General features: G+C 44.2%; 3 protein-coding genes across 3 annotated transcripts; all 3 read right to left on the reverse strand.

Moving 5' to 3' along the window:
• Positions 1-2,375: 2,375 nt before the first annotated feature.
• sst1.1 (somatostatin 1, tandem duplicate 1) lies at positions 2,376-5,913 on the reverse strand. The gene is made up of 2 exons (XM_031751867.2): positions 5,752-5,913; positions 2,376-2,766 (listed from the first exon to the last, which is right to left on the reverse strand). The coding sequence occupies exons 1-2, from the start codon at positions 5,890-5,892 to the stop codon at positions 2,548-2,550; spliced, it is 360 nt and encodes a 119-aa protein (XP_031607727.1). The 5' UTR covers positions 5,893-5,913; the 3' UTR covers positions 2,376-2,547.
• Positions 5,914-17,277: 11,364 nt separating this feature from the next.
• sst1.2 (somatostatin 1, tandem duplicate 2) lies at positions 17,278-18,998 on the reverse strand. Its single transcript, XM_031751884.2, has 4 exons — positions 18,948-18,998; positions 18,685-18,863; positions 17,520-17,725; positions 17,278-17,425 (listed from the first exon to the last, which is right to left on the reverse strand). Exons 2-3 carry the CDS (start codon positions 18,859-18,861, stop codon positions 17,531-17,533), a joined length of 372 nt encoding a protein of 123 aa, XP_031607744.1. The 5' UTR covers positions 18,862-18,863; positions 18,948-18,998; the 3' UTR covers positions 17,278-17,425; positions 17,520-17,530.
• Positions 18,999-29,049: 10,051 nt separating this feature from the next.
• col4a3 (collagen, type IV, alpha 3) lies at positions 29,050-59,296 on the reverse strand. Its single transcript, XM_039597994.1, has 33 exons — positions 59,148-59,296; positions 56,529-56,713; positions 56,258-56,350; positions 55,725-55,820; positions 55,446-55,516; positions 55,066-55,254; positions 53,042-53,210; positions 52,871-52,963; positions 51,331-51,435; positions 51,019-51,113; positions 47,835-47,985; positions 47,467-47,580; positions 47,216-47,383; positions 45,177-45,266; positions 44,953-45,087; positions 44,612-44,710; positions 44,071-44,160; positions 43,802-43,941; positions 41,431-41,557; positions 41,176-41,256; positions 40,975-41,076; positions 40,124-40,171; positions 39,849-40,034; positions 39,453-39,583; positions 38,237-38,309; positions 36,057-36,128; positions 35,258-35,383; positions 34,923-35,021; positions 33,571-33,783; positions 33,158-33,335; positions 32,927-33,044; positions 32,611-32,783; positions 29,050-29,439 (listed from the first exon to the last, which is right to left on the reverse strand). The coding sequence occupies exons 1-33, from the start codon at positions 59,294-59,296 to the stop codon at positions 29,358-29,360; spliced, it is 4,041 nt and encodes a 1,346-aa protein (XP_039453928.1). The 3' UTR covers positions 29,050-29,357.
• Between the last annotated feature and the right edge of the window lie 2,260 nt (positions 59,297-61,556).

Below are 61,556 nucleotides of genomic sequence, written 5' to 3' on the forward strand. Positions count from 1 at the left end.
GTAATGGACGCCCTCTCCATTTGCTGGTGCGTGTGTCTCAGCTGCCAATCATCAGCTCTCATTAAGCTCCTGAAAGCTTTTCTTAACAAAGAACTAATGAGTGAAAGGAGCTGCTAATCTGACTGCAGCAGCTGCTGCGCACACACACACACACACACACACACACCTCACGGAGGAGGCGAGGCAGCAGTTTAACATCAGGCTGATCAGAATCACGTCTCCTGACTTCCACCTGTGGCTCAGTTTAAATTCCTCTCTTCCTCCTTTTCACATTTTTCTCTTCATTCTTCGTTCCTTCTCACTTTCAGGCGTCCTAAAGAACGTTTTTAGCTCTCTTAGATGTTTGAGTCCAATCTGGTCTCGCAGTTCTTGAGTGTAGCTGGTGGTTTGTGCCTCGACATAAACGCTCGGTGTTTTCCATTATCTGGGCGTCTGTTGATCGCAGACTTTAACATTGACACGTCTGCTGCCCCACAGTGTTCTTGACTTGTTATGAATCTCTGCTCCACTTGATGTAAGCTAACTGTGACCATGAAACCACGGCCACTGTGCAGCAAGCTAACCTGTTTATCCTGCACTAACCTGCAGAGGGTTTTCATGCAGCCTTTAAATATCACAGTTAGTCTGCATCAGTTTGATTCACAACATGAAAACAGAATGTGACATGTACAGATTTAACAGCATGGGGACTTCCATGTGACTTGAGCATCCTTCCTTTAACTCTAAGCTCTCTTCTTCCTCTCCTGTCCTTCTTTCTTATCTTTCTCCATCTCTGAGTGAACTCAGCTCTCTGTCTTTTCTCTCCCTGTGAAATCAGCAGCTGGACCTTTAGCTGCAACACACTGTGAGACAAACTGCACACACACAGTTTGTGTGTTTGCTGATGATTGTTGAGCTGATAGAAACACCTAAAAACGTTACTGCCTTTGTGCTCGCTCCTCGTCTGTAGGGTTAGCTCCACGCTGACGCAAACGCAACGTACAGACACCTGCAGTCGTTCAGGTGTTGGGCCAAGACAAAGCAAACTCTCTGTGACGTCTTTGCTGCGACGTCTCCTTGTGATTCACACACGAACAGCACTGCCTCACACTGCCTCAAACACATCAGGCCTAAAGTAACGAGCCTGCTTTTAAAATGTGGGGAGTAAAAGTAAGAAGTAGTCAGAAATATAAATACTGATTTCAGTGATTCGTTCATGGACACAGTGATGAATCCTGTGTCTTTGAATAGTGTGAGAGCGTCTGGCTGAAGTTGTGAGCAGAAGTTTTAGTCGAGTCTTGTTTTTCAGCGAGTTTAATTTCCATCCTCGCTGCCTCCAGCATCATTTAGAGCAGGCAGTAATTACACAGCGTCTCTGCTGTCAAACGTGTGGAAATAACTCAGCAACAGTGTGAAAGCTGCTCATATTAGATAGCCTGTACTCAGGTGTGACACGCGGTGATTGTAAAGATAACTGGAATGGAAAATTAAAACGCTACCTGCTGCTGCTCACTGAAGAAGCTGCTGTGATTAAAATGGAGGTGAGAGTTTTGGGGACAGGTTCACAGAACATCGGGCTTTATTGGCTCTGTGTTTGGAGGCTCGTGTTCTGATTATGTTTGCATTCATTTCTCTGTTACTGACTGTGGACACGCTTTTCCACACCAGTCTGTCTGTCGGGCCTCATTTAGATTTCCTGCGCTCAGCCACGCCAAGCCCACACTTTCAGGCGTGCTCGAGGAAATGTCGCCAGGGCTGCTGGAAGGCTGACAGATGTGATAATCAGTCTTTGCCAAAGATGTGAAGAAGAACAGAAGCTTCGTGCAGCTGATATAAACCCGAGGTTCTGTTATTTGGTCATTCTGTGGTTAAATGTTTCACACCCTGAAATTAAAAACGTGCAAAAAATGAAGTTAAAACTGGACAAAAAGAGACAAAAGTTGCTTTTCTACTCATTGTGTTTGACCTTGAAATGTGCTTTTTAAGGAACCTTGAGTGAAGTGATTGATTTCTGTGGTGAAGAAAACCTAAAGCCCCTCCTCTCCTCCGTGTCAGTGCACACGTGTCCACATACTTATGGCCCGAACATCTGCACAGGTGATTTTCATTGATTTCTCTGCTGTGACGTTCAGTCCGGCCTCTGAGGATCAATAAAATGGAAACTTAGGATCTGATTCGTTATCTCAGTTTGATTAAATATTCCTTCTTGTGGTTGCTATGGAGCCCCTTCCTCTCTTTATTAACCATCATTAAAGTTATTTTATTGTTCAGCCCTTCCTCCCCGGCATTAATCAGCTTCAATAAAAGCTGCAGTTCTTCATCATGATGAAGGTGTTTACCCCCCCCCCCCCACCCCAACCCCCGAGCAGCAGACGGGGTCGAGTGTTTGTCTCAAACAGATTTTATTCAAACCAACAATTAAAAATAGTTTCATCAAGTTTACATTCAGAAAGAATCAGCTCAGAAAAATCAAAACACTTCATCCAAACTAATCACGTCAGTCTCGTGTTTCTGTACAGCAGGAGGAGCAGGAGGAGCGGGAGGAGCGGGAGGCGGAGGAGGAGGCTCTCAGCAGGATGTGAAGGTCTTCCAGAAGAAGTTCTTGCAGCCGGCTTTCCTCTCTCGGGGGGCGAGCAGCGGGCCGCTGCCGGCGGCGCGCTCCAGGTCGACGCGGATGTCTTCGGGTTCACCGTCAGCCAGAGGGAAGTTCTCCTCTTCCAGAGCCTCGTTCTCCTCCTGCAGGAGGTCAGAGAGGAGCAGCTCCGCCAGCGAGGACCGCGACATGTCCTGAAAACACGTCAAGATAAAAAAAACACGGACACGAATAACTCAGTGTGGGAACGTGAAGAGCTCATTCTCAACAAAGCTCAGCGTCGGCTGGTTAAAGTGAAACGAGTTTCCTGTTTTTACTCTGTGATGGAGGGAGGAGGGGAGCTTTGCATGATCTTTATCTCCCACCTGTCTAACGCCTCACCTTTGAAAAAAACTATTAGCTGCTCGTTTTAGGTGGTGGGCGGGGCTTCATTGCCAGCGATGACCATATAGGGACATCCCCTGTCTGTGACATCACCCAGATTCAGTAGTAAAAAAATAGATAAAGTGAAGATTTTACATTTCTCACAAAAATAACATTTAGTTTGTGATTTAATGAAGCAGGAAGTTATTTGTGTTTGATGTATAATTACAAACTGACTGAAAGTGGCAACACTGTGAAAAAAGCAAAACTAATTTATAAAATACAATTTAGTTTAAACCTAAATAAATTTAGCTTTTGATGTTCAGAAGAGTTTTTTCTTCATTAGTTTATGTTGGTTGTTTGTTTTAGTACCTAATAAACAAATCTTTAAAATCTAATTCATATATTACTGTAAATTCTATCCTGAGGAGAATTAAATGAAATAATAATGAAATTTTAAAAATTGTTTTGTTTTATTATAAGTGAAATTTTTACTACAATAATTAGTTTTGAAAAATGATCAATGTAGTTTTCAATGCTAATAACAAAACATTTTCATTATTCATTCATTTGTGAATTTACTGTTTGACAAACAAACAAACAATTTTTATTTATTTTTTTTAAGCTGTGAAATCACAGTTATTGACATTTCTGAACAGAAACATTTGTTTTCGTGTTTGAATGTTTGGCTTTATTAATTTCTGACGTCTCAGAGAGTCGAGCGTGTGGCTGGAACACGAGCTACAACAACACGAGTTCAGGTTGTTATTTGGTGGATAAATATTAAAGTTTTAGTTTAAACAGGTTTTTGACATTTTTCTTAAAGATTTTACGGGTTTGTGTTTTGAAAACATCTAATGTAACTAAATACTAAAAGTTTCAACCAAATCACAGTAATCTGTAAATTTGTTCCGAAGGACCATTCCTCTAAACGTGTCGCCGTGACCTGCAGGACATCAGGAGGTTAAAGCCAATCAGAGAAAGATGCTGACACACTTAAACCTCTAGGGGGCGGAAAACCACAAACCAAGTTTGGAGCGTGCAGCCCTGCTCTGAAAACTCTCAAGCTTTATTGTGAAAGGGTGAGCTGTGACTCCTTCACTTCCTGCCGAGCAGTTTGTGGGGTGCTGAAGAAAACTGCATACATCAAAAAAGAAAAAGAGATTTTGTCTAATAGTTTCTGAGCATTTGTGAGTCATGAGTCTGCAGACGTCAGACACCATCGTCATTTCCTGTCTGCGTGCCGTCTTCATGGTCGACGTCCTCCATTTTACTCAAAAAGCGTGCCGCGCCCCTTCTCTGAACACCAACCGTCTGTGCAGACACTGATCTCTACCTGCTGTGTGTCATCACATTTTAGTTTTGTCCTCTCCTCTCTGCCCATCTCTCTTTCTCCTCATTACCTTCCCCCGTTGTCCGCCCCTCCCCGACGCTGGCTCTGCTGGTTTCTTCCTGTTAAAGGGGAGTTTTTCCTTCCCATTGTCGCCGCGGGTCGTCTGATTCTTGCTGTAGAGGCTTTAGCCTACAGTGTGAAGCACCTGGAGGCGACTGTTGTTGTGAACTTGTGCTGTACGAATAACACTGAGATGAAATGAACGCTCTATGTAAAGTGAGTGTAAAGTGTTCACGTGTTTATGGGTGAAAGCTGAAAGTCTGAGCAGGTCATTCATAGAGGAGCTGCAGAAGAAGCAGCTGATGTGGAGCCAAAGTGAAAACATCAGTCAGGATGTGGATGTCAGAGCTGAGCACAGCAGCAGCAGAGTGTCAGAGTCCTGCAAACCTTCACTGATGGAAGAAGAAGCTGTTTGAGCTTCTTCAGAACGTTCACCTCGTCTCTGACTGAAGTCACGACGCGAGCGGCTGCTGAAAGCATCTGAGACATTAAACAGCACTAACATTGTCTTCATTGGTCGCTCGGGCTGTACAGACTCAACCATAAAGAATCCACGAAGGAGCGATGAGGAGATGAATCATCGGCTGATTTACAGCTGCCAAACAAACCTTCCTCGCCCTCTCGTCATCGTCAGGAGAGCTTCACGCAGGTCACGATGAAGAAATAAAAGGAACCCTTCACAGACCGAGAAGGTGTGATTTCAGCTCGTTTGTCAAGTATTAGACTGGTTCAGGACGTGTGTAGTTAAAGTGAATCTGGACTCAGCCAAAGGAGCTGAAGCGCTCTGTGATGGAGGGAAACGTTTTCTCTGGAGGATTTAAAGCCTCGGAGAACTTCAAGTTAAAAAAAACCTTTACACTCAGTTTGTCAGCTCAGTGTTTTTAATAAAGACTGAAGCTTTTATTTGCATCCTTTTGCTTTCCTGTCTGATTTTATTCAGTGATGATGATGATGATGATGTTTTCAGCTTCTGATTTCTTTTATAGGAGTGAACGGCTCCACAGACGGAGCTGAAATCAGAGCTGAAGCCCTCAAACGTTCACGAACACAGAACAAACGACTGTGATTTTTACACCAGCTGCAGGTTTTTGTGTTTTTCATTAAGGAGCTGTTTCCTGGATATTTGGTGTCAGCGTCACAGACGTGGATTTATTGGTCACATTTTATGGCTGTTCATTCATAAAGACAATATTCAGCCTCGTCTTCACTCTGTGATGTTTCCTACACGTTTGCAGTCCAAACTGTTTCTAACTCATTACATTTAATACATTAAAACTTTTTTGCTGCAGTTTTTAATTTTTCTACAAAACTTTCACAGAAAATCATTTCCAAACTTTTTTAGACTCCGATTAAAGTTCAAATAGATTTTTTGAAATCAAATTAAATGTGTGCGTGTGCGCGCGTGCGTGTGTGCGTGTCGGACCTGTTTGGAGCCCAGCAGCGGGGTCCGGTGCAGCAACAGGCGGAGTTTGGAGTCTCTCTGCGCGGCGGAGGTGCAGCTGATGGAGGCGGTGAGGGAGACGAGGAGCAGGAGGAGGCAGCGGAGGCGCGAGGAGGAGTTCATCTTCGTCACGTGTCTGTCTGTCTGCGGCTCGGAGGATCTTCTGCTTCTGTCCCGTCACAGCGGCTCTTTTAAAGCCCCACTGACGTCATTGCCCAGGGCGGTCGGGTGGGTTTGGTGATGGGTGGGGAGGGGGGGGTGACTGATGATGATGATGATGTTTAGTGAAATGAGCCGATTTCAAATTCTTCCCCTCCCTCCCACTCACTTTGTTTCTCAGCCGGAGGCTCGCGGACAGGAGCGTGTCCAGAATGTTGTCATAGGGGACCAAACGGGGGCCAGAATTTCCAGTTTGATCGTGCTGTTGTCAAATATGGTCGCCTGAAACATACGTCAACGAAGAGACGGAACCACGAGCCTCGTTCTTAAAGTCACTGATGTTGTGTGATTCACAGGAAGTGTCTGCAAAATCTGGGGTGCCACCAAAGGAGGGGGGCAGCAGAGAGGAGCTCAGAGAGTAAACAGGAGATGAAACTTTGTGGAGAGAGCCTCCTCTGTCTGCAGCGCTGATGTTTTCTCCTCCTGTGTCGGCGCTCATGTTTGCTCCACAGTGGCGACGCCTGTCGTTCAGGAGGATCCTGCAGCGAGAGCGCGTGAGCTTCAACGGATGATGTGTGATGATGTCATCATGAACAGATCATTTCAGTTTTCTGAGGTATTTCTGTGAACACTGACATAAATGGCTGAATGTGTTGTTCACATTAAAAACAAAGAGCCACACTTGGTTTCGGGGGTGTCGGGGGGCTGATGGTGTTTGTTGGTTGGTCAGAGGCGTGTGGGTGACATCATCACAGTCTCAATGATGTGATGATGAAACAGCCTGCAGCCCTGCATGCCCACTCAGCAAACGCACACCCCTCTGCCCAAGACCCGAAATATAAATATTCACATATTAAACTGTAGCGTCCTCTCATCTACCTGGCATCGCCATGGCAACAAGGTAACAGACCCCAGAAACCTCTTCAGTACACACCCGTAATCCATGTGCACCCCACTCCACGGTCAACTTAATTTCAGTACTCAGATCACAGTAAAAGTACACAAAACACAACAGACGCAACAGACTGGCGACCTGTCCAGGGTGTACCCCGCCTCTCAACCTAAGACAGCTGGGATAGGCTCCACCTCCCCACGACCCTGAAAAGGATAAGCGTAAACGAATAGATGGATGGACAGACTGTAAACAGGTTTATTAACATGGGAGTCTGTGCGACTGACTCACTGCTGCCTCTGCTGGACGTTGAAGGAACTGCAGCCTTCATTTGTCCGGCTGCTTGGTAGAGACTAAAGCTGAAGACATTTTCTGCACATTTTTACTTCAGTTTAAGTAGTTTTGTAAGCTAGTTTTCATTTTTACTTCAGTCTAGCTTTACTCATTGTTTCACCGAGCACTCGTGTGTTAGTGTACCTGGTGAGATGGCGAGCAGGATGATGCTCTGGCTGATGCTTATTTGATTTGATTATTTTTAGGGTCCAGGTGAGCGTGAGGTAACTGTTCCTGCCACGTCTCTTTCTTCTCGTTCTTCCATCTCTGACTCAATTTGCTGATAAATGTCGTGTGCTCAGTGAAGCATCAGCTCTGGTTTGAAATAACTATTCCGCCCTCCTCACACCGAGCGCATCATCGTGCTGCTGCCTGCAGGTCTGTCAATGAAAAACCATTTACCTGTTGACACTCACAGCTGAGTGGTAATCGGAGTCTTTGTGCGCACCGCTGAAATCTGTGTGGTACAGTTTGTACCTGTAAGTCAGCTGACATGTGATGAGCTCGTGTGTCGTGTGTTGAGGCTGTTTTACTTTAGTTTCGGTGTGAGAACTGATCCGACGTTGACGTGATGCAGTGCAGACGTACAGGCAGAGGAAATATGTTCATTTCATGGGCTCAGCTTTGCATTTGGGTTTAATTGCAGAGCTCGAGCGGCTCTTTGGCCCGTCGTGACTGCGAGCTCACGTTTGACTCTGTCGAGGTCCTAATGTGCTCAGATCTGTGGGAGTCTCAGTAATGAAGCTTCAGTCGCAGCAGTGAGGCTCTTTCCACCAACAGCGTCCTGCTGTTAAACTGCAGACGCTAATCACACCTCCGCCCTGCGAGCACGAGCGTCGCTTTGCTGTTTGCTGCTCCCCTCACAGCCTCATTTTTCTGTTTTAATACTGCAGCAGAAAAACCTGAAACATGACCGTGCACACACGGCCACCGCTGGTGATGAAGGGGTCAGACTGGTGCTCTGTGACTGGCTCAGGGACACTTCCTTTGATACGACCTGGTGGCAGGTCAGACCTCAGGGCATCATCGCTGAGGAAGAGCAGTTACCTCTTTAATGACCTCTGAGCTCACTGGCACCTCTAACTATTTTATTTTATTTTACTATTTTATTTTTTCACAGATTACAGTTTAATAAACTCAAGTTACATATGACCAGGGCCGGGACTGGGGTCAGAGTCAGGGTCAGAGCCGGGACCGGGGTCAGAGTCAGGGTCAGGGCCGGGACCAGGGTCAGGGTCAGGGTCAGGGTTGTGGTTTTTAGGTCAATTCAGTTTGTTCAGCACAAAATCACAACAGCAGCTGTTTCAAGGCACTTTATGCTGTAAGGTAAAGACTCTACGATAATACAGAGAAACCACAATAACCAGATGACCCCTGTGAGGCAGGACAGTGGGAAGGAAAAACTCTCCTTTAACAGGAAGAAACCTCTGGCAGAACCAGGCTCAGGGAGGGGCGGGGCCAGGTTGGGGTGAATGAAGGAAGATGAAACACAGATCAGTGTCAAAGTGCTGATGCACAGAAACATGAACACAGCGAATCAGGTGCTTCTTCATAACGAGTGGGTGTTTGGACTGACGGGCCGAGGTCGGAGCTCCACGGCGTCACTGTTGGAGATCAGCTGATCGGCTGGAAATCTGTCGACCTGGACGCTGACCTGCCTGAACCGAAGCCGTACTCTGAAACACTCACGCCGGGGACATTTGCTCTTCTTTAAACTTCGTTGAGTGTGTTTGCAGCGGCGCTCACATGACTGCAGTCAGCCCGTCTCCTCACACGTGTGATGCTGGAGCTCGGCAGTGACATTTGCTGGAAAAGAGCCGTTCTACACCCACGCAGGTATTACTATTGTTCACCTTTAATAATTTCATTAATCACTAATTGTCAGAGCATTTCTGATTAATTTAATGTTGTTTTAAGTAAAAGCAAATGTGCTTTTCTTTCAAAAACAAGGACGTTTCTCAGTGACCCCAAACTTTGGAGTGGGACTAAAAATGATGCTAACATTTCAGAAATGACAAAAACACATTCAGTGTGTTTGTTATTGTTCATCAAACGCTCAACATTTGAGGCTCCATCTGTCTGATGAGAGCTGAGCTCTGATCCAAGCACGAGAGGAAACCGATCACACCCACAATGAGCGCTACTTCCTGTGAGCGTAACCTCCACATCCTGGCTCAAACGTAAATAACAACACAACGAAACGACTGCAATTCTCATAAACACACATTTCATTCACAACAGAACATAAACAACATGTCAGATTTTTAATAAACAAAATATGAGTTCATTTTGAATTCAATGTTAATAAAAGTCTCAATAAAGTCGAGGCGGGTCAACAAGAATCTGGAAAAGTAAGAGATGCTAAACAGAAACATCTGGCAGCAGGTCAGTCACATGATCGGGTATAAAACGAGTGTCTTAAAGAGGCGGGGTTTCTCAGGTGTAAAGACGGGCAGACATCCACCATCTGTGAAATACTGTGGAACAGTTTCACTGTGAACATCCACAGCACATGTCACCATCAGCATACTCGGAGAACCTGGAGGAGTCTGTGTGCGCAGGGACGAGGCCGATAACTGCAACCGTCAGCAGCGCTGCATTAAAACATCAGTGCACGCACTCAGGAACTCTTCGAGAAACCAGCGTGCAGGTTACTGCTAAATCATACAGAGAAGCTCCTTTAAAAACTGATCTGAGGTCAGATCCATCCAAACTCGGGCTAAAGAGCAGGAGCAAAGTCCGCCCTGAACCGGCCGCCTGCAGTCCAGACCTCTGACCAGCTGACAACATCTGGAGCATCATGAAAGCAACACGAGGACGAAGCAGAGCCAGGACTGCTGAGCAGCTGGAATCCTCCATCAGACCATCACAGACTGATGTTACAGAGCAAACATGGACCTGTCCTACTTTTACAGACGTGTCGCTGCCATCATGTTTACAAGGAGCTCATATTTTTATCACAGTTGTTCATTTTCACAGTTTCCACATTTTATATGTTTTTATGTTCTGTTATGAATAAAATCTGAATTTATGATAAAATCACTGCATTTATTTCAGACAGCGTCCTGACTCATACGAGGTGATGAGGATCTCATATGGATTCAGGTCTTCAGGGCAGGAAGTTCAAGACAACAACAAAGAACGATTTCGGCTTTATGACAGAGATGCACAAACAGATGAAAATTTTCAGATTTTCTGACCTCCAGAGGTCGTCTGTCATCGATACGTCCAGCACGCCTCACAGGAGCGCGTGCCGACAGCTTCAGCCGTCAGAATGCTAACGGCGACCGACAGGACACTTTCCACACCTGTCCAACACGGTCACGGAGAAAAGCCTCTGTGAGTATTCGGATCACAGCAGCTTCCTGTCGTGACAGCTGATTGGTTCGGCCTGTTGGTGCGAGTTAGAGGACGACAGGCTGACGGAGAGACAGAGCGAGGCGGCGAGCTGCACAGACGCACAGCTGTGGATTAATGGCCTGCTGCGATTCGTCCGCTTCCCTCTGCACAGTCTCAATTTGGAGCATCGTGTCTCTGATTTTATTTTCATGTCTGCTCAGGCGAAATTATTCAGACACAATAAAAACAACAAATCAGATATTGTCATGTGTGCGACAGCACAATGAACCGACCTCATACACATTTAAACAGCCTGCACTGAGCATCAGAACATCCCAGCTGGGAAACATTGGATAAATAAATTCAGGTCTTCACTTCCTGCACGCTGTGTGAACCCGTGCCCTGTGGACCAGCAACTTACAGACTAGCAGAGGCTGATTCATCTCTGCTCTCACATAAATATGATGCAAATGATTTCCCCCGACCGGTGTGCAGTATTAAGTCCAGCTGATACATTCAGCGTGTTCGCAGAGCTCAGCCTGTGAAGAGAAGCTCAGCCGCAGAAGCGCGGCATGCGTGGCTGTAGGTCGGTAATCTGCAGGTGCTACAGCGAGCTGTGCAGACTCACGCCTGCATGTTGTTGGTGTGTCAGGTCCTTAGAACATTAAAATAACATTAAAGGCTGAAGAATGTTTCTCGGTAAGGCTGAGTGTGGAAACTCTTCACTGCAGCCACACTTGATATTTTGACTTTTCAACCAGTCAGCATTCAGCGTGCATGCATCCAGCTATGAATTTGCAGTTTTTTATTGGACTGCACATAAGTCTGTTTCTGGAGCCTCTGCTTATAATCATCCATAAATCATGCTTTAGCCTGTCTACCACTGCCTCTGCAAGCTGCTTTGCAACCCTAGGTGAGTTTGGCCAGACACTGCAGGAGAGGCCCCGGGGCAGAACCAGGAGGCGCTGGGGAGATTACATCTCTCAGCTGGCTTGGGAATGCCCTGTTGTCACCCTGGAAGAGCTGGAGGAGGTGGAGAGGGAAGTCTGTGCATCTCTGTGTCAACTGCTGCCACCATGATCTGGATAACCTGTAGCAATAAAAGCATGGAGTCGTTCACTCACTTGACTCTATTATCATTTTAAATAACAGAAACGAGACACTCCCCCTCGTCATTCGGTCTGAGTGGAAACTTGTTTTAGCAGTAAGATTTTCTCTTATCTGCTGCTTCAGAAATAATTGGGCTAGCTTTCATGCAGTCTGTGTTACAGCTTAGGCACTTTAGGGATTTTATTTTTAATTCCAATGAGAACTGGAAAAGTCAACCTGCCCTATGAACTATGTAAAAAGTCGAGTTAGCAACAAGTAAAAACTAGCCGTTCACCTGAACCTGAACCACACTTACCTGAGGATTTCTAAACGCTTTGCCAAACTCACCTCTCCATGTCTGTGAGGAACTTTAAATACAAGCTCAAAGCTTCAAAACGACCACGTTTCCATTCTTCTCTATGAATTCCTGTAGTTTTATTGTGAAAGAGAAAAGACGAAACACGTTGTTTGTGAAGTCATATCCTGCCACCTCCTCAGCTGACTACAGCTGAAAACCACAGAAGAAGACCCTGACAACTGAACACTGTCACACAAACGTTAGTAGAAGCAGTCTGCACGCCTACACCTGAGGCCATGGAAGCAACTGGAACACCTGAATTCAATGATTTGGATGAGTGAGTGAATACTTTTGGTAGTATTGTGTTTCCTGTACAGCATTCACATTGTTACAACACAGTCTCAGTTCTTTGCACTGAGAGATCCTGACTGGAGGATGGGGAAGTGGGAGTGGGTGGAGCAGGTGAGGAGAGATGAGCCCCTGAATTTAAATCGTATAAGTTTTTTTTAATTTTATGGCATGATGTTGGAACTTCCTGGTTTTCAAATCCTGCACTGATGGAAATTTCCTGATGTTTAATGTCAGGTTGACTCTGTCGTTGTTCCCGTCCTCGCCTTCCTCACATAATAAACATAGAAATATGTGTGAATCACACCTTTAATGGGTTCAAAGGTCCAGCCGGCGCAGGGGTGGTGGGGGTTCAGCTTCACACCGACACCCCGCGGGGGAGCGGACCAATAAAACGCCTCGCTGCAGGCCGACCAATCAGACACTCGGCTGGAGGTGAATTTGTCTGTCAGTCTGGACTAATCAATGAGCAGAAACACAGCAGGCGTGTGACACACACACACACACACACACACACACACACACACACACACACACACTGATTTCTGTCGTCCACATAATTAGCAGGTCAGCACACATCGTGCGTCTCCCCAGCGGGATTCTGGGAGAGCGCTTTAAACTGACAGAGAACGACTTAACAGGAAATTAGAGAGTCAGAGCAAGGAGCCAAGAACAGAAAGGATGAAGGAGACAAGGAGACACGAGCAAACACAAGGGGAGAGGAGATTATAACCGCAAGAATGTAGGAAATGAAGAGAAATTTGGGGGGGGGATTAAGAAGATAAGACCAAAGAGGACATCAAGAGAGAGGACGAGGAGATAAGGAAACAACAGAGGTAGAGGAGGCAGGGAACGAAAAGGAAATAAGGAGAAACTGGGAAACGGGAATGAAAGGAAATAGGAAATGAGGAAAGAGGACAAGAAGGAGACGTAAGAAGAGTGGAAAAAGAGGACGAGAGGGAGGACAAGGTGATGAGGCGAGGAAACAAAAAGAGCAGAAAGGAAACAATTGAATAAAGCATAGAAAATAAAGAGCTGCTGAGGAAACAAGGAAGGGTAAGAAAGGAAGAGGAAACAATGGAAAGAAATAAAAAAAGAGCAGAGGACATGAAGAAAAAAGAGAAGCGAGAGGAAAATGAAAGGAAACAAGGAGACGGAAACGACTCAGAGAAGGAAAGAAAAAAACAGTAGAGGAAAAGTGACAAGGAAAAAAGGAAATGAAATAGAGTGCAAGGAGACAAGGAAAAGGACAGACCAGGACAAACCTCAGAGGTGAATCCAGCCCTCTGATTGGTAACTCAGTGTTTAATGAACGTGGCTCTCCCACACACGCACGCACACACACACACACACACACACACATTTTAGTGCAGTGGGGTGATCCCAGAGTGGATACTGTCCCCGGGTCTCATGCACCACAGAGCCCGTTCACAGTGTGTAACCCCCCTTTTTTGTCGCTATAACTTACAGACGTCGCCTGAATGCGTCACATGACGATCGTCCAAACAGCACGCGAGTGATTGAAGTCATTTGTCAGAGGAAACCAAAGACAAACGAATCACATCAAGGGCTCTTCATAATCCCGCCCCCGGCTGCTCCGTCGGTCACGTGATTCTTCTTCTTCTGTTATTTCCATTTTTTTTTTATTTCGCTTTCAGTGTGTGATTAAATTTAAAGGGTGAAATAAAAATGTTCTTCTTTAATGATGTGTCGAGATTTGAATTTATTGTTTGTGGAAGAGTGATGATGTTGATGTTTGCTTGTTTGTTGATATCACACATTAAACTCTCAGTATCATAACGGGAATTACAAAGTATCCAATAACGCAGCATCCAGCTGACCCCGGGAGTCGCTCACGTCTTTGCTCGGTTTTATTTAGTTTAGATTAAAATGACAATAAATTAAAAATAAAGCACTGTGACTTGATTTCATTTTTATATGTTGTGTTTTTTATGTAATAAATAATTTAGATTAAAGAATCAAAATGAATACCACGAGTTTAAAAGCTGTTAATTTCAATAAACAACAAACTGATGTCCAAAATAACACAGAGGAGAGTGAACAGGGTCGTTCATCGTGCCTGCGGCCTCCTCGGGGCTGCGCACGGTGTTTTGGAGCTGTCTCTTATAGATGAGGGTGTGGGCTGCTGCAGTTTCATGTCAGGAGATGCAACCAGTGAAAAACCAGGAAATGAGGAAGTTATCGGGAAAATGTTGGTTGATTTAAAAGCTGAGGTGTTTGGTGTCAAACCCAAAGGTCAACAAGGATGATAAGCTACATTTTTACAGTGGTTATCATCTGAGTAGAAATCAGTTTAATCTCATATTGTTTCAGTTTTATACTGTTTTCATTTTTAATGACACTTTTGATAAACTGGTGTTTCTGTGCTGCTCAGCCTGAGCTGCGTGAGACGTTCACAGAGTAAAGTCAGGGACGATTAATGTCCTGTAACGTTTGGACAAACATATCCTGTGTGTTTTTCTTCACAATCATCTCTCAGATGAAGTCATAATGACGTGAGACTCGTCTGTAAATACTCTGTTAGGAGGTACTCAGTCACTGTGGTGATGTCAGCCAGCCTGTGAAACCTGATGAAGGCCAGACCTTCACTGAAACCACGATCATACTGTCACTTCCTCCTGATTACATCACTGTGACTCGGTGTACACACATCTACACGATATAAACACGCAGTCAACGCCACCCCGGGGGGCGGGGCTCCCGTTAATTCTGTCACTCGTTGCTTTTGTCTTTCTTCTTTGTTTATTTTATGGATTTTGGAATATTTTCATCCTCCATCACTGACCTGATGAGAATCTGAGTGGATGCTAAAGCGCCGGTGCCTTGCTGAAGGGCGGGTCAGCGGGAATCAGACCATCGTGGGCGATGGTTCATTCATTCATCACCGTGGAAACACACAGAGGCTGTTTCCACCCAGCTGACGGGCAGAGATAACACACACACACACACACACACACAAACACACACACACACACACACACACACACACACACACACACACACACACACACACACACACACACACACACACACTCTGCTCCACCTGATAACATCTGTTAATCTGTTTTCAGTTATTTTCCATTTCTCCAGCTGCAGGAGTCACACAGCTGTTTGCATTTTATTTTAAACTTTTACTCATTAGACCGAGTTCTTCCTCAGCCCCTGACTCACACACACACACACTCTCACACACACACACTGTCACACACACACACACACTCTCACACACACACACTCTCACACACACTCAGACAGAAGGAGCTGCATGTAACGCATGTATACGGGAGATAATTTATCCCGCTGATTATAAATCAGCTGAATCTGTTCCCGCTCAGCTCCTCCTTAAACGATTTGCCGGGTTTCTTCCTGAGCATCATTCAGGATGTAATTGGTGGTGTTTTGTGGTGCTGAAGCTGTTGTCTTGATTATTAGTTTTGAAAAATCCTCATTATTCACCCACGTTTATCTCATATTTGAATAAACCAGGCTGAGTGCGTGTGTGCAGAGGCTGTTTAATCCAACAAAAGCCTGAAGAATAAAAGAGAAGCACCTGCAGCGTGGCTTCACTTTTTAATTTTGCAGCAAACAAACACGCCGTCCTTCCTCCTCTGAGTTTCCTCGTACTCACCACCAGCCCTGACCCCTGCTGAGCTCACAGACGCTCTCAGGCTGATGGCCTCACAGAGGTTTTTCTCTGTAAACACATAATGCTGACTTCCTGTGAGTCGTGCAGGCCCAGGCTCTCATCGGCCACGTGAAGTTTGGGCTATGATGGAGAGTGCACGTTAACCAGCCACTTCATTAGGTACAGCTACTCCACTGCCTTTCATCTATTCAGCCCGTTTAGTCACGCAGGCGTTCATCATGAAGAAAGAGGGTTTAAGTGACTTTGACTGCAGCACGTCTCAAAGCTCAGATCAAATGGGTTTCTCAGACCTGACGATGCGTTCACTGCACTCCCACGGCCTCCACAGTCACAGCTCAGCAGAGCACCATCAGGAGGAAGCGGACAGTCATGTGATGGATGCAGCACTATAGCAGCAAGCTATCATAACCTGATGCAGTGTTTCCAGCACCTTATTCAATCTGTGCCAAAGGGAGCCCAACCTAGTGGTAGCAAGGTGTACATAATAAAGTGTCTTGTGAATGCGCTGTGGTGAAACAACCTGAAAGTTACCTCAGCACCACAGACGTACCACAGTGGCCTCGCAGCACGAGGTCTGTGGATCAGAAACATGGCCCCTCAGCTTGCCGTGTGCAGCAGGTTCACCTTCCTCCTGTCCTGCATCCTCCTCTTATCTTTGGGCTCTTATTTTTACTGCAGTGAAGAAGAGCAAACGACCTGTTTGCTGTTAGTTCAACAGATCGAGTTTGTTCACACCTGCAGCTGTAAGGAGGTTGGGCAGACGTCAGTACGTTGGAGAAGAGTGAGAGCGTTCGCTCTTTTATGTGGTCGTCACGTTCTGTGTAATAATTAAAGGCCAGCACAGATCAGACATCACAGACATGAGTCGAGCTGTAAATGTGACCTTCGCTCTGCTGACGTGACCTCGCCTCAGATCGGTGTCTGAGACGCTGAAATAACAGCGGACGTATTCGTTCTCCCGAAGTCCTCGAGTGAAACACGAGCAGCCAATCGGTGGCTTATGTTCAGGAAGAGGGCGGGGCTTGAGTGTGCGCATTAGTGTGAATCTTTCAAAGATGTGTGTGAGTGATGTTGTGCCCTTTAATGGACTAAAGTGTCTGCCTGTAATGACTCCGACTCTCTCTCAGCCGTTTAATGCCTTCAGCCAATATTTGCTCTCTCTCTCTGCTCTCCATTAAAGGTTAATTAGACTCGCCCCTTTCGCTCTTTGTTCAAACACTGAGGCCTGCTGCTGTTTCCACACAAACACACCGATCGCTCCCAGTGCTCCCACTGCTCCTCCCGGTCACGCATGCTGGAGTCTGTCGTCAGGATGCTAACAGCTGCTGCACAGCTGGATGTGTGTTCACAGTTCGGACAGACAGAGAAGGCAGGGACACAGACTTCACTGATTTCTCTCTTTATTTGATAATTACATTAATTATTCAGGTATGATGCAGCCAGACAGCTGCTGATTGGTCCATCCAATCTCTCAGGTGAAGGCCAGGTGATAGGGGATCGGTCCACTGGTACTAGGAAGGCGTGGACTCATCTGGAAGCAAAACAGAAGACAGGTGAGACACCAGGTTGGTATCCAGGTTATCTGGTATAGTTTGTAGGTGTAGCTTAAGCAGGTGGTCACGTACCTGGGGGGGCTTTAACAGGAAGTGAGGCCCTTCCAGTAGAAGTTCTTGCAGCCAGCCTTGCGTTCGCGGGGGGGTATGCTGTTGGGTTGGTCGGCAGACCGCTCCAGGTTCATCCTCCCTCCTGTTGCCTCAGCTTCCCGCTGGACGTCGGCTTCAGGCAGAGACATCTGAGCGAGCAGGTCCTCCACCGCACGTTTACTCCACTCCTGAGGATCGAGAAACCAGTTTAGCACCAAAGCAGACTTAGAACAGTTTAGATCACTTTTTTGGAACCACGTGGTACACCTCGGAGTTTGGCAACAGTGATGAACGTGTTTAGAAAAGGTCGGAATGATTCAGTATGGATTAGGACACAACTAAGTAACCAAACAGAAGAGCTCAGAACCGTTTAGAGCAACTTGGAACTGCCCCAAACTGAACTAATCCATCTAAAGAAAGTCTTCTTCAGACTTCTGGATTCCTTTAGAGTGTTTCTGGGATTTGTATTGCAGGGATCTTCCCAAGAAGATAGATTTGATCTGAACTGATCTGCTGTTTCCAAAGTCCCAAAACATTAATGTGGATGAAAAGAGCAAGAAATCATAAGAAGAAACAAACTGTCCAGTTTTATCTGCAGAAGAATGAAACGAGGTAGCTCGACTTCTATTGTAAATCACTTTTTGTTTGTATTTTTGCTTTTTCCACTTTTGTGTCTCTATGATGTCATTGAGAGCAAATATCCTGATATAATCATCTCAGGCAAACATAAGTCCCACCCACATATTCAGCAGCCAATCAGAGTTGGATTCAATGAAGGCTGACGGGAAAGGGGGAGGAGCTGCACCAAGGCCCAGGATCAGATAAAGTAGGATTATTCTGAGCTGTAAATCATGCAAAGCTGCTCTGGTAGAGTTAAAGAATAGAAATATGGAGCTGAAGCAGAACTTCTAAGAAACACTTGGAACCCTCTAACTGTCTTTCTGCTACTTTGTGAGCTTTGCTTAGCATAAAAACATGTTGAATAAGAGGGAGACAGCTAGCCTGGCTCCAGAGATAATAAAGCATCTCACTAACAGAGCCTTATCATCGTGACACTTTAATCTGAAGGGAGCTGTTTCCCCACTGTTCCTTCAAAGTAATGGCATGCTAAAACGATGCTGCGAGCTGTCAGGGTGCTCGGTCTCACCTGTGACAGAAACCCTGTGCTGTGAGGTCGTTGCAGCAGCCGATGATTGCGCAGCTCCAGCTCCAGCTCCAGGTCCGGGTCCTGCAGCTGGTCTCTGTCTGGCTGAGAGGAAACTCCGGTACTGCACAGAACCAGTGCCATGAGAACCAAAATGGCGGGAAAACGTACACACTGCATACCTGGAGGAGAGGAAGAAGAAGAAGAAGATGTTAAAAGAGGAAAAGAACCAAGAAAAACAGCAGAAGAGAAGAAGAAGCTCCTACTGGTGCTGGTCTGGTTTCTTCTGTTGGTCCTGGTGCTGGTTCTGGTTCTTGGCTCTCTCTGGTCCTGGTGCTGTGGGTGCTGCCCTTTTGAAGCCTGGTGCTCCTCCTCCTGTGGGTCACATGACGCTGCGTGGCTGATTGACAGCCGGCGAGCTGCGAGGTGATGAAGGAACTCTGACTTACAAGTTAAACAAAAGTCCATTAGTCCTTATTGACTTTAAATGGAAGCCGAGCAATAAAACAATAAACCTATCAGCAGCAGCGCGCCGCAGCTGCCGCCGCTCATCTCCGACAAATGCAACGGCGGAACGTCGGGCTGAAGAGGACAGGAATTAACGGAGCGTTCAGAGGATTAGCAGACTTCATTAGCACTCGCTGATATCTCCATTAAACAAAGAGGCAGCAGCAGAGAGTCGCCCACTCAACATTTAGTCAGAACAAACACGACTTTTATACCGTCGAAAAACACTTTGTGCTGCTTTCAAATGTTCTTCTGCAGGGAGACAGAGTGGAAATGACATCAGGGAATCCCACCAACACGGATGACTCAACGCAGTCCCAGCAGAGCGTAAAATAACACTCGATTCAAGTCCAACCTCAGTGGAAGCACTTTAGATAACGGCTCGCAATAAAGAGCGCAGCTCTTCACGATGCACACGCCACGAGAACTGATCCTGATATTATATTTCGGGAGGGACACATCTGATCTTCCACGGGAGAATAAATGCAGGAGCATTAAATGTTCACATTTAACACTTTCAAATATTTATTTGTGTGCTAAATCGAATCCAGTCTGTCCAGTTTAATGAGCAGAACAAGAAAAAGAAAAGAAGTTTTTCTTCCTGCAGTTTGGATGAGCCGTTAGCAGTTTGGCTAATGCTACAGTAAAGTGGATCTAACCAGCGCCAGGTTAGCAGTGACCCCTCCGCCTCTTTGTTAAGTAAAACTGATGACATCACTCCAGATAAATAAAACCAGGGTGAACTGAATTTGATGACTAGTGTTCCACTTTCAAGTTTCAGAATGGCTGAAGCTGTTTTCAGACGGCCATCTTTGTAGTCATAATAATAACAGAAACGTTGATTTCTGCAGTTCCTTTAACCCAAGGATGCTTTACAAAAGTGTAGAAATAAAGCAAAAGGCTGGAGGCTTTGTTTTTGAAGGGAGAGAGCTCCAGCCGATGGAGGCTGCTACACTGAGCCTCCGTCCCCAGAGGAAGGGAGGCCGGTCTGGGACAGAGAGCAGACCCAGGCTATGACAGTAGCGAGGTTGTCTGTACGGGTGCAGCAGGTGAATTCACTGCTACATTGCTAATATATGCACGACTGTGAAACAGGTTTCTTATGTTCTATCTGTTTGTTCAGTTCAGGCTGATGGGGGCTGTCATGGGGCAGGACTGACAAAAACACCTCCAACCGATTTAGAATCAGCAGGAACAAAGTGATTCTAAATCGGTTGGATTTAGAATCGTTCCGCCGTTGTATTTGTTGCACATCGTCAGGAGGAAACATGCACAGGAAGCCCACAGGTACAGAGAGAACATGAAACAGCCAGCATGGAGTCAAACCGAAGAGCTTCTTGCTGTAAGGCACCACGGCGGTGCAGCTTCAAGCTGGAGCTGAGGGGTTTTTAATCTCTGCCTCTCTTCCACGGCACGTCTGTGTCCTGCCTTACTTCCCTCACCCCAGCCCTGGTTCTTCCTGTTAAAAGGGGGGTGGTCTGGTTGTTGGGGTTTCTCTGTATTACTGTAGAGTTTTTACCTCACAGTATCAAACACCTGCCATGATTTTGTGCTATTTAAGTACATTTGAGTTGCAAAGTGAAGGATGAATGAGTGAATCAGGCGCAGTGTTACATGTTTTCTTTTGCACCCACATTATTTTTTGACATTATCCAGTTATATTGATGACATCTACAAAATCCCCTGCCCTTATATGGTAGCAGTCTCCCCCATCAGAGGCCACCATACTGCTAAAACCACTTAAGAAACAACAAAGAGGCCAACTCTGCCTTTAGACTTCCAAGATCCCAATCTGATCGAGTATCTGTGGGATGCGCTGGAACAAGCCAGATCCAACGTATGAGTGCAGACACCCACCAAGTTCTCGTGTCTGTCTTTCATTTGTTTAATGCTATCTCTTGGTTGTGGTCACCACAGTTTGTAACTCAATTGCCCCTTGAGGACAATAAAGGCTATCCAATCCAGTCCAGTCCAGCCTGATCCAATCTAGTGCTGCAGGATGGATTATCTGCACAAACACTGCAGCTCCCCTCATTGTTCCTCTGTGACCTCTGACCTCTTTCTGCTGCGGGACCCTTTGCAGCTGATTATCACTCCGTAGTGCTCTGACATTTTTACTGTGGCTCCTTGTTTCACTGAGGACAAACTCACATTCTCAGGCCTGAATGACACAAACACTTCACCCTCACAGGACGTTTAACAGGTTACTTCTGCTTTCCCTTCAGCTACCTTTGCTCAGAGCAGCCGCGCTTGTAAAGGTGCCAGATGTAGAGTTTTGTAGTGTTTTTATAGGCTTTTAAACAAGAAACAGAACACAAAATATGACAGAGTCAGTTTACAGTTATTTAAAGTGTCTGCAGAGCGTGCTTGTGCTCTGAGAACCGGCATGGAGGAGCTGCGCCGGTTCAGCCGTATCACACCGAGACAACACGTGAAAGCTGGGATATGACACAATCATAGAAACAGAGGTAAGTCGTGATTTTTGGAGGGTTCACACGTTTCATAAGTCTACGGAGGAAATGGCTCTGTTGTTGCCACATCGCAGTGCAAGGGATCACCTGACCAATAATATGGCTGCTGTGAGGTACCTGTACAGGCATTTCTTAAGATAACTCTTTATTGTCATTGCACCGTCATACATGGTACAATGAAATTGGACAACTGTCCTACGTCGGCACTACATACAACACAACACGACACGATACGACACATCACAACGCAACACAAACAACACAAACAACGCAACACAGTATAATAACTTAGTAATAAAAAAGAAGAATAAGTGTATTTGTATTGCACACTGTTATTATTGCACATTAATTATTATTGCACCTTGTTATAAATATAAATATTCTTATTGTTACTGTTTTTACCATTTCTTCTTACTTATTAGTACCTGTGTCTGTGTGATGTACCTACACAGTGCTGCTGTCTAGCATTAGTTGTCTTGATGCTCAATAATCCAGAAGATCCAATAAAGCTGATGGAATGTTTTCAGTGGGAGAGTTCATCACTTATCCTAATAACTTCTTGTAAACTGAACAGTTGCGTAGTGATGGACACTTGCAAACTAGCGTATGAATCATACATAGTTCTTGGAGCTTCCTCTCAGGGAACCAGCTCAGCTGCTTTTGTCAGAGCAAGTCATATGAGGTTGTTCTCCGTCATTTATGTGCAAATGGAGGTCGAGCCGATCTCGAGCGCCTTTTACCATTTCTTCTGTCTGATCGCGATGCTGCTGTCAGTCTTTCCCAATAATCCAGACTCTCTGTTTAATAGCACTTATCCTAATAACTTCTTGTACAGCTGCTGATCTTAGTAACAACAATTTGCATTTCTCAGGGACGGCGCTGCTGAGAAGTCGAGGATCATGAAACTGAGCTTACAGCTCATGTTAGTTAATAGTGAGTCTAAACTTCTATGCAGCTGTACTGTTCCTGAGGAGGGGAAACCTGCAGTGAGCTGAGACTGAAGAAAGCACCCTGGGATTAAAAGCACTCGCTCTTATCTTCTCATGTCATGAACATAATGTGGTCACGTCTCCCCCAACCTGTTCTGACTGTATTTAAAAGTAGAATGGGAGGCAGAGCCTTCAGTTTTCAGGCCCCTCTTCTGTGGAACCAGCTTCCAGTTTGGATTCGGGAGACAGACACTATCTCTACTTTCAAGATTAGGCTTCAAACTTTGGACCATGAAATGTGTCTTTTTAATTTATTTATTTATTTTTGTATTTTTAAGTCAATCAGAGATGGCTGAAAAGAAAATGTTTTAAAAATTGGCAGATTTTTGATGGAATGACTGAATCTCTGAGAATTTATTGCCACAGTATTTTCTTTAGTTTGTGTGGATGGAGGTTAGACAGGTTTGTGTTTCCACCCTCAGCAGAGGAAACTGGAACCAAATAGGAATATTTTAACAAAGAACATTAACACGACGCATTCGGGAAATTATTTTAAAAAATTAATAAAGCACACCAACGTCTGCATTCTTACTTATTTACTGTATTTATTTACTGACTACTTTTTACTTTTACTCTCTACATTTTAACACAAATATCTGAACTTTCTACTCCTCACATTTTAAAAACAGGCACGTTACTTTAACACGTTTGAGGGAAGTTATTATTTCACATCAACTGCGCACCTTCAAGCCTAAACAGTAACACAGCAAAGACAGTCCTAATGGGTCATAATTACCAAGATTTAAGTCACGAAAAGAGATGAAAGAGGCAAAACTGTATGGATCATTTATAGTCAGGGGTTAAAATGGGCTACAAGGAATGCAGGTGTCTGTAGGTGTGTCCCAATTCATAGGCTGCATCCTCCTGAGGCCGCATTTGAAGGCCGATGACTTCACAGCAATGCGACAAAGGCGATCCAAATTCATAGACCCCTCCAAATGCATCCTTCATTTCCCCAGATTTGAAGGATGGGTTGGGTGTATCCTTCATGGCCCAACATATCCCAGAATTCATAGCGCAGCCCATGATATATAAGTCACTTAGATAACTTAAACATGTTTCTGTTTGGCTTTTTCAGTGTTGTATTTGTTCCTGAGTAAATCAGTTTGGCTGAGATCAAAGTTATTAGATTAAATAAAACTTTATTAATGCATTGGGTGGGTTCCTCCGGGATTTTCACACAGCTGAATAAACGTCAAACAGAAAACCGATTAAACAGAAGTGTGAGACGGTCGAGAGTTTACGCCAGTGTCCTGTTATATTTTAGATAGCAAGGAGCAGACGGCCGAGTTTATTAAACTCCACGAGACAGCGGTGACACAGATCTGAAGGCTAGACCGTCCCATTTCACAGCTGTTTACTTCCGGCCTTCTCGGTCTACGAAGGACCCCGCCCACGTAGACGGCGAAGGCCGGGTCCTCAGGAGGATGCAGCCTATGAATTGGGACACAGCTTGTGAGTAGTGTTAGCGGTACTTCAGCATCTAGCTAGCTCTACAGAAGAGACACAAGCATAAAGGGAGTGAGGTTTTTCAGTGTTTCAAATGCAGCGTTTCTTCCATCTCAACAAACTGCAAACACACAAACTGTGTGTTTGCAGTTTGTGTGTTTGCAGTTTGTTTCACAGTGTGTTGCAGCCAAAGGTCCAGCTGATTATTTGACAGGGAGGGGAAGGTGATCACTAGCTTCACTAGCTTCAAAGATCACTTGTAAGTCCTCATGTTTTAGAGCTGTACATGTCACATTATGTTTCTTCATACTGTGAAAGCTGCTGCTGATCAAACTGATGCAGACCAACTGTGATATTTAAAGACTGCATGAAAACCCTCTGCAGGTTAGCGCAGGTTAAACAGGTTAGCTTGCTGCACAGTGGCCGTGGTTTCATGGTCACAGTTAGCTTACATCAAGTGCAGCAGAGATTCATTGGCTGAATTCCACCTTCAGACCAGCTGTGTAGTGTCTAATATAAAGACAGCATGAACAGAGCAGAGGACGAACATCAGCCAGGAAAACTGGAGGAAGGCAGCACATCCACTGCTAGCTGCATTACCACAAAGCATTGGAGGTAAAGTGTCACAACGGGTCAGACTCCACAAAATTATTGTGATTCTTTTCCCCACCCTGAGCCGCTACACTATTACACAGCTGATTTTAGGGTTCCTCCACCTGCTGAATCCCACTTTAACCAAAGCAGGCAACAGAAAACAGCGATTTTTAAAAGTTCTCCCTTTGCTCTGTTCATGTTCCAGATGACTGATCTGAGTTGAGCACGTTCATTTACAACTGAAAAACATTTGTTGTAATTTAATAAAAGTTCACTTAGATTTTACTTTCTTGCTTTTATTCCAATCTTTTTCCGAAGAACACCTCTGATATCTTGCTGTTTCTCTTCATGCTGATGCACTTCCACATCGCTGACTTTTGTTGGGAGAGGAGCTGATGCTGACTATGTGGATGTCCTTCCATCCATCAGCTTCAGTACTTGAATGTGAAAGAAAACGCAGAGATTTATTTTCCCATCATATTGTCGGTAATAGTCAGTCAGTTTTATTTTGATGAAACATTGGACGGAGTCGTCACCTCGAACCTTCCTCCGGTGCTCTGGATCGTCACAGAAAGATCAATCTGTGATTCTGGGCTCCACAAACATTTTCTTCTTTACCGTCTTCGTCTTCATCATCTTCTCTGGATGATAATGAACAACACATTATCAGCTGCCGGTTGCTGTGGCGACACATTAACAGCGAACAGCCATCGCCAAGGAGCCTCTGGCATGAACACACACACACACACGATGGAAAGCGATGACATCACGCTCCCCCCGTGATGTTTTTGTTTCCACCCTGAGTCACTGGGTGAAGTCACAAACACGACGATTACAGCAAAACACACTTTAATTTGGACCCGAGCGCTCACATCACGCCCTCAGCGTGAGCGGGAACGTTAACCGGCTCGACCGCCGCCGCCAACACCGCAAACGTGGCCAGATTTAGGCTCTAAAATGAAATTTCATGAATCGTCTTGTTGTTTTTGAACAGCGAGCAACATTAATAAGAGAAATCACTTATCTGCTGAGCTAATCTTTAGATATGAAAATGCATTAGAGGGCCGCTCACAGCGTCCTGCAGCCACACAAATCTGTGATTATCAGACAAAACAAGTTCATTAATCACTGCTGGGACATCGACACCGGTTACATGTTTCTTTCATGCAGACAATTTTTAGAAACCCCCAAAAGACACAAAACTCAGACACCCTGACACCATTCGTAAGGTAAAGCCCCATTAGAGCACTTCGCTCTCACACTGCAGGCCTACTTGTTGTTCCTAGAGTATTTAAAAGTAGAATGGGAGGCAGAGCCTTCAGTTTTCAGGCCCCTCTTCTGTGGAACCAGCTTCCAGTTTGGATTCAGGAGACAGACACTATCTCTACTTTCAAGATTAGGCTTCAAACTTTCCTTTTTGCTAAAGCATATAGTTAGGGCTGGACCAGGTGACCCTGAATCCTCCCTTAGTTATGCTGCAATAGACGTAGGCTGCCGGGGATTCCCATGATGCACTGGGTGTTTCTTCTTCACTCACTATGTGTTAATAGACCTCTCTTTGAAGATTAGGCTTCAAACTTCAGACCTCTAGAGGACTTTTGATGGTCCACTTTTTCAGGACTGCACTGTTGTGGAAATGCAAAATAAACCAAGGGACACGCAGCCGGAAGTATTTACAAGTTTGATTTCCTTTGCAAACAGAAACAGCACGACAGCAGTCTGCATGTTTCTGACAGAGACTGTAAGCCTAGAATATTTATCGAGTCGGGAGGTGAGGACGAGTCAGGCATACAATGAATAACAACCCTCAGCAGCATCAGTCTATGACACAGCTGACACTGGACACAGTGAGACCACGCATTAGCCTCTCTTCATGCCTGGTTCGGTTTGCCTTTGTCACACTGAGGCACGGAGAGAGTCCGTCACACCTTACTGCTGCGTGGCCCCAGAGCTGAGTCCATCAGCACCTGGTGTCTGAGTTTTCCTCCAAAAGTCACTTCTCTGAGGTGCTGGTCCATCTACAGGCTCCATCTCTGAAGGACTTCCCAAACAGGATTTAAAGCTGAAAGATCAGGTCATTTTCACCCTTTCTCAGCAAAATGGGAGGATTTAAAGGAGTGCGGCGTTTGACAGTGATGCATGCTGTGCCAAGCAGAGAGCATTCTTCCGCCAAACACTTGCAAAAGAGCCCAAATCCTCCCGTCTGTCGTGCTTTCAGAGCAGATCTGATGCATCGAAACTGTTACGCTGTGCAGGTGTTAGGACCTTGTGGGGATCAGGGAAGTATTTACTGCTGTTGTTCGTGATCATCATCATTGCAGTTGCATTGATGATCTGCAGTGTTGATGTTGCATTAAGATGTTTAAGCATATCGGCACCCAATTAGCCTTTATTACAGGTGCAGTGAGAACCAACTGTTGAGTTGAATCTATAATCTTAAATGCTCTTGAATGCTTTTTATAATCTTAAATGTTTATATGCAGATTACATTGCATTATATGAAAGGCTCACCTCTGTGTATAGCTCATGCCAAAGTCCTGACAGGAAACGCATGCTCTTGCAGAGCGTGCTTGTGAAAGTGAAACTAGAAGCAGAGTCTAAGTGAAAGTTATTTTGAGGAGCTGTTTGGATGATGCTATTTGAATAACCAGGTTATTCATTTATATCTTTTGATTAAGCTTTTAGTAGAGGTTCTTGATTAAAACATTTATACAATATATTACACATATAGTTTCAGTTGTGTACGTGCTGGCCTTCTGTCTGGTGGAAAGGTTACAAGGTTTAGCTGGTGAGGTGAGAGGTGAAACTGAGTGCATTTCAGGTTGACACAAACACACACACATCCACCCACACACACACACACACACACACACACACACACACTGTAGGTAGACTCATTTATAGGTGAAAGTTTAATCATAGTTTGCTTGTGACTGCAAAATTGTGCCTGCATGAGTGACAGTTTGTTGCAGAACTGCTGCTACTGTTCCAGACGATAAGCGAGCGTCCGGCAGAAAACCTACCCTGATGTTATAAAACCATTCCTGTGTAGTTTGGGGGCGGAGATCTACAGCTGATGTTGTGCAGTGTACATCTCCCCACGCGTGTTCATTAAAATCATCGTTTGACTCCACCCGGCCGGATCAGTGTTGTTATTTGGAATTCCTCCTGTATCCCTCCCTAACATTTGAACCCTAACAACCTGCAGTGCAAAGAGTCGGGCTGTGTGTGTATCACTTATTGTAGGTCTGCATTTTCTAACTGGCTTTCTCACATCACGTTAGTTTTTATTGTTTGTAAAACTTTTAGTCTTTTTAGTTCTTACTGTATGAAGGGCACAGCTGTCACCAACCTGTGGAGGAAACTTCATTTGTGTTCTGTCGTTTTTGGCAGAAAACACGCCGACTGTAACTGAAACTCAGCCCGTCGGTGTGCACCTCACTTTATTTCCACAACAACAAGTGTGCTATTAGCGGTGGAACCTGAGGTCTGAGGTGGGACCGATCATCATGAAGAATGTATTTGCAGCCTCTGTCTCTCTTGGCTGAGAGACAAAGAGCTGCTCTGGTGAGCCCACATCGTCTCCACTGGGATCTTTTCTCACCCTCAAAGGTGAGATAAGTAAATAAACTGCGTCATCATAATGCACAACATGTCGAAGCTGAAGCCCACACCGGTGCCACTGCTGTCACACAGGAGTTCACACAGCCGGTCAGAAAACGTTTCCTGGACTGACGAGTCTCAATTTCTGCTGCAACGTTCAGGCGATCGGCTCAGAGTTTGAAACGGCGTGGATCCATCCGGCCCGTGTCACCAGTTCAGGCTGCTGCTGGTGTGATGGTGTGGGGGCATCGTCGACACACCACCTGAGTGCTGTTGCTAAGCTCGATGTCTCAAAGCTCAGTCAGCATGAGGATGAGTTCACTGCACTCAGACGGCCTCCGCACATCTGCAGCAGCTCTGTGATAATGTCATGTCAACATGGACCAAAACGTCTGAGGAATCAGAGTCTGTCTCTCTCACAGTTTGAGAACGTTTTTAAACGTTCAATCTCCATCTTTAAAGACAAGCGACATCTAAAGATGGTGACAGGTTTTTGTGCAGTTTTGCAGTGATGGCTGTAGCTCAGGAGGTCGAGCAGGTCATGGCTGCTCCAGTCTGCATGCCAAAGTATCCTCGAGCAAGATACTGAATCTCTCTGATGGGTCCTTCAGAGTGTGATGTTATACAGAAAACACTTAAACAGAAAAATGTGCTTGTATGAACAGATGAGTATTGCATATATGCATGTGGTGAGAAAGTGCATAAACAGGACCGCTCACATGAGACTTCTATAAAACATTTTTATTAAACTCAAACAGAAAAAAAGTTCACAAAATGCACCAAAAGAATCTGCTTTTTTTCTTAAACAATGACAGCATGAAAGTATATACAACCCAGATCTGTCTGTGTAATATGAGAATGCCGTCCTTCAGTGGAGCTCGTCTCTCTGAGCACACAGCGCTGCACAGAGGACATCAGCAGAACTATTATAGTATAATATATGATCATATACTTTAAAATATTAATATTCATTATTATATTATTATCAGTAGTATGAGTCAGTAGTAATGTGACCAGCAGTCGTATTTACAGCAGCAGCACCAGCAGAGGGCGCAGCAGTAAATTATATCTGGTTCATGCAGACTCGGCAGCGGCTGATCCGGTTACCTGGGAGGAGTCCTGAGTCTCTCCAGAGCTGCGGTCGACTGCACACAGAGACAGAAATACAAACAGGAAGTAGTCAGTGTAATGATCCAGGTGAGTGTCCAGTGTTTTCCAGTCAAGGCCCTGCCCTTTGGGGGCGGAGCCCTGGTTCCACACTTACACCAGTTCTTCACCAGATCGCCATGGTGGTAACCAGGCCTCGTAACTTCTTGTTTCTTAATCTCATATGAGGCAGCAATCTCGTCAAGTCACCACATGACTCGTTCGCAACTCCTTCTGGACGCGGGCATCCATGGTCAATACTCAGCTTCATTTTGTAACTTGCTGTCCTGCACTTGAATTACTCACTGCTCTCACCTGGTTCTCCTGTCTGTTATAATTCTCTGGATTACAAGCTTGGAATTCCACTCACTCACTCAGGCTACCCCACCCTCCCTCCACAACCTAATGTCTCCACCCGCAAGTAAGCTACAGATCAATAACCAGGATCTTTCCACTCCCGCTTCGCTCTCTCTCTGTTTTCATTGTTTCCTCATCAGAGACTCCCCCGCCACGTCCTCACGTCTCGCCATTGGTTATTCTGCGTTTTCATTCAAACTTGTGAAATGTTATTGCTGCTCTGTGTTGTGTCTGCACTTGGATCAACTCCCATGTAACTGCCTTCTGGCCTTGAAAATATGAACTGGCTGAAGAAATGACCCAATTCAGACCGCAATCGCTAAGCAGGGAGTCATGGTTTGGTCAACATGACCCGACTTTACAGTTTTTAAGTAATCAGTTTAAAAATTCTATCCACAAACATAGAATTCTGTTCTGAAGGCACTCCCGGTCCTAGTCAGCCACGTGCACCTACGTATCCTTCTCCATCCACTGCCACCATAGGGGCTGCTCCACCTTTTCAAGCCCATTTTCCACAATGCTGTCTCCCTGACACCTGAACTGTTTTTGGGTGAGTTGGTTTGGTGTATGGAGGATTTGTAACAGTGCTCGCTTGTTTTCGGTCGATGCCTTGAAACTCTATTTTGTTGGACAGCTGAGAGGAAACCCACTGGCATGGGCCGAAGCATACTTTTCCTTTCACCCTGCCTTCTTCCTGAAATTTGAACAAACAACCAGCTCTCCCACTTGTTCCTCTTCAACCTCCCATTCCTGCAACTGTTCTCAATAACCAAATTTTAACCTTTATCACTCATCAAATGGAACCAGTCCACTTAGTTTTATTTGGTAATCACAGAGAGGCTCTTTAATTCTACACTTTTGCTTCCCCTGAGACCCCTCTGATCTTCAGCTATCCATGGCTAAAGAAACACAATGCCCATATAGACTGGCCCAGTGATGAGGTCACAAGCTGGAGTCTGTTCAGTCTGGTCAACTGCCTTAGATCGGCGCTACCTTCCAGCTCACACGAATTTCCCTCACCACCTGCTTCACCATCTGTCCTCCATTTCTACTGAGTAACACAACCTTCAAGAAGTTTTCAATAAAGATCAAGCCTGTCACGTCCGGCCTTCTCTCCAGAGCTCCGTTACTCTCAAGCCACCTCTCCATTGCCTCCAGCTGAGGGTTACATTGGTGAGTTGTTAGCTGCCGGCATCATCCATCCCTTCTCAAACCAAGTATGTTCTGGTTTCCTTTTCGTTCCCAAGAAAGACAAGACACTATGACCGTGCATTGATTAAAGAGCACTGAATGACATTTAAAAACGTGCATTGATTATCTCTGAGCACTGAATGACATTTAAAAACTTTGAGTACTTGGTGACCTTTGCTCCTCATTACCTCCTTCTATTTGTGGTGGCCTCAGCACTTTTATGGTGAACCAGGCTGATCCACAGGGCCAGGTCTGTTCTACACTATTTTCATGAAACTAGATCATCCCTGATGGACAACATCTCCCATGCATGAGACTGCCACTCATTTGTATCAGAGAGGTGGATGAGTGGAAGCATGTCAGACTCCACACAACAAAGACTTTGCAGCTGATCACACACAAACCCACACATTGGACACTTTGAGTTGTGTTTTGTACTTGGTGATGCCTTTGCTCCTCACCAATGCATCCAGTGTTTTCTAATTTCTGCTACATAACTTTGCAGGCCAAAACAAATTTCCCACCTGTGGGACTAATAAAAGGCCATCATTATCTTATCTTATATGTTGAGGGATTTTTTGAACATTTTTGTTGGGTGGATATGATCAGGATAATATCCTTAAGGAACATCAGATCCATGTTTGAAGTGTCCTACTGGTCTTCTAGAGAGCTATCAATACATCAAGGCAGAAAAATTTGAGTTTCACTCTCCCTCTGTCACCTTCCTGTGTTATACCTTGGCAGGAGGTAAGGTGAAGACGTACAATCTGTCTGTCCCATGTCTCGAAAGCATCTGCAATCTCTAACGTTAATTTATCAGAAACTACAGTCAGATAACCGCACCTCTTGCTCACCTTACCTTGAACAAAATTCCTTTCATTTGGTCCCCTGAAGCCTAGACAGGCTTTGTCAAGTTCAAACAACTCTTCACCTCCGCACCTGTCCCGGTTACCTACATATCACGAAGCAGTTTACAGTGGACATTGACGGCTCTGATTCAGGGGTCAGGGCCGTACTCTCTCAGCGAACCGGGCTACAAGGTAAGCTGCAGCCATGTGCCTTTTTCTCTTGTTGTCTAACTACCACGGAACAGAATTGTGATATAGGAGGTCGTGAGTTACTAGCCGTCATGGAGCCGTCATCCATGGAAGCACAGACCTCTACAGGCAACGACACCCTGACTGTCATTAGGTACCAGGATGAAATCCTTGGACCCATTGTCAGACCCTACACTGATGCACTGGGTCCTACCTTCTCGACAATGCCCAGCCTCATGTTACGAGAGGATGCAGGTAGTTCCTGGACGATGCGATGAAGGAACTGATGAACCAGTCCATATCAGTGGAACTATCCAGCATGACTTCTTTCCCATTGTGATCTGATGTATTTTCCAAGTTTCCCTTAATTCTGAGCCGTGTAAATACCAACAGGCTTTATACACATGAAGGTGTTGCACAAATACAGTGTATATAAATATTGTGTAAATACACGATATTTCAAATCATCTGGTCCTCAGCAGGTAAAGCTTTGGCAGTTTGCTAGTCTGGAGCATTCAGCTGTGTATTAACATGGTGACACAGAGGAAAGACATCAGCAGTGATCTTAGCAAAGGTGTGTCATACCTGAACATGTCGCTGGGGTTCAGAGCAGCCAGCCAATAGCTGTAGGAGTTGGTGTAGAAGTTGCAGGTTCCTCTTTCATGACACTCAATGAAGGGGAGCTTCCTGAAGTGTTCTAGACAGGACCCAGGTGAGGCCAGAGGCTGACCCGACCCCTCAGCCCCTGCTCCCGTTTCCTGGGGAACCAATCACAACCAGGGTCAAAGGTCAGAACAATGGTTCATCCACACTAACACTGGTTTGGTACTTTTGAGAACTGTTTTTATTTGCTTATTGTACTTGTAGAAATAAAGCTGTAGACATAAAAACATGAGCTCACCATCACAAAGGAGTAACCCATCCAGAGCGAGACCCAGTTGGTGGGACAGGTTGGAATCATACTGGTCTGACTGTGGATGGCGATTACTGTGGAAGCTCTGGCCTCACACACAGAACACCTGCGACACGAGAAACAGCACCACGTGAACATGTGTCGCCAGGTGCATCACATGTTCACGAGTAGAAAAACATTGGTCGTGGTGTAAGACAAAAGTGTGTGGCTGTGTTTTACCGGCTGATGTAGTTGCTCAGTGACCCGTTACTGACGAAGGGCAGCCCTTCTGCCACCAGTTTATTTGTGGACAACCAGTAGGACAAGTCGTTGTGTGCGGCGTAGAGACAGTTCTGCCCAGGGCTGCAGATCAGGAAGGGCATGGTGGTAAAGCGCCTCAGACAACTACCTAACGTACCTGCAGAGAGGGAAGGACGAACATGTTATTTTAACCCTCTTGGGTCTCCAGTTGCGCCACAGATTTAAAGTATTCAAACGCACCTCTGGATGAGGTCTGCACACCCGTCAAGTTTAACAGGTTTTTTTTTTTTTTCCATTTTTTAGTGTCAAGCATTATTTTTAAAGTAGCATTCAGACTTCTCAAATGTTTCTATGAATCCTTAATAGAAAGTGTAAGCAGGGTCTTGAATTACCCAGGTCTTGTCCGTGAGCTCGACTGTTGCCGTTGATGAACAGCAGGGAGTAACCCTCGTATATGAGTTTTGTTTCTTGAGGACATTTTGGGATGTCGGTTGTCTGGCTGTGTCTGGTGAACAAGAAGCTGATCTTTTCAGGTGATGCTGACATAGTACCCGGTGTACCCCGAGAACCTTTAAAGCCAACTGGACCTTGTGGACCTGGACAACCTAAAACACAGAGTCAGGTCTGGGTGAGCAGTCTCAGATCCACCACAGCAGTGATCTGCAGCATTTAGTGTATATACATGGTCAGAGATGTTAGTCCCTTTTATGTGACGGTAAAGCCACCAAACCTTAAATTACTGTTCTGGGATGTCACTGTCTCTCTGGGCACATACGAGTAAAGACTCCTTACAGACAGATCTTTGATTACTCAAAGTGGAAACGTTTGAAGTCTAACACAAATTCTAGACTTGGTCTGGATGACTGTTTAGATCCTTCGGGTAGACAGAGGTGAGAGAAACGCGCAATTACGTCACTATGTTTATTTGTTTTGGGTTTGTTTTTCATCCGCTCACCTTCTATAAACGACAACAACAAGACAGAACATTAATTAACAGTAGAGACCTCTGATTGTGTCGTTACTGCTGATGTGATGTACAGTCATACCACATCTATGTACGTCCTGTACCGGCAGTTTCAAGTTTCTTTCAATCTCGCCTGCTCTGGCCAGAGTATTTTCCTCAGCAGGTGACTGTGTGAGGAAAATCTATTTGAAACATGAAGGTTGGTGGCCCAGGTGTAGATTTTCCCCACTTAACTTCTCGTCAAGGCTGTCCTCCTCACATTAACTCAGCCGGCTGATTTTTCAACTGTTCGGGAACATCTGCTGGGAAAGCTAATGGTAGCTAAGCTGTTTTGGCTAGCACAGACTTCGTGGTTGTGGCTAATTCTGAATTCTGATAAAACGTTGTAGAAGGGTAGAGTGGGGTCATGTTAACGATCTAATACATCCACCAAGGTGAAGTATAAATGAACGATTTACTGGACTTTAAAAGTACAATTCTTATATTTGCAATTTGTAAAAGATACAGAATTAAGAACTATGTGAAAGTTTACAATTAACTGAGTTACACAAAACACAGCTGGTAACAGGATAGAGGGTGATGCAATACCACAGTGAGAGCAATAACATTAAATGTCCATTCAGTGTAGAAAACATGTGGATTCAGAGTCTTTCCAGTTGAATTATTGCTGAAAGTTTTTGTCTTATGCCAAAAATCTTTACACTCACCTTCACTCTACAGCATTTTGAGTATTTCTAGCATCAAATTTGTGTTTCAGTTTTAATGTTGGAGATTTCTTACCTCTTGTTCCCGGCACTCCTCCATCTCCCTTTTGTCCTTTTATCCCAGGGCCTCCAATTTGTCCTTTTTTACCCGTGTTCCCACAGTGACCCTTCAAGCCTACAGCCACAAACACAACATTGCTTCAGTTCACACTTCCACTGCTTGTACCTGAAGCTTTGTGTCCTTTGGATCTCTCAGGACTCTCCAGGATCATGGAACAACCCCACAAGTTTACTTTGTTCCCCCAGTTTTATTCCTTTGTTTCTAATTAAGCTAGTGTGACTGACCAGGCCGGGTTTACTGCAGACACCAGAAGTTGCAGCGAGATCTCCTGCAACTTTGTTCACACTCACCTTGAGGTCCACGATTTCCAGGGGACCCTGGAAATCCTTTTTCCCCACAGGGCCCTGGCTCTCCAGGTGAGCCTTTGTCTCCGGGAAACAACAGCAACTGTCTGGTTACATTTAGCCCCTTTGTTCCTGCAAGAGGTAACATTCAGTATTACATACAATACATATGTCAGCATGCAGGTGTGTGTTTGCGCTATGTTACTGTCACGTCCGGTGTGGCAGACGTGTGGAGTTTGTAGAAAAGGACCCAAAATGCGGCAGCTCTGGTGCAGGTGAGTATTTATTGACAGGAGTGGAAACAAACAGCGATGGCGGGGGAACATGAAACTGGAACCTAAACTGGGCAGAACTAACAAAACAAACCTGAACGAAGATGCAGGGAGGTACAGGGAAATACACCGAGAGGCGGACGGAGAGACGCAGGAAGAGCAAGGTGAACAACACAGACGAACCAGCAACGAGGACGGGTGAACACACACTATAAATACACACCAGTAATCAGGGGATGGGAAACAGGAGGGAAACACACCTGGGAAACATAACAGCTGACGGGGCAGGGGAAACGTAAACAGAACGCACTGACATAAGACAGAGACCTTCAAAGTAAAACAGGAAACACATGCACGTAATGACACAGACTCAGAGACACAGACTAAACATAGAGACCTACTACACTAAGGGGATGCACAAGCAGGGAAGACACCAGACAGAGGGAACACCACTAAACCCTAGGAAACCCAAAACAACAGTCATAATACAAACCAATAACACTGGGTCACCGACCCAGGACCATGACAGGTACCTTTTTGTCCAGGACAGCCCTGAGGTCCTGGTAAGCCACATCCACCCGGTGGGCCTTTGTTCCCATTCATCCCTCAAGCACAAACAAAGAGCAGCTCTATAAATCGCTTCACCTTCAGATATCAATATGATATCATTTAATAACATGAGTAAATAAGAGAGCATTAGCACACATATAGATAAGGGACAGAGTTTTTGGTACAATAAGGTCCGCTTTCTCTTCCCATTACAGTTTCTGTTGACCATTTAACCAAAGCAGACTTTGGTTGCATGTGGACATATCTCAGGATGTGCCGTAAATACAAATAAAGTCTGTGGGAAATCTCTGATGGACTGAAGTTATGAGATAACTGGAAACCCCTTTAAACCCAGTGCCGTAACCTTCCAAACCATTCAGTCATTGCAGGCTGCACTGACTCAATGTGTAGTTTTCTCGGGATGTGCACATCAGGTTATGTGGAAGGTTACGATGTAAGGATTAAAGGTTTCATCCTCACTTACAAAGTAGATCTCCAGCAAAAGTCTAAATCAGGTCAACAGTACTACTTTTTAATGAAAATGACACAAAGAACCTGACCTAAGTATTTCAGCAATACAGTTGATAGTTGAATTATTCTCAGTGTGGTTATACCACAAGACACATCCACACACAGCAAACATGATACCAAATACAGGTGGATGTAACTGATGAGCCTATAAAAGTAGAGCAGTGATCTTTTAAGTACTTTTCAGTGCAATGAGGTTGAGTCCAGAGGGGAACAGTCAGCAGTGCAGGAGGTTCAATTCATTTTGCAAATGCATGATACATACGCGGAGGTTAAAGTGCATTTAACTTTCAGATTCTAGAAGCATAAACTGAATTAACAAGATGTTCAGCACATATTTAAGAGCCGAATAGTATCAGTCCCAGATTGGTGTCCATGCACCAACTCTCCTTCCTCATTCTGGTCTGCAGATTTTTTGCTGTCAGAGATAAGACCTACCACAGTGGTACCATCAGCAAACTAACAATTTAACGGATGTAAAGTGACAGAAGCAGTTTGTTGTGTAGAGAGCGTACATGAGTGGAGACAAAACACCTCATGGTGTTGTGTGAATTTAAACAACCCACTTCCTACAGAAGGAACTTCAACTTTCTGTTCTTTCTATAGAAAGTGGTTTGTATCATATCTATCTAACAGACTCCAGTTTGTGCATGTAAATGGAGAATGCTGTTCACACGCTGAGGTTAATTATGGAGTTCCACAGGGTTCAGTGCTAGGACCAATTCTGTTTACATTATAAATACTTCCCTTAGGCAGCATCATTAGAAGACATAGCATACATTACAAAAGAATAGAGTTTATTTTGAACATGTAAATAAAATAAATAATAATAAGAAAAAGCAGAAAAACTTTGTTAAAGTGAAGACGTCACATTGTCATGAGTATCTCATATCCACACTATGTGCAATTCTCTTTTTCTGACAACATTGCATTTTATTCTGTTGTATATAGTATTTTATTCTATTCTATTGTGTACAGCATCTTATTCTTATTATCGTATCCTATTCCAGTGTTTTCTTAATTTTTGCTGCTGTAACTTTGCACTGTCCACTTTCTGCTGTGACACAACAAATTTCCCGCGTGTGGGACTAATAAAGGTTATCTTATCTTATCTTATCTTATGCTGCCAAGCTGTTCTTGCCCAGATGATAATTGTGGACACTGACTGAAAGCAGATGGAAGGCTAAATATCCAAAAATGAAAAATCTCCAACATTCTAAAATCTAAATGGTTACTTTAATGTGGAGAAATGGCAGCTGTAAAACCTAGAGCTGTGGTTAATGTCACATTCATTCTGGGATATATGTGGAATTATATTTATGTCCTTATAAATGCACGAGCTAAAAATAATCAGAGCAAATCATTTATCTCAAAAGAAGTTTTGAGATAAATTATGGCTTCTTTGTGCGCACGTCTGCTGAGTTCTACGTGTTTAGCATTTACTTGTGAGGAATTTAATTGCACTCATGAAATGAAATTATTTTCTAAGATTATTTTTTTTGCTTGCACATTTGTTATGACATAAATATAATTCCATAGATATATGCACACCCTGAGGACAGACAAGAAATTAAACAGCATTGTGAAGCTAACCTGCAAACAGCAAGAATGGAGTGATTATTATTTCAGTCCTTACCAACAGGTCCTCTGACACCTATATCTCCCTTCCTGCCTGTGGGTCCTTGTAAGCCTGGTGGGCCACATGCACCCTGTAAAATCACAAAATTTAACACTCATATTAACCCTCCTTATTCTGTTAAACCAGGGGTCTCCAACTCCAGGCCTCGAGGGCCGGTGTCCTGCAGGTTTTAGATATAACCCTGGGTCAACACACCTGAGTCACATGATTAGTTCATTACCAGACCTCTGGAGGACTTCATGACATGTTGAGGAGGTCATTTAGCCATTTGAATCAGCTGTGTTGGATCAAGGACACATCTAAAGCCTGCAGGACACCGGCCCTCGAGGCCTGGAGTACATTCTTTGTGGTGCAGTGCTAGAAAGCTCCACATGGGGGCAGTCTCTGCTTGGTAACAGTCAGTCAGGCTCAGTGAGCTGTCAGGGTGGGGTTTGTGGCTAAACATAATAACACTTCAAACTGTGATTCCATTTAGCCAAACTGACGTGTCATGGGCGTGTCCCTAGCTACTCATTTGTTGATTAAATGTAAATCTGGAGTAATAAACTATTCAAAAAACAAGGGAAAAACAGGGGATGGCAGAGAATGTTAACAGCCACAGCGGGGGTAGCATGTGGTATGTTAGCTAACTAACTTACTGTGAAGGATGTCATCTGTCCCACTGAACACCTTCCTCATTTATAACAGGCGTTAGCATGGACAGCTATGATGGCTGCAGTGCACGTCTGCAGCCACGGGTAGTAATAAGTAGCCCAACATTTCACCATTACTATAGTTTATATTGATTATACTATTTATTAGCTGCAATTATTTCTGTAACAGCTGAGTAACAGTTCATGCAGCATGTGATTTTGTGAAACTTTACGACATCATGGTGATCCCGTAGGACGTTATATTGAAAAAAATTAAAACTGTGTTGTACAGCTCTCCCTGTGCACTTTCATATATTACTTGATATGGTTTCTTGAATTTTCTAAGGTCATTTTGGATCTTGCTAAAAACGAATGTCAAGATTAAATGCTGAGTGAACCCAGGTACTCGTGTTTGTGGCGAATGTTTTTACTGATTCTCACAGTTTGTGTCACCTGATTTTGGCCCAAATTAAACCAGCTCGAGCTCTTGTTGGTATCTAGCATCACACAAATTTGAACACTAGACTGCTAACAAACAGATTCTGAACGAACTCCTTCCTGTAAAGTTTCTGTGTACTGACCGGCTGGCCTTTTGGACCACTGTCTCCATTGGAACCAGGTTTTCCTGCAATACCTGGTGTTCCTTTACATCCCTTATCCCCTTTGAAACCAGGACCTGGAGGACCAGGAGGGCCCTTACAGCCAGGTGGACCTACAAAAGGACAGAAGATGTTGTTTACGTACTTTGTTTACATCAAGTTTAGTCATCTGGGAAGTCCAGACACCCTGAAAGTCCTCTGCAAATCCAACAATTCTGAGTATGGTTGTCTCTCCACACTGTGGGAAACTATAGCTGCATCTAATTAGTCGCACTTGAAGAAAATGCAAATCTCAAGCGCACACAGAAAAAAAAGCTAAATCCCCCACAGTAACCTCTAAATCATTTCACGGACGAGCCTTCTAGTGTGTCTCATCACCTTTTGATCCTCGACATCCAGCCGGTCCTATTCCACCCTTGCCTCCTGAAAAGCAGACTCCTTCCGTCCCAGGAAGACCGGGAGGGCCAGGTGGTCCAGGAGGTCCGGGGCAGCCTGGATTTCCTGATGGACCATATGGTCCAGGAGGTCCAAGGGAACCGGGAGGACCCTTCTCCCCGGTACACCCTGAGGAGACGAGAGGAGACAGCACCGTGTTTTTCTTCTTCTTTAGCTCTGACTGAACACTAAACACAGGATGTGATGACAGGACTCACCAGGTGGACCTTTCTCTCCATCTCGTCCCGGAGGTCCAGGCTTAGATACTGGGAAAAGAAACAGAGGTTAGGAAGTAACGTCGAAACTGATCATTTTGATTCTGTGAGAATTAAAGGTAGTGACTGTTTACTGTCTCTGAGGTTTGGTCTCTAGATTTTGGTCCTTGGATTTCGGTCTCTGAGTTTTGGGGGTCTTGTTAAAGGTTTTCTGTTCACTCTCAGTTTTATCCCAGTGATCCCAGTCATTCCACTAATCTTTTTTGTGCTATCTGAATTCTAGTCACTAATTACTGATGAACTTTTTATTACTGATTTTAATCTCATATTAGTCTCATTATTGTAATACTGAAATATAATTCTTATGCTATTACCAAGTCTCTGATTTCTATTTTTGTTTGCTTGTTTTTTTTAATGGGTTTTCTAGTAATGAGTGTGTTTTGCTTTCCTGTGTTTTGGTTCATCTTCTAATATGTGGAGTTTCAGTCTATCTAAGCATTTTAGTTCTGGTTCCTGTCTGGTCTGCATTTAATGTTGGAGGCTGTTTTGAGGGTTTATGGTTCAGTCTAGGGTTAGTTTTGTAGTCTTGGTCTTTAGCTTCAGTTTCTATTTATTCCTGTGTATTTGGTTCTCTCTGGGTTTTGCTGCTCTCTCTTTTGTCTCTCTGTCTTTGTCCTCTTGTGTTCCCATTGGATATCAGTCTTCTTCCATGTTTATTTTCTTTGTGTTGCTTTCTGTTCATGGTTCATGTCTTGCATTGCTTTGCTTCAATAAAAGCGCTGTTTTCTTGAATAACCTGCTGTGCATTTGGGTCTGCCGCCTGTGTGGAGGTGGCAGGGTAAAATTTCCCCTACCTCCCATTGCTCCTTTCTCTCCAGGAGGTCCAGGTATCCCATCCTGTCCCTGGTTTCCTCTTGGACCAGATGGGCCAGGAACTCCAGGTGGCCCAGTGTTACCTAAATATGGAGACATAATTCATGCACAGTGGTCTGTTCTTAGGGCTTAAGGCAATAAAAACAGGCAGCGAAGTGTATATTGGAACACTGCTGATGTACCTTTGAGCCCAGAGGGACCTGGAACTCCAGGTTTTCCTTTAGGACCATCACAACCTTTTTCACCAGTAGACCCAGGAGGTCCTGAAACAAACAGTCAGGGTTTGATGTAGCTTTTAGTAATTTATGTATGTATGTGTGTGTGTGTGTGTGTGTGTGTGTGTGTGTGTGTGTGTCTTTTAGAACACTTCATTAAAAAAGTCAATCAACAATTTATGTGATCTTTTCTATCTGTATGTCTCCATCCATGAATCACACCTTCGCAACCAGGTAGTCCAGTGGGTCCTTTAGGGCCACAGGGGCCACTGACTCCTGGGGGACCGAACAATCCATTGTTTCCTGGTGGTCCCTTACTACCTGGAGGTCCTGGAAATCCTGGACTTCCCTGAAAGGACAGAGCAGGAGATGATTCACTCTGACAAATATTGTCCCAATGATAAATACATAAATATGTCAGCTTTGTAGAGTGGTTTTTAAACCGCTTACCATTTGTTTTTTGCAACTTAAAATTTTACATCAAGTATGATTTTTCCTAAAGAGAATCATCCTATCAGTTCTATAAAATACTGGATGTGAAAACACTTTTACATTTGAAAACCAAATAATTGATTGTATTTCAGCCACTCATTGTTGCTTCTGTGTGTGTACAGTTTTATTCACGCCATGATTTTACTTTGCTTTGTTTGCAAGTTTCTAGGCCATGTGATTCTAGACTGAGGTGAAACACAAACCAAACCAAAGTTTATTTTTTATGTTAGTCTTCAAGATTCAAGAGTTTAATGACCTGGCTTATGTGCTTAACATGCAGGCTAATTTGTACATGTTGGAATACCTTAATGACAAAAAACAGGATATTAAAAACTTTGACATTAACGATGAAAAGCATAACACATGAAAGGTAATTTATGAAAACCATGCATTACCACTCTCAGCTGGCTTTGGAGTAATGCCCCAGATTTGTTTTTGAGTTATATAATTAACGTGTAATTATGGGTTGGGTCTCTAAAACTATGACCATAATCAGACTCAAGGGGCCGCCCTGGCATGGTCCAACACCCACCAGCAATGGTTGTACAGAGACCGAACGGCTCGTAGCAATGGGCCAGACACCCTACAATCCTGAAGCCCCGCCCCCCCCACAGGACACTCGGAGGGACGCAGTCAAATGGCAAAAGGCAAAACCGCCCATCCCCCTTCTAACTACAACCCCAGTCTACCTCTCCAGAGGCACTGAGACAGATCTCCACGTAACGGGGCAGAGACCACCAATACAGGCCTCGTGCCCGGACTGTGCTTTCCTCAGGGTGGTCAGAAGACATGTCTGACCACCCAACTATATCCTAAGTTCAGCATCCCACTTGCACTATACAGTGAGTAGAGCACCACATCCTCCTCCTTAAATGACCTGATGATTTGTCAGACTTGCTTCAGAATTGACCTATAAGCTTTTCCCATGGCCTCCCTGAACTCCTCCCATAACAGAATTTTTTATTCAGCTACCACCAGAACCACCCTCTGCTTGGCCTGCTGGTATCTGCCAGCTGCCACTGGAGTCCAACAACCTGACCAAGCTCATCAACCTCTTTCAGCTTGATGGCTCCCTACACCTTGAGTCACCACCACTTGGTTTGGTTGTAGCCCCAACAGGCACCAAACAACTTGCAGCTGCAGATCTGCACAACTAGTCTCGAGATTTATTTCATTTCATAGGGCTATTGATGATCCCTCTACCACCTGAGCTACAGCCACCCTGTCCATGTGGGGTTTCTTGAATTGGATCAAGCCTTTGACTGGATCTTGCATGACGTCATCTCCAATACTCTTTGGGAACACAGCCTATGTCCGGTGAGTTGACTGTTCCACCAAAATGTCACCAGTGCTGTACAATGCCCACCCTTTCACTAATGCTCTTCATCCTCTGTATGGACACAGCAAAGACTGACTTGAAGGACTAGCCCTAAAGAAAGAAACAGAGTTCAAATATCTAGACCAATCACTTCCAGTGGTGGCAATTTTGTCCTGGATGCATGAACGCAGGTGAACGCAGAGTGCCATCCTCTCTAACCAAAAGATGCCCATTCACCTCAAGCCAAACATTTACAAGAGCATCATGTGCCCGTTAGCCCTCTATGGATCTGAGTGCTGGCCAGCAACAATAAACAGACTCTCCATTCAATGGAAATGGGCATGTTATCCTAGGCCTTACTGTATGGGGTCACAATATGAATAAAAACGTCAGAATGAGTTGCACCAACTGCAGATAAGGTGCAAGAATTGTAGCTTTGAGGCTATGGACACATGGAAAAAGCACTGAGTGATGAAAATCTCCTTACACCTCAGTCCTCAAGGATGAAAACCCGTAGGGAGACTAATGAAGCAGTGGCGCGACCAACTTAAGGAAGAAATGCACTGTGTGAAAAACGTGTCAGAAGATGTCTTTGATCTTTCCAGTTGAAGACGGATGCCCACTGCAGCGAACCCTGCACTTACCTGGGGTAAGAAGAACTGCCATCATAAACAAATAACAAATTTCCCACGCGTGGGACTAATAAAGCTTATCTTAAACGGCTTTATGAAGAAAATATTTTATACTATAACCAATATAATATGAACTTCAAATTATATGCACCTTATCTCCTGGATATCCTTTAGATCCTGGTCCAGGTGGACTAGGTTCTCCTTTACAACCTTTAGGTCCATTGTATCCTTGACTTCCAACTGCACCAGGAGGACCACAAAGTCCAGCACAACCTTTCTGACCCTTCAAACCTGGAGAGAAAACACCATGAGAGCCTTTAAATTTTTTTCCTCTCCTTCCAGAATTAATACTGAGAAACATTGCAACAGAAAAGCATTTTAGATGTTTTATGTTTCTTCACTCAGGCAGGGGGACATTACCTGGTGCCCCTAGTTTTCCTTTGTCACCACGGGGTCCACAGCTACCAGGAGGACCTTTCCTTCCATCTCTACCAGGGTCACCAGGAAGTCCTGATAAACACATACAGTTGTTGTTGATAGTCATGTAGAATCATAAGAATTTTTCTGTCTGAATTTTGGTGTCTAACAGGGCTTCACATTTCAAGACTGCATGACAAGAAGTGACAACATGACAGCAATCAGTGTCACCAGAAAAAACAGCAAATTATGGAGAAAACCCCTGGTACACCATTTTTAGAACACAAAGTGAGGTGCATATCCTTAACATGGCTCTCACACAGTGTTGGAAGAGAAGATTTAGGCTTAGTGGTCTAGGTGCCAGCAGTCAGTGTTGAAAGCTGGTGATGATTGGCTGGGATGCTCATTTTGGTCAACTTGACATCCCCTTGTTAGGGTCGGGGTTAACCCTAACCTAACCCCTATCTCTTTCAGATACAAAGAAATTACAGAGAGACTACACTTTGTTTACAACTCTCACAAACTTCCTAACATGACAGTTCACCTTGAGGCCCACAGTTTCCAGTTCGACCCTTGGTTCCATCTTGGCCTCGTGGCCCGGAGAAGCCCTTGTCTCCTTTATCGCCAGTGAGGCCTCTGAGCCCTGACAGTAAGAAAGGAAGAAGACAGGTCACTGTAATGAAGGCACATAATCCACTTTGTCTAACAAATTAAAGAAATCATATACAGTAAATTGTGTTAATCAGTGAGCTTTAGCAGCACCGGCAGGCTAGTGTTTACAGGTTAGTGTTGTAAACTCAGCTAACCACTCTGAGAGAGAATGTAACACGATAAATACAAGCTTCAACACTAAAGAGTGATACTCAATAGAATAGAACAGATTACCTGCTAAACCTTTCTCTCCAGGCTCTCCAAATATCTCAATGTTTGTCTGAAGTCCTTTTGGTCCAGTTTCTCCTTGGTCCCCTCGAGGTCCCGGAGCACCCTGAGAGCCACAGAACCCATTTGCACCCATCTGACCTGAGAGGCAGAGTAACAGAGAAGGGTCAGACAGACAGACAGACAGACTTTTGGTGAAAATAACTGACTCGCTGGTGGCTAAATGAAACCTTTTGGTCCTGGTCGTCCAGGCTCTCCTGGTTTCCCGTCATCTCCTGGAATCCCAGGTGGTCCTGGAGGACCCATGTCTCCTCTGATTCCTAAAAAACAAATATATGTTGATATTGCTATTCAATATAACATTAAACACGAATTATTTCATTTGCCCATACATACATCTTTACACTATTGTTTCATTTTTATTAGCAATCAAAAACTTTACTACCAGTCTTAAAGATGCACAAGGTTCATGGATTAGGGTTAGAGTTAGAGTTTTTTTACCTATGGGACATACATAACAGCCTCCATCCGATTTCTAATCTACCCTTCATCTCTAAAATACTTGAAAAAGTAGTTGCAGTTCAACTTCATGTACACCTGGTTAATAATAACATCTACGAGAGATTTCAATCTGGTTTTCGTTCATGTCACAGTACAGAAACTGCTTTACTTAAAGTCACTAATGATCTTCTAATCGGAGCTGACTCTGGTCTTCTCAACATTCTTGTACTTTTGGATCTGAGCTCAGCCTTCGACACCATCTCTCACTCCGTCCTTCTAAGCAGACTTTCCTCTGTCTGCATCTCTGACACACCCCTAGCCTGGTTTCAATCATATCTCCTCGACCGCTCCCAGTTTATTTAACTGAAATCATTCCGCTCTCGTCTATTTCCCGTCACTTCTGGTGTACCCCAAGGCTCAGTCTTAGGCCCTCTTCTCTTCATAATATACATCCTCCCTCTTGGTACCATTTTCCGCAAATTTGATTTTCACTTTCACTGTTTTGTTGATGACACCCAGTTATACCTCTCTTGCAGGCCTGACTTCTCCCTCCCTCCTTCTTCCCTCACAGAATGTCTATCTGAATTAAAGTCCTGGTTTAGCTCGAATTTTCTAAAGCTCAATGAGGATAAAACTGAAATCCTCCTTATTGGCACCAAATCCAGCCTTTTGAAAGCGAACCATTTCTCACTCACTATCGATAACTCCACAGTTTTCTCTTCTCCTCAGGTAAGAGCCTCGGTGTCATCCTCGGCAGTTCACTTTCCTATAAATCTCACATCAATAATCTCACCCGTTCTGCCTACTTCCATCTACGTAACATAAACAGATTGCGTCATTCTCTTTCCACCCAGTCTATGTCGATTCTTGTCCACAGTCTCGTTACCTCCCGTACTGACTACTGCAATTCTCTCTTGCATGGTCTCCCCCATAAATCCCTCCAAAAGCTTCAACTGGTTCAGAACTCTGCTGCAAGCATTATTACCAGAACCCCTCCTACCAGCACATCACCCTGTTCTTCAGGAACTTCACTGGCTCCCTGCGAAGGCCATTCGTAACCTCGCACCTTTCTGACCTGTTAAGCACTACCTTTTCTGCCCGTTCACTTCGATCTTCTTCTTCTATCCAGCTTGCTGTACCTTCCTTCCACCTCAGCACCATGGGAAGCAGAGCTTTCAGCTGCTCTGCTCCCAGGCTGTGGAGCTCTCTACCCCCAGATATAAGAAACATTGGTTCTACCCTAAATCTCAACTCAAAACCATCTGTTCAAATCGAATCAAAATGAACCCACTGTTTGTTAATTTTATCTTGTTCTTTTGTATTATTGTTCTTTATTGTGTCATTGATCTATTATGTGTTTTTATCTATTGTACAGTGTCCTTGGGTGTCTTGAAAGGCGCTTTATAAATAAATTTTTTTATTATTATTATTAGTATCATCATTATTATTATTATTATTATTATTATTATTATTATTATTATTGTTATACTCAAATAAAAATGCTATGAAAATTGAACTGTGAGGCTAAAACAATTCCTTCTAAAGGGAACATTGTCTGCTTTCTGAATCTAACCCTACCCTTCAGTGGGTCACCAGCACTCTGGTATAGGTTGAGATCAAAAATGTAGTTTTAGTCCATCTTTAAACTATTTTTCCCCATCAAACTTTTCACTGACAAAAGACACTAAACTAAACTTGAAACATGCACCATGCACAGAAATACTCATATCACAGATATAACCGAGCAACACTGGTTATGCCTCCTCACCTGGGCTTCCTGGCTCCCCATCACTACCTCTCTGGCCTTGTGGTCCCATCGTTCCTATAGGTCCTGGTTTTCCAACATTCCCTTTGGACCCAGATGGCCCCTGAATCCCCAATACTCCTGTGCCAGGCCGCCCAGCGTCTCCCTTCAAACCTTTTGGGCCTCGGCACCCTGAAGGAGAGGACAGTATCAGAGCAGATCTGTTTCTGTTTGGTGACATCAACTCTACCCAGACTAGTTGTCGGATGTGATACCTGGAAATCCAGTGAAGCCCGTCGGTCCTGGCTCTCCATCAGGTCCAGGAGGTCCAGGTACACAGATTCCAATAATACCAATGGGACCAGCTACACCACACAAACCTCTGTGACCTGAGAAATACTTCACCTCAGTTTAAGTGTAAATGACTTGAATGCATTTCTGTCAAAGACTTTTTTGGGTAGGTTACCCTACAACATAATAACTGGCTCTGGACATTCATTTACGTATTTTCTCCCTTTCTTAGAGAACCATAGAGAATCACCTACACAAAGTTCCTCTCGATCTTATTGTGAAACATAATTTGTTGCTAAACAGTTCGCCCTTGAATCAGCAGAGCTGGATCATCAGTTTATGGGTTAACTACCTTTGGATCCTGGCAGACCAGCTCGTCCCAGTGGTCCTGGCTCTCCATTTATTCCTTGAGGTCCAGGGTCACCTGGAGGTCCTACAGAGCCATCTTCTCCCTGAAGTCCTGACTGACCCTTTGGGCCTGGAAAACCAAAACCCCTTTCCCCCTGAGACCACAGAGAGCAGCAGAACAGGAAACCAGTAAATGAAATTTATAACCAGTTGGCAAACAATGATTCATATAATCTTCTGATCTTCTTCTGATATATTCACCTTATAAAGAAGTTATTTAATCAGCTCTTAATAAGTGTGAGCTGACTGAGGTGAGTCTGAACGTCAGACAAACCAACATGTGACAGATAATAGTTTATTACAAATGTCAGAAAACCAGCTGCCTGAAGCGATGACACAAATGCTTTCAACAGTACTGTTGCTTATTCAAATCACTGGTCTTTGTTCAGGTCAAAGATTCTCCACTAAACATGACTAAACGGTAGCATCAGTTTTCAATCAAGGTTTCAGCAACCTGCAGCTCCGGAGCCGCATGCGGCTCTTTAGTCTTTATACTGCGGCTCCGTGGTTTGGGAAAAAAATTGTAAAAGTATTTAGCTGAACGGTATTTTATTGGTGTTAGTTCTTTTTTAACTTGTAGTTCTAAATTGGAATATCATGATCTTGAAATATAAAAATAAAATGATATTTTATTATCTAAATAAGAGTCACACTCCCGAAAGCCGGTATACCCGCCGAAACGCCGTGCATTTATCGAGACTTTCAACCCCAGGTAGGCCATGGGGAGAAATGTAAGAAAAGAAAAATATCTGAAGAAAATAGAACATTTAATGATGCCTGGGCAGATTAATGGGCAGATGATGCCTCTTAATTCAGACCAAACTGAGGTACTCAGTTGTATTGTACTCGGCCCTGAAAATCTTAGAAATATGGTATCTAAGCAGATTCTTACTCTGGATGGCATTACCTTGGCCTCCAGTAATGCTGTGAGGAACCTTGAGTCATTTTGACCAGGACATGTCCTTCAATGCACATATTAAACAAATATGTAAGACTGCTTTCTTCCATTTGCGCAACATCTCTAAAATTAGAAATATCCTGTCTCAGAGTGATGCTGAAAAACTAGTTCATGCATTTATTACTTCCAGGCTGGACTACTGTAATTCTTTATTATCAGGATGTCCTAAAACTCCTGAAAAGCCTTCAGCTGATCCAAAATGCTGCAGCAAGAGTCCTGACAGGGACTAGAAAGAGAAACAGATTTCTCCTGTTTTGGCTTCCTTCATTGGCTTCCTGTTAAATCCAGAATTCAAAATCCTGCTCCTCACATACAAGGTCTTAAATAATCAGGCCCCATCTTATCTTAATGACCTTGTAGTACCATATCACCCTATTAGAGCACTTCGCTCTCACACTGCAGGCCTACTTGTTGTTCCTAGAGTATTTAAAAGTAGAATGGGAGGCAGAGCCTTCAGTTTTCAGGCCCCTCTTCTGTGGAACCAGCTTCCAGTTTGGATTCAGGAGACAGACACTATCTCTACTTTCAAGATTAGGCTTCAAACTTTCCTTTTGCTAAAGCATATAGTTAGGGCTGGACCAGGTGACCCTGAATCCTCCCTTAGTTATGCTGCAATAGACGTGAGCTGCCGGGGATTCCCATGATGCATTGAGTTTTCCTTTCCAGTCACCTTTCTCACTCATTGAATCAACAAGTGTTAATAGACCTCCCACTGTCGCCAAAGTGCTTGCTCATAGGGGTCATATGATTCTTGGGTTTTCTGTATCTACTGTACAATATAAAGCATCGAATCATATCTGTTATTAATCTCTGTCTCTCTTCCACAGCATGTCTTTATATCCTGTTTTCCTTCTCATCACCCCAACCAATCACAGCAGATGGCCCCTGCCTGCTCCTGAGCCTGGTTCTGCTTCCTGTTAAATCGGAGGTTTCTTCCTGTTAAAGGGAGTTTTCTTAATGACCTTCCCACTGTCGCTCAAAGTGCTTGCTCATAGGGGTCATATGATTGTTGGGTTTTCTCTGTATCTACTGTACAATAAAGGCTCTCAGAGCCTTCAGTTTGACGAACTACAGGCCTCTTCTGCGCCTTGAGGCTGTTATTGTGATTCGGACACTATATAAATAAAATTGAATTGAATTGAATAGAAACAGAAAACTAAAACCAAAAAGAGATTCTATCATTAATGAAGCCACAGGTACACTATACTGCCAAATGTAGTCACTCATCTGCCTTCACATGCAGATGCATATTAGTAACATCCCATTCTTAACCCATAGATGATGCATCCCATTCTTAACCCATATGATGCCGCCCACCCTCTGCAACTATAACAGCTGCAACTATTCTGGCAAGGCTTTCCACGAAGTTCAGGAGTGTTTATGGGAATTTCTGAACATTTTTTCAGAAGAGCATTTGTGAGGTCATCAGACACTGATGTTGGACGAGAAGGCCTGGCACGCATTCTCTGCTCTAATTCATCCCAAAGGTGTCCTGTCAGGTTGAGGTCAGGACTTTGTGCAGGCCAGTTAAGTTCTTCCAAACCAAACTCACTCATCTATGTCTTTCTGGACTTTTTTTTTTCTACGGACAGCTGTCTTTGATACAGGTAACAAGTTGAGGCTCCCAGTGTCAGCTTGTTACCTGTATAAAATACACCCAGGAGCCAGAAATCTTACTGATTTATAGAGGGTTCAAATACTTCCAAATATTTCCTTCATGAAAATGCAAATTAATTTTTAACTTTTTTGAAATTCATTTTTCTGGATATTTTGTTATTGTTCTGTCTCTAACTTTCAAATAAACCTACCATTGAATTATAGACGGATCATTTCTTTGTTAGTGGCAAACTCACAAAATCAGTTCAGATAATCTTTTCCCTGACTGTATGTTTTTCATTTGTCCTCCAACTGCAGAAACTTTGGAGAACAACTAATCTTCTGAGGTCACAGTTGTGACTGGTGACAACAACAACCATTTTTGGTACTTTTATGGGCTGTGTTAAAAAAGTGTATTCTGGAAACACAGAAAACGCAGTCTTGTGGCGATTAGCACTGTTGCCTTGGAGTTGGGTAGTCTTTATCTCTCACCAGTTGTGTTGTCACAGTTTGCCGAGGATGTTGGTCCCTTTCAGTTTGTTTATGGTAACAACTTTCTGTTTGATTGAGTTACCTTTGGTCCCGGCATCCCAGGAGGTCCTGATGGTCCTGCTCGTCCTTTAATGCCAAAACTTGGTACACCTGGGGCTCCTGGGAAACCCTTCACTCCTGAGATGATATAGAAGTTATTAACTAAAATGATGATAAGGACCTTTTTTAACCCTGTGAACTCCAAGTCTCAGAGGCTCCAACGCTATGACATGAAAGTCTTTGTTTTTTGTTTGCCAAACTGTAAAACATAGAGTTAGGGTTAGGAAGGGGGGTTCATTCTCAACATTCATAATAATTCAAGATTAGTTCATGTAAAAACTCTTCCTGAACTGACCTTTGACGCCTGGGAAGCCTGGAGGTCCCTGGACTGAAAATCCTTTATCTCCCTTTTCTCCCTTTGAACCACAAGCTCCTCTTGGTCCTTTAGTTCCCACGGCACCTGAGACCAGCAGAGAACACAGGTGAATCAGGGGGTGAACATAACGAGACAGAAGCGATAAAAAGAGCTGGATGTCATGGAGTGTGCATCTCCAGCAGGTGGAATCACTGACTGATGTGCTCTTTCTGAAACGCTGTAACTAAATTTAAGCATCTAATTCATGTAATTCATTATTATCAGGATGTCCTAAAAACTCCCTGAAAAGCCTTCAGCTAATCCAAAATGCTGCAGCAAGAGTCCTGACAGGGACTAGAAAGAGAGAGCAGATTTCTCCTGTTTTGGCTTCCCTTCATTGGCTTCCTGTTAAATCCAGAATTGAATTCAAAATCCTGCTCCTCACATACAAGGTCTTAAATAATCAGGCCCCATCTTATCTTAATGACCTTGTAGTACCATATCACCCTATTAGAGCACTTCGCTCTCACACTGCAGGCCTACTTGTTGTTCCTAGAGTGTTTAAAAGTAGAATGGGAGGCAGAGCCTTCAGTTTTCAGGCCCCTCTTCTGTGGAACCAGCTTCCAGTTTGGATTCAGGAGACAGACACTATCTCTACTTTCAAGATTAGGCTTCAAACTTTCCTTTTTGCTAAAGCATATAGTTAGGGCTGGACCAGGTGACCCTGAATCCTCCCTTAGTTATGCTGCAATAGACGTAGGCTGCCAGAGATTCCCATGATGCACTGGGTGTTTCTTCTTCACTCACTATGTGTTAACAGACCTCTCTGCATTGAATCGTACTTGTTATTAATCTCTGGCTCTCTTCCACAGCATGTCTTTATCCTGTCTTCCTTCTTTGTAAGATTTTTCTTGACGTATGTTCTAAGTAAGTTGGGAACGCCTTTGGTGTTCCCCGGATGAAGGAGGTTCTGGGCTTCTCTGCTTAGGCTGCTGCCCCGCCGAGACCTTGGATAAAGCGGATGAGGATGGATGGATGGATGTTCAAAGTTCTGTATTAGCGTTCCTTGAGCCCGGTTTCCTTAGTTTCTCTGAGGCTACATTATTTATGCTTTTTGTTGTTCATGTTTCGTGTCAGCCTGTCCTCGTCTCATCTCCATGTTCTGCTATTCTGTCAGTCTTCCTGTCATGTACCCGGGTCTGTGTGTTCTCTCTGTGTTCTGCCTTCACGTTCCCGTGTTCATTTCTCCGTGTTTCATTCATTCGTCTGTCATGTCTCCATGTCTGTTTCTTTCCCAGTCCCAGTGTCAAGCCCACATGTCTTAGTCTCAGTTTGTTACTTCTTGTTTTTTCCTTCCCACTGTTGCCAAAGCGCTGGCATACATTGGCTCGTATGATTGTTGGGGTTTTCTTTCAATTACTGTAAGAAAACAGTGTTTACCTTCCAACACAAAGCACCTTGAGGTAACAGTTGTGGTGATTTGGTTAAAGCTCTTTGGGTTTGTCAGTAAAACATAAATGGACACATTTGTTTGTCTCACCTTCCGGTCCAGAGACTCCAAATACACCTTTCTGTCCTTTCTGACCTGGATCTCCTGGAGAAACAATCATATTTCCTTGTGCACCTTTTTCACCTGAAACAGGAAACAGACTGTTAGCTTTGTGTCTGATCCCTCTCCTCTCAATTCCAGACTATTCCTGGGCAGATTTACCTTTTTGTCCAGGTTGTCCTCGCTCTCCACGGTCTCCCATGTTGCCTTTACTTCCTGGAGGCCCTGGCTCGCCAATACCAAGAGGTCCCAAAGGTCCCATCTGCCCTGTTGGTCCCCTGGGACCAGGGGACCCACACAAGCCCCTGTCTCCTTTTTGCCCCAGCGGTCCCTGAAGGAGAGAACAGCAAACCATCTTCACTGAATCACACCTGACCTGAGAAACTGTTAAAACTTGATGGTTTCTTCCTAAAAGCCACCATCAGCAAGGTCAAAGGAGTTTGCAAAGAAAAGTGTCTGGACTTCTTTAAGTTGGTTGAAGACGTTTCACCTCTCATCCGAGAAGCTTCTTCAGTTCTAAGGTCAAATGGCCGAGAGTCCCAGATTTAGTCCCAGACTCTCGGCCATTTGACCCTAGAACTGAAGAAGCTTCTCGGATGAGAGGTGAAACGTCTTCAACCAACTTAAAGAAGTCCAGATGCTTTTCTTTGCAAACTCCTTTGACTACGATGAGCTGGATGACTGAGAACCTTCACAGACACCATCAGCAAGGCACTAACTGTGGCTCCATCTAGTGGCAGAATTAGTAAATACACTCTGTTGGAGTGTGTTTACCTCACAATATAAAGTGCCTTGAGGCAACAAACGATATAAACAGCAGGTGTTAAGGCTCTGGATTTTAGAACAAATGTGCCTTTTTTAGCATCTGTAATAAGCTGATCAAAGATGCATACGACTAATCCAAATTTACTGACTTAAGACGTGTCATCAGTACCAAACCATGGGCGCTTCCTTCGCACCACAAAGAGCCTTTTTTGCCAGCTAGCAGCCTAAATACAACAAATGTTATTGGTTCTGCCATCTTTACACAGAAATGATTTTCATACTATTATTATTATAAAATAGTATTTGAAGTAAAACTAGATGAGGTTGGAGGGCGATAGTCTCCCTCATGCATGTGCAGGAAGGAGTTCTGTGTTGTAGTTCTGGATCTAACTTTATGATTTTATGAATCATCTGTAGATATTTTCTCTCTCTCTGTGAATGTGGAACAAAGAGAGAATCATAGTCAGACACAGTCTCAATCAGTTCAATCGGTTAACTGATATGTAATATATTCGTAATATATAGCAAAGCATACAGTACTGTGCAAAAGTCTTGCGTCACTCGTTTTTTTTGCAGGAAAATGGGTAACATGTGCAGAGATTTACTGAAACGTGCAAACATACATAGAATTCCAATATTTTAGACAAAAACTGAGTTTGTAGAGTTGAAACGAGCTTGAAAGTGAATATTTGTTATGACTGCCTTTATTCTTCAGCACAGTCTGAACTCTCTGAGGCAGCTCTCTGCAGTTGCTTCAGGAATAGCTTTTCAGGCTTCCGATCCATGTCTTGTTGAATCAACTTGCTGTGGTTTGGGATCATTGACCTACTCAACAATGAAGTTGCGGCCATAAAGATGGCTCGGATGGTATTTTGTGGTGAATCAAAACCTGATGGTACTTTTCTGCACTCATAATTTCATCAATTCTGACAAATCTCCAACACGATTGGTGGAAATTCAGCACCAAATCCTGACAGATGTCCACTGTTGCTCCTCTCCAGACTTGCTCTGTACAGGTGATGAGGGCTGATGCCCATCAGACGTGTTCCTCTGGTTTTCAGTCCAGTTCTCGTGACATTTTCATTTACCAGAGTTAAGAGGCTTACAGAGAAAAACCATTCCTTTAAAAACGGTGAGGTACAAGGACTGGACTGAAAATGAGTGGAACAGCATTCAAAGACCGTCAGAAAGCCGGAGAACTTTAAAATGTACAAGTCTGAATCCTTGGAAGCAAAATCTAAAGAAATGAGACTTGAGACACAAGACTTTTGCACAGTACTACATTTTTTTTGAAAAAAGTTGATTTGTAAAGTTTGTACATCTGATCCACACAAAATACAAGTAAACTCCCTCAATTACTTACAGTACTGAGTAAATACATTCGAGTCTGCGGCAGACTGAAGAAAACCGTGACTACTCACATCGTCTCCTTTTGCTCCCTGAAGACCTTTTGATCCTTGAACTCCTGGAGGTCCATCACTTCCCTGGTATCCCGGTTGTCCCGGATCTCCCTGTGATCCCTCCTCACCCTTCTGCCCCACCCTCGTCATGATGCCTGGGTCACCAGGAGGTCCTGAGAGTCCCCGGTAGCCAGGGAACCCCAGTGAACCCTGACAACAAGTGAGGGTCAAACACTGTGTGAAACTAACTCACACTTACTCATAATTACAGGATCTATTGACAACAGTCAAAGTTTGAAGATCCCAGAAGGTTTGGGCTCAGCCCATATGAGGGGATTAATCAATATGTGTCTATAAATGATGAAATACAACAGTAGACGCTGAGGTGATGCTTCACTCACCTGTGGACCAGGTTGTCCTCTAGGACCTTTCAGTCCTTTGAAACCTTTAGATCCAGGAAAACCAGCCAAGCCTGGAACCAAAATGACATCACAGAGGTAGACAGTTAAGACTTACCTGCTTAAGATCCAGGGTGAGTTATTTATGACATTATAATATGTTTAAAACATCATCGTTGGCTGTTTTCATTGTGTGGCAGCTAGGATTATATCAAACAACTAAAAACTAACATTTTATCTTTTAACTTGGCTAACACACACAGGTGGTACCGCTGTTCTTACCTGGCAGCCCGATATCACCTTTCTCTCCTTTTTTACCTGGGGGTCCAGGCTCAGCAGAAATAACAGGACAGGTGAAACACATCTCCCCCTTCTCACCTAGTAAACACCAAGCAGTCGGTTTTTAAATGAATCATGACAAACGCACCAGGAAGTCCAACTTCTTAAAAAATAAACAAAAAAACTGTAGTATGGAAAATATTTCTGTATTTTATTTAACCAGTGTTTGTTGTATCAGTAGTAATGAAGCTGCGATGACTCTGGATGAAAAACTCCGGTTGGCTTTGTCTCAACATAAAAATGTTTGAACAAAAAGTTTGTCTTCAAACAGAACAAGTTTGATGTCTTTGGTTTGGCTCAGCTGTACTGAAAGAGATTTCTGAAGTTTTATTTTGGTTCTTCAAAAATCAAAAATCTCATTCCAACCTCCATGTAGAAATTCTTTGTATTAAAGCCTGATGTGAAACACATGTCCACATTGGGCCACACAAACGTTTATATTACATGACCCACAACTCCAGCTCTCTCCCACTCACCCTTCTGTCCTCTCGTGCCTTTTTCTCCAAGAGGTCCCATCGAGCCCTTCAAACCTTTAGGTCCTGGCAGTCCTGCGCCTCCCTCGAGGTAGTCTGACAGTCACAAGAGACACATTAAATCAGACCGACTTTCAGCTGCTGGTAGTGCTGCGATTTAGTTTATGTTCTCTTTTAATTTCTCGTCTTTATTCTCTTTAAGCTTTAAAGACAAACGTCAGAGGGTGCGGGATGCTTCCCTGAGGGACACCACATGTTTAAAATGAAACATTACCTGGTATTCCTGGTTCTCCGGGCTCTCCGATAGCACCCTGAAGTCCTGGCTTTCCAGTCAGGCCTGTGGGGCCAACAGTGGAGGGGCCCTCTTCTCCTCGGTCTCCTTTTGGTCCAAATGATCCAGGTGGTCCCTGTATCCCCGGAGGACCAGGCAAAGGAACACCTGGAGTGAAGGATGGCAGACTGTCACCAAAGAGGAGGAACAGCTTCTGATAACCTTGAATATTATTCATTATTATATTATTCATATTTCTTTGCGCCAAGTCTGAGTAAAGTGTCAGCCTTTAAAAAGGCTTTTATTTTGGAAACGGGCACCAGCAGCAATTTTTTTCAGCTGCATGCTAAGCACACAATATCAGACAAGACCGACGAAAACTGAATAAATATACATTTTATGATAATAGATAATAATATATGTTACCTACTGTAGGTTTGAATATATCTCTACTTGCAGGCTCTGTTCCTTTAGCCTTCAAACACGCTGTTGTCCAGCCCGTTCTTAAAAAAAAGGAACCTTGATCATACCGATCTTGGGAACTATAGGCCGATCTCTAAGCTTCCATTCCTGTCCAAAATACTGGAGAGGATCGTTCTCTCACAACTCCAGCCGTATTTGGATACGAATGCCATCTATGATAAATTTCAGTCTGCTTACAAACCCTGTTACAGTACTGAAACGGCCTTGCTCAGAGTCCTCAATGATCTCTTTCTGATTGCTGACTCCAGACGCTCTTCAGTCTCGGTTCTACTAGATCTATCCTCGGCCTTTGATATGGTAGATCATAACATCCTATTAGCGAGGCTTGAACACACAATTGGCATTGGAGGTGGCGCCCTAGATTGTTTTAAGTCATACCTCTCTAATAGGTCCTTCTCGATCAATTTTGGCCCTTATTTCTCCTCTGCTGCACCTGTCTCCTGCGGCGAGCCTCAAGGATCTGTCCTTGGCCCCCTGCTCTTCTCACTGTATATGCTCCCCTTATGCTGGGCTTACACTGTGCGATTTTTGGCCCATTTTGAGCCGATTTTTGAGTCGTGCGACCGTTTTGGTGATCGGCCCGAGTTTGGCATCGTGTAGAATACATGGGGTAACGAGAAGCGATTAACACATCACGACCAGCTCCTGATCATCAATCGCTTGGTCGTGAGGGTGTCACCGCAGCCGCTCACACTGCGCACACGCAAACACATAAACGTCGGTGAAAAAGACGGAGCAGCACGGCGGTGCAGCGTGTGATCTGGACACAAGCGATGGAGGCACTTGTAGAACTTTGGAAAGCTCATCCAAGCCTTTTCGATGTGGCCTCACAAAATTATCACGACCACAACAACCGTGAAAAGAGTTGGATTTACACCGCTGCTCAATCACAGCTGCCTGATCAATGTTTTTCATTAGCACTTTAGCAAAGTTGATGGTGGTGGTGTGAGTCTGTGTGAGTGAGAGACAGAGAGGGAGAGCGAGCGACAGATTTTCTGTTATAACCTTCATGTTATGGACGCACAGTGTGAGCACTCGGGTCGCATCAGAGCATCGGGCCGTATAGTGTGAGACCCTGCATCATGACCTATGAACTTCTAACCCCTGCGAGTCAATCGTACAGTTTGAGCAGGAGCTGAATCGTGCGACTGAAAAAAATCGCACAGTGTCTGCCCAGCTTTAGGCGCAATCTTTGAGAAGTATAACATCGCACATCATTGTTATGCCGATGACATACAGATGTATTTCGAGCTAACTGATGATCCCTCTATGTCTTTGTATGGCTTTCGCGAGTGCATGCGTGAGGTCAAAAATTGTCTCGTAGGTAACTCTCTAATTCTAAACGACAGGAAAACGGAAATTATCATGTTTGACAGTAGAGTCCCCCGTGGCCAACTCCGTGACGCCCTCGGTTCCTTTAATAGTTTCCTCACCGACACTGTTAGTGACCTGGGTGTATTTTTGGATAGCTCTTTTAAGTTCGATAAACAAGTGTCTTCTGTTGGGGCGATCGTGGCTCAACAGTTGGGAGCTCGCCTTGTAATCGGAAGGTTGCCGGTTCGAGCCCCGGCTTGGACAGTCTCGGTAGTTGTGTCCTTGGGCAAGACACTTCACCCGTTGCCTACTGGTGGTGGTCAGAGGGCCTTGGCGCCAGTGTCCGGCAGCCTCGCCTCTGTCAGTGCGCCCCAGGGTGGCTGTGGCTACAATGTAGCTGCCATCACCAATGTGTGTATTGGGTGGATGACTGGATATGTAAAGCGCTTTGGGGTCCTTAGGGACTAGTAAAGCGATAAACAAGCCATTTACCATTTCTGTTGTTAAATCTTGTTTCCATCAATTGCGTCTTATTAGCAAGGCCAGACATTATGTTCCACATAGGGACCTTGGAAAGCTTATCCACGCCTTTGTGACATCTAGGTTGGATTATTGCAACTCACTTTACTTGGTCTTAACTCTCTCTCTCCTCCATAGACTCCAAATTGTTCAGAATGCAGCTGCTCGGTCTCCTTACTGGTAGTGGGCGGCGTGTCTCTATCACCCTGTCCTTGCTGATCTGCATTGGCTTCCCGTTAAGTACCGCATTCAATTCAAAATCTTGCTGCTTACCTTCCGAATTATTAACAATATAGCGCTAGCTACCTCATTGAGCTACTTAGATCATACACCCCTACTAGAGCATTAAGATCATCTTCCCAGTCACTCTTGGTGCTGCCAAGATCTTGGCTGAAGACTAGAGGTGACCGCGCGTTTGCCTTGGCTGCACCCGATTTATGGAATAACCTCCCCATCGCTATACGCGAGTCTGATTCCATCCATTCCTTCAAATCGCGGTTAAAAACCCACTTATTTAGCCTCGCCTTTTCTACCATTTAACACTTGCTTGATAGTTAGCTTAACGCTTATTCTTATCTTCGGCTTATTCTTAATTACTTTTAATTCATTTTTAATTTTTTGATTGTTTTATCCTCTACGCTTAGCTTTCTTTTATGCTTTTATATGCAATTCTTTTGCCTTCGTGTGTTTTAATGCCATTCAACCTGCTAGCACGTTTTGGTACCTTGCCATAGCCCTCATCCTTCCCTGTTACTTCATCTCACCCTCTTGCATGTTAAGCACTTTGGTACACTGGTTTTTAAATGTGCTATATAAATAAAGTTTGTTGTTGTTGTTGCTTATAATAATCAGTCCGCTGTAACTGTATGCCAGGTGTTTATTAGCAGCCAACATGAACGTTTGTACACTCGTAACAGCAAGTACAATTAGGTGAGAGAGAACCACAGCGACACCTGCTGGAAACCTCCGTAACAGCAGCAACGGCAGGCAGTATGGACAAACATAACATTACTGTTATCTACTTCCCCCTTTTCAGTTTTGTTTTTTCTTTTAGTTTTGTACTTCTCAGGCAAACCCAAATCAAACAACACCACTGTAATGGAAGAACTTCTCAGGTTATGGATTACACACAAAAAAATAAAGGTTCAAATGTCAAATGAAATTCACGGTAATCATTGTCATAAATGCAACAAATATGCAACATAACATGAGAGACAACACATTTCAAAACAGAAAATACAGCATCAGTGTGCTTTTAATCCACGTATTTACTATTTGGTTTAGACACTCTACCAGATCTGGTTCGGTACAAGTTGTCATCAGAGCGTACTTGGCATTTTGTGTGAATGGGTGGATGACTGGATGTGTAAAGCACTTTGGGGTCCTTAGGGACTAGTAAAGCGCTATACAAATACAGTCCATTTACCATTTTGTAGGTGTGATCTCTTGTTCAGACTGTTTTGTGCCAAGTTGTGGTGGGTCAAGTTGAACTTGAATTGTTTCATGTTTGTTGGTTTGTGCTTTATTGGGTTTAGTTTCATCCGCTCGTCGAGATGTGTCCAGTTCATTTTGTGTTGTAGCGAGCTTTTCGGGTTGAGGATCGCTCACAGGCAGAAGATGTTGTCTGTTGCGCCTGTATTCTTTTCCACCCAACTCAACTACATAAGAGCGAGGTTCAGCACATACCTTACTTACAACTCCAATCTTGTCATGTCCTCTCTGTGTTTGTAATCTCACCACCTGGTTTGGTGTTAATGGACTGAGCAGCTTGCTGGACTTGTCGCAGTGCTGTTTTTGAATTTTACGCTTTTTTGTGAGTTGAGTTTTGATAGTGGTTGTCACTTTCGCTGTTGGTGTTAGCAGTTTTTTGCACACAGGAAGGGTTGACCGCATTCGCCTTGATAGCAGCCTCTGTGCTGGTGAGCCAAGAATGTTGTCTCGTGGCGTGTTGCGTAGATGTAACAGGTTCAAATAGAAATCAGTTCCATCTCTTTTTGATGAGTCCATTTGACTGAGGAAACTCAGGGCTGCTTGTGACATGTACAAACTAGAGATGGACCGATCCGATATTACGTATCGGTCCGATACTGACCTAAATTACTGGATCGGATATCGGCGAGAAATAAAAAATGTAATCGATCCATTAAATATCAAAAAAGCACCTCAAAAAACATGCGACACGGTGTAACTGGGCTCATAACCGTAGCACGTCGGAGCAGTGTGCATCACGTGATTGAGCGGCTGTGTGTATTTGTAGCCTCGCTACCAAACCAGCATTTCATCTCCGAGGAAGTTATCCCAGAGAGAAGTAAAGCAAGTGTGTAAGTTCATCTCTGAATGTTTGTAAAGCGTTCCCACGTTAAGCTTAACAACCGATATATGGAGCGACTGCCTCTCTCTCCCTCTCCTGTCGCTACTTCAGTCGTGAAACTGATCAATGATCAGCTGATCGGCTTTTCTGTCGCGAGTCCGTCTCTCTTCTTTGTTTTTGGCCCACTTTGCACCAGAAAGAGGAAACCAGCGGCTGAACAACAGCAGCACGTTTAACCTTGATAAGCTGTTGTTAGAATGTATTTAATATTACTTTCTACACCAGGATCCTTTTCTACGTAGCTGACGGCTGGTAACTGTGCAGGGGCGGATCTAGCAAAGTTTAGCCAGGGGGGCCGACAGGGCATGAACAGGGAAAAGGGGGCACAAAGACATACTTTTCTT

Source organism: Oreochromis aureus, linkage group 14 (assembly GCF_013358895.1).
Source record: "Oreochromis aureus strain Israel breed Guangdong linkage group 14, ZZ_aureus, whole genome shotgun sequence".
NCBI classification, from domain to species: Eukaryota; Metazoa; Chordata; class Actinopteri; order Cichliformes; family Cichlidae; genus Oreochromis; species Oreochromis aureus.

Coding starts and splice junctions, on each gene's coding strand:
- col4a3 (XM_039597994.1), bottom strand. CDS start 59,296: ATGGGGAGGTTATTCCATAAATCGGGTGCAGCCAAGGCAAACGCGCGG. Junction 56,714..59,147: donor GATCTAAGTAGCTCAATGAG/GTAGCTAGCGCT, acceptor CTTTGGTGACAG/TCTGCCATCCTTCACTCCAG. Junction 40,172..40,974: donor AGAGAAAGGAGCAATGGGAG/GTAGGGGAAATT, acceptor TTCTTTTCCCAG/TATCTAAGCCTGGACCTCCG.
- sst1.2 (XM_031751884.2), bottom strand. CDS start 18,861: ATGCAGTGTGTACGTTTTCCCGCCATTTTGGTTCTCATGGCACTGGTT. Junction 17,726..18,684: donor GCACAGGGTTTCTGTCACAG/GTGAGACCGAGC, acceptor CTCGATCCTCAG/GAGTGGAGTAAACGTGCGGT.
- sst1.1 (XM_031751867.2), bottom strand. CDS start 5,892: ATGAACTCCTCCTCGCGCCTCCGCTGCCTCCTCCTGCTCCTCGTCTCC. Junction 2,767..5,751: donor CGCTGCTGGGCTCCAAACAG/GTCCGACACGCA, acceptor ACGTGTTTTCAG/GACATGTCGCGGTCCTCGCT.